This window comes from Amblyomma maculatum, chromosome 2 (assembly GCF_055883805.1).
Source record: "Amblyomma maculatum isolate TAMU_Amacu chromosome 2, ASM5588380v1, whole genome shotgun sequence".
Lineage (NCBI taxonomy): Eukaryota > Metazoa > Arthropoda > Arachnida > Ixodida > Ixodidae > Amblyomma > Amblyomma maculatum.
The window spans coordinates 135,171,690-135,243,778 of record NC_139345.1 but is presented as its reverse complement, the minus strand read 5'-3'; the positions used below and the strand labels follow the sequence as shown (position 1 = coordinate 135,243,778).

General features: G+C 46.4%; 1 long non-coding RNA gene and 1 pseudogene across 1 annotated transcript; one reads left to right on the top strand and one right to left on the bottom strand.

Annotated features, from left to right (window-relative positions):
- Positions 1–36,620: 36,620 nt before the first annotated feature.
- Positions 36,621–63,773, top strand: LOC146199939 (uncharacterized). Its single transcript, XR_014704781.1, has 4 exons — positions 36,621–36,705; positions 42,870–42,971; positions 57,646–57,718; positions 63,609–63,773. It is a non-coding gene; the product is annotated as an uncharacterized LOC146199939 (long non-coding RNA).
- On the bottom strand, positions 46,874–53,136 carry LOC146199940 (uncharacterized; annotated as a pseudogene).
- Positions 63,774–72,089: the final 8,316 nt, after the last annotated feature.

Here is a 72,089-nt window from a genome sequence, read left to right as displayed (position 1 = left end):
CACAGCGCAGAACAGCAGGCCCTACTGTCAGAAATAAAGCGCCCTAAACAACTGACACAGCAACAGCAACAGAAAATTTCTACCCTAAAGTCCCAAAACAAAACTCCCTCGACAATGACCCCCAATACACCCTCCTTCTTCTCCCCAAACGATCTATCACTGAATGACTCTCCACAACTGGAATAAATCGCAGGGATTACCCCTAGTATGACGCCTTAAATCTCAAAAATAGCACCACTAAAAACCGCGTACGCGAAACTCGGGTAACAAGTGCAATTTCGGATGCAAATACACCAGGAAACGCAGCTACAAACCCAACAACTAGCACAGCACTTGCATGAACTAGTACAGCCGATTTCGCAGCAAATCCAGCAACTATGATCGCTGCTAGGTGGCCTCCAAAATAAGATCACTGCTCTCGAACAAGGTTCAGCATACGCTCTCGCTATGGAGAATAGAACGAAGCTATATATGACCTCCGCCGGCCTCAGCTCCAGCGAAACGCCTCCTCCACCCTGCTAAATTAAACTATGGCTACCTGCAAAACATATGAAATCAGGCAATGGAATGGCAGGGGATACAGTCGGAAACGAGGGAATCTTCAACAACTCATTCAAACATTTTCCGCTTCTCCAGATATACTCGCCCTACAGGAGACGCATGGTACCACGAAGCTTCCCGGATACACGGCTTATGCACCACCGGGCGCCACAACTTTCAACACCACCCCCCTAATCCAACGTAACCATACAGCGATCCAACATACAACCGAGAGCGTTGATATAGACCATATTCTCATAGAGCTTTTACCACAAAAACGGGGCCATCAAAGCATTCTCATCCTAAATATATATAGCTCTCCACGAGAACGACGACACACTTTGGGCTCTCTCCTCTCACAGACTCTTAAGCTCGCACAGCACCACGGGTTGATTATAGTAGGAGATTTTAACGCACCCAACACCGCCTTGGGCTATCGCAAGGACAGCGTCAAGGAAACAAATTTATGGTTACGTTTACAACAGCTTGGCTTCACGCTCGTTTTTGACCAGCATACCCTGACCCGGCAGGATAATAGTGCCTGTGTAGATAAAATCACTGACCTTACTTTCTGTCGAAATATAGATGTAGAACAGTGGAACAATACAGGGGAAAATCTCGGTAGAGATCATTACCTTATATCTACTACCTTTACCTCTGGATCATACTGAAGTAAATGGCATAACACTCTCCTCACTGATTGGGACACATTCCGCACCTTAAGTGACCAAACAGCACCATCCACAATCGAGAATCTTAACTAGTGGTTGCCGCCATTGGAGAGGATATTACCCGCCACACTGAGACCCCAAAGGAAATTAAGAAACCAGAAGCAGACAAACACCTGCTGCACCTTAGGCCGGACCAAAGTTGAAACCAAGCACGTTGGAAGTTGCAGAACAACCGAGCCGGGAAATTTATTGCACAGCTTGATCAATGCTTTGAGGAGTACACACTAAAACTAGCCCACCAGCAATGGGGACAGGTATGTGATAATATGCAAGGGCAGTGTAGTCTTACCCGCCCTTGGAACTCGCTGCGGTACTTATTGATGCAGCCAACTCCAAATATACCAGATTAGACAGCCTGGCAACGCTAATGCACAAATAGCCGGGAACGGACGGAGATATCCTCCGAGACCTAGAAAAATAAGCTCCCATCCCTCGACCACCCTTCCAACGTATGCGGGGCCTGCTAATCCAGAACTTGACACCACCATCACCATGTTTGAAGTATGCTTCTCCATAACACAGCTTCGCGTAAACCCTGCCCCCGGTGCAAAGGTGTTACCAACACATCTCTACGAAACTTGGACGATGTGTCAATTACAGCACTTACAAATTTCACGAATGAATATTGGGTGGAAGGCCAAATTCTTGCAGCATAGAAGCATGCGAAGGTAATGTTCATACCTATGCCAGGTAAGCAGCTAGCCCTTGAAAACCACAGGCCCATCACTTTATCATCATGTATAGGAAAACTAATGGAGCATGTTATCCCCAATTACCTCCACACCTATGTCGAGGAACGCCATCTCCTACAACCTACAATGATGGGCTTCTGTTCACTACTTTCGGCACAATATTGAATGCTGCAAATATATCTCCACATAACACAACCGCCCATTGGCTATGGCACCAAAGCTATACAAGGTCTAGACTTAGCCAAGGCATGCAATAGTGTAACAAATGCATATATACGTAACATTTTCCACGCAATAAACCCCGGTCCGAGGACCCTAAACCGTGTAAGAGCTTTCTCACAGGCCAAACAGCCAAACAAAATTTTGGAACCCTCAAATCTTGCACTATATCACTGGGCAGTCGCGGCACCCTACAGGGTTTCATGATGTCCCCCTTTCTCTTTAACTTGTCCCTCTTATCACTCACGGAAGAACTCAACTGTATACCAAAACTGTCCCATACGTTATACGCCGATGACATAATGCTGTGGGTTGCATCATGATATGATGCAGAAATAGAAAAAACCTTACAACTAGGAGTGGACACCGTTACCGAATACATAGAGGACTGGTTTTTCTTCCTCCCTAACAAAATCAGAACTTCTGATCATTCCTGGTAAACTAGACACAGGCCAAATCCAGGTCACGTTAAGGGACAACTTATACCGGAGGTGTTCGTCATAGGGGTTCTTGGAATTGACATCCAGAATAACCTCCGAAACACAGAGTCCCTCAATCGCATCGAGGCTAGTGTTTCTCAGACAGTGCGTCTCAAACGTCGAATCACTAACCGGTATTCGGGTATGAAGCAACCTGATCTCGTCCATCTGGTCCAGGCTTTTGTCATTTGTAGAATTACCTACACGCTTGCATACCTCAAAATAACGTAGCGGAAACACGAAGTGTTGAATGCCTGATCAGACGGGAGTTTTAAGACCGCACTTAGCCTCCCCAAAAATACCTCCACGGAGCGCTTCAGCGCCCTCGGAGTTCATAATACTCGTAACGAACTGGCAGAGGTCCAGCTCATCTCTCAATACGAGCGGCTAACCCACACACCGACCGCACGCTTTATCCTTGACGCTCTCTCAATCGGTTACCCCGCAACAAAGCAGGACAAAGTGTAATTCCAATGAGCCTGCGAATTTACTTGAAAATCCCACCTCTCCCGAAAAAAATGCACCCTGATTTTCATTTAGAGAGGCGAGCAGTAAGCCCAAAGCCCTACACAAGCAATACAAGTCCAATCAAGACGTGGTCTATGTCGATGCAGCCGAATACGCGGACCGTAATGCATTCACAATTGTGACGGTAAATTATCTTGGTCAACACCTCAGGACTTGTTTGGGCATTTCCAACGACCCGGAGGAAGCGGAGAATATGCATCGCCCTCGCAATATGCTCAACATAAGCCCTTCATATAGTTAGAGACTCAAAAACCATGATAAGTAATTACCGCAAAGGCAGAATATCCCCTATAGCACTCGAATTGCTGCTTGCCTCTGAAACGACTCACTGTTCAATACAGCTAATTTGGACACCAACACATTCCTCCCTTCCTGGCAATGAGGCTGCCCACAATTTCGGCCGAGGACTCGTCGCCGGGCGACGAGACAATCCCTCATGAGGTCGGCGAGGACCGGTATGGCCGCCTATCAAGAAATTACGCTACACATGCATAAAACAGGTACCATATACCCTCCGGGAGACAAATTTCTTACACAGGCAGAGGCGAGCACCTGGCAAAAATTGAAGACGCATACCTTTCCAAATTCAGTCACCTACGCCAATGCATACCCTGCATTATACACCTCTTAATGTAATATATGCCACCAGAAGGAAAACTTACACCACACACTATGGGCATGCCCCCGAGATACCTCTCCGCGGGATCACCCGCTCTCCACCTGCTAGAAATGGGGGACCGCTATGCTCAGCTCGGACCCGCTAATTCAACTGCGATCCATAGAACGTGCAACCCAGGTCGCTAGAGCTCGAAGGCTCTTGGCCATTTAGATTGGAAGCTCCTGCCTGCCTGACTTCCTCAAATAATAAATGTTTATCCTCCTCGTCTTCCGCAAGGAGTGAAAGAAGCTGGTTTCGCTGAGGTGAAGGAAGTGAGGGGCTGGTAGAGCGAAGAAAGAGATCTAACGACAATGTAGCCGGCGCAGGTGTACGTAGGCTGAGCGCGTTCATGTCGAACGGAGGTGATTCTTCGGCGCAGTCAGTGTTGAAAACAGACGTGAAGAGCTGCACGATACCGATGCATTCATCGCGACGCAAAGCGAAATGACCTGAAAACGGCTTTGAGATGCATAATGAGGTGAGGACAAGTCATGGCCGACCCATCGATGGCTTGGTAATTGGCGTCATCAGGCATCACAGGAGGTGGTGACTTGAGGCTACAGAGTTCCAGGGCGAGAGGATGGTACTTAACCGGAAGCTCCATCAAATGTAAAGTGGGGGCTGATTTATAGAACTATGGCAAACTGGAAGAACTGAAGCAGCAGTGACAGATCAGTTAGACCAGCCAGGCACGCGCACAGACGAAAACCACAAGCTCGTCTTCTTCCTTACGCTATTGTTATTATTACTGGGTATCGAACACAGTATTCCGATACAGTATTCGGGTATCTTAACCACTGCGTCACCGCGGCGTTGCACCGGAGCTTCATAATAATAATTATTTTATACTCGACTGCTACGCCGCAATGGATCAGTGATTAAGATGCCGACCTGCGTAATACGACACAGTAGACGGGCACCTTAACCACTGCATCTCCACGGCATGGCAGCCCAGTATAATAATTTTAAAGCGAGAGCTACTTTGGCCGCGATGCAGAGAATTCGCCGTGGCGCCATTTTTTAACGTGGTTGCACCGCTCTCATTGCCGTTGCCAAGCAACCACCTCCTCGTTTTCTACCGTGTAGACAACCAGATCATTTCGCAGCGTGTGCCCCGCCGGGGAGGTGTAGTGGTTAGATGCCCGACTACTTTGCCGGAGTACCCGGGTTCGAACCCGACCTCGGCGGTTGCGTTTCGATGGAGGCGAAACGAAGAGGCGTCCGTGTGCTGTGCGATGTCAGCGCAGGTTAAAGATCCCCTGGTGGCCGAAATTACTCCGCAGCCCTCCACTATGGCTCCTCTTTCTACTTTCACTCCCACCTTCCTCCTTCCCTTACGGTGCGGTTGAGGTGTCCACGGAAAACAAGTGAGACAGTTACCACACATTTCCCTTCCTATAAATAAATCCGATTTCGCAGCGTGTTCCTGTGAATCGGTTATTATTCGCAGCGTGTAAATCATAGCACTAGTGCACATACGCGGAAACCGAAGAGCAGCAACAGGTACGCTGCACAAGACATCAGAGCGAATATAAGCAGCTAACAAAGAAAGAATGAGCGTAAGGAGATTGCTTTAAACTGATTTATTTATAGGAAGAGAAAGGCGCGGTAACTGTCTCACTTGTTTTTCTGTGGACACCGCAACCGCGCCGTAAGGGAAGGGAGGAAGATGGGAGTGAAAGTGGAACGAGAGAAAGAGGAGCTCTAGTGGAGGGCTGCGGAGTAATTTCGACCACCTGGAGATCTTTAACGTGCGCTGACATCGCACAGCACACGACACCTCTTCGTTTCGCCTCCATCGAAACGCAGCCGCCAAGATCGGGTTCGAACCCGGGTACTCCGGCCCAGTAGTCGGACGTCTTACCACTGCACCACCCCGGCGGGGTGAGCGTAAGGAGGCGAAGAGTGCAGGGAAGATGCTCGAGAGGAGAAGCCGTGCGCCGCGCCTTTGCCGTTCAGCCAGTGAGGTAGGAGGGAAGATAGCAGCTGGCATGCGTAGCGGCGCTGTATTAAAGCTGTTGGTCCGTCAGTTCCGAAAGGTTTGAAGCCATGGAGAGCGAGTCAGAAAGGCTTAAACAAGCCAGGCTTGGGTTTTGGAATGAAAACATTCGAAGGCAACCAGCGGAAGAGACAGCCATGCAACCAATTTATCTTGGGCGCGATATAAAGGTTAGCCAAGGCTAACTAAGCTATGCCTTAGCTTTCGCTACGTACTTATTATTAAACGTAGTTGCTCGCCAGGGTAGAGCAGTTAAGATTTCTGACTTCTGTGTCGGAGTACCCGAGTTCAATCCCGACCATTGACGGCTTCGTTTTGGTAGCGATAAAATGAAGAGGCGTCCTGGTACTGCGCAATGTCAGAACACGTTAAAGATGCCCAGGTGGTCGACATTACTGTGTTGCCCTCCACTATGGCTCCTCTTTCTCTCTTTCCACTTTCACTCCCGCCTCTCTATTATTTCCCTTACCGCGCGATAAGGTGTCTATAGTGACAAAACTTCCCCTCTCCTCTGAACCAATTAAGTACCCGAGCCGCACCGGGGTGATGGAGTGGCTGTTATGCTAGACTGCTGTACCGGAGTACCCATGCGCGATACTCTTTTCAATGGAGTCGAAACGAAGAGGCGTTTGTATGCTGTGCGGTTAGTGGACTTAAAAATCTCCAGGTGATCAATATTCCTCCGGTGGTGATGGTGAAAATATTTGTAGGTTGTAGCGGTGGTTGGAGTCATCAGTCCGGAACCCTATTGGCGTAGGCTTCTGTTCGCGCTCTTTCGACGAGTTCTTTTTGACTCCTTGCGTCCGAGCCAGTCAGAGTTGCCTCCCACCCCTCCTGCGTTGGCTGGTTATATATTAGCAATTATCTGATTTCGTTGGCAGGATCGCACCATATGGTTTAGATCCTCCTCCTCCCCGCAGAATGTTAATTGCGAGTCGTCTTCCCTTTTTATAGGCTCTTAGCCGGTGGACGGTAGACCTGGCGAAAGAATCTTACGTACTGAAGTATTTCAGTGTATGTTAGCATTGGGGTAGAATTGATTGGATTGCAAAATTTTATTTCGTCGCTCAAGCAGATCTAGGGAGACGTACTAGATGGCCGCTAGTCCAAGGCTGGCGGCGCCCTCATTAGGTAGCTCTAAGGCCCGTAGTTGGCTCTTCGTGTCCGAGATGCCCAGCACGGCTTCCCACTCCTTGGGAGAAGGGAGCTCTGTTAATTTCGCCGCGGGCGGATCATTTTAGCAGTTCCAAAGAATGTGGTAGTAAGCCGCCCTTTCGCCGCATGTTTTGCAGATTGGGTTGTACTGCCATGGGTACATAAGGACAAGCACCACCATATTTAGGAGGGAGCATGTTTGTAATCGGCGCCAGGTAACGTCCTGCGCCTTCGGTAAGGATTTGTGGGGAGGGTGATACGCGCATCTTTCTAATCTGAAGGGGTGGGTGATATCATGAAAAAAAAGAACCCGTCCCTCGTGAAATTCGGGTCGGAGGGCGCGCTCACGGCCCGGTAGACGAAACCTCGGGCTTGCGCTGAGCTGCCTAGTTCGCCGGATTAGACGAGTTTGCCGGGACCCAGATTTGTGCGTTTTCTCTATTCGGAACAGGGCTCTTTTGGACAATGCGGAGGGAGGTAAATGTGATGCGAAATTGCAAGTGCTGTTTTAGAAACTGAATATAACATCAGCGAACGTGTATGCCATAGCTAAGGCTATCGCCGCTTCCTCTGCCGTCACGGAATAGGTGGTTACGATCGATGCTACCGTCAACGGAGAACCGTTCTCATTCACCGCGACCAGTGCCAACGCTTCTCTCGTGGTTTGCTGATATTGCGCAGCGTCCACGTATGCTGCATTGACGTTTCAGCCGTACATGGCTTGTAGTGCGCGAGCCTTCGCTATGCGTCGACCTTCGTGGTGAGCGGGGTGCATATTTTTGGCTAAGGGTGTAAAGAATAGAGCGTTCCTAATGTGTGTAGGTAACTGTGTTTTCTAATTCCTGTAAGGACGTTGTTTGTACATGTGTAGTCTGTATAAGATGGCCCTTCCAGCGTTCGTGCGAGTGAGTCGTCCTAGCTGGGAGAGCCCCGCCGGGGTGGTTTAGTGGTAAGACGCCCAACTACTGTGCCGGAGCACCCGGGTTCGAACCCGGCTTCGGCGGCTGCGGTCCAATGAAGGCAAAACGGAGCGGCGTCCGTGTGCTGTACGATGTCAGTGCACGTTAAAGAACCCCAGGTGGTCGAAATTTCCGGAGTCCTCCACTGCGGCGCCTCTCACAGCCTTAGTCGCTTTGGGACGTTAAACCCCACGAACCAAACCTAGCTGGGAGACAAGGTGCGCCTAGCACAGATGTTCCATGGGATACACATTGAGTACCCGGTGGAGAATTAGCTCGGGCCCTCCGCAACGGCAGCCCTTCCTCTACTTCTGGGTTCGAATCCACGAAAGAGTTCGCTTTGGAACGCGTTCGCTTTCTCTCTCGTCGCCTCGCTCCATTGGTCGCGTGTCGCCACCGCTGGCGGTGACGCCATTTCACGAAGGTGGGACCACGAATTTCGTTGACGTCACGAGACATGTCAATCAAATGAAAGCGAACGCGTTCGGTCGCTGTGTTTGGAACTCGGTAAGTGGCGTTCGCTTCAGCGCGAGAATCATGCTGCCCGAGGAGAAGGCCCGCGCCAAGGCAGAGCAACCGAGATGGGACCGCCCAGCAAAGCCGATTGGCTGTTCTCTGCCCCCAGTGTTCATCCCACCCTTCTCCCCCCGATGCCTACGTCAAAGTGACGTCACGGCAAAGCGAACGCGTTCCAAAGCGAACTCTTTCGTGGATTCGGCCCCTGCTTTCATTGTCACCTTCTTCCCTTTTCTTAGAGCTTGGGTCAGGTGTCCACAGATGTGTGACATACTGCGTCTTTCCTTTCTTGTGACGAGCTATTATTACTAATATTATTATATACTCGGCGTAGCTTCGATGAAGGGGAAACGAAGAGGCGTCCGTGTACTGTGTGATGCCAATGCACGTTAAGGATCCCACATTTGTCCCTTTGCTTACGGCGTTTCCTAAGGTGAATTTTCATTCCATGCTGATGGCTCGAAAACCTGGCGTAGTGTAGTTTTCTCTTCAGAAACAACTGAGTACAACAAACGCACCTTCGAATTTTTGTCGGGAACATGATAACCTTAATTGCATAGGCGCCAATAAACCAAACACAACACACGCTTGAATCGAACAGCTAGTGGTCAGCAATGGCACTCATTTTATGGTCGTCAACGCACACAGGCGGCTCAACGGAAACGACTTAGCTATTGTCGAAATCTTCGGTAGGGTAAAGCACGCCGGCGGCGACATTGTTAATGTGCGCCGGACAGGGGCCGCCCACCCAGCGGTCATTACTGATAGATTTAGCGACTCTTGCTGGGGGTGGAAGGACGTCCTGTCTGCGATGAACTGTTTTATTTATAGAAAGGGAAAGGCGCGGTAACTGTCTCATTTGTTTTTCTGTGGACACCTCAACCGCGCCGTGAGGGATGGAAACAAGGTAAGAGTTAAAGTGGGAAGAGAGGAAGAGGAGCCGTAGTGGAGGGCTACAGAGTAATTTCGACCACCTGGGGATTGATTGATTGAATGCCCTTTATTGAATGGGAAGGCTCATGGCCATGGAGGGGGTAAAGGGGAGTAGACAGAATCTTCATTGTTTAGGTCATCACTCAGATCATAATGCTCTAACCAGGCCAATAAGCGAGCCATACTTGGGAACTATTATCTGTGTGTTAGCATCAGTTGCTAGAAGGGAATGGTAGTTCCGGCGGTAGGGTTTGATTTCGGAGCGTCCAGTAGAAAAAGCAGGACAATCCCAGAGTAGATGAGATATGCCGCCGCTAGTTAGAGTCGTACAGTGGGGGCACGTAATCATTTCCTCTGTATACTGACGCCAGTAGGCCATAATACGTGGTGTGTAAGCCACATGGGCGATGAGCATATTCATAAAGACTTCTTGACTTCGGGTGAGGTGGGTTTTTCCACGTAAAAGGTGGGTCTGGTGTGGTGACCTGCATGCGATGCTGACAGGCTACGAAGACTGGTCCGAGTATGGTGAATAAGGGCAAGAGAAGGGGTGAGTTGCCCGCCCAAAGTCGAGTAAGGATGAAGCAAGGGGGGTGGGAAAGTAAATGTGGACTTCCCACCTGCCAAGGCAGCCGCGGCGTGTACCGCCCCATTGCCCCTGATTCGCCCGAGTGACCCGGGGTCCACTGAATAACGACAGTTCTGGTTGCGAGTTGGTAGCATTTAAGGTGACGCTGTATGGCCGTAGTATTTGCATCTTGTGAACCCGGAGCAGCGATTTCCTTGTAAGCTTCATAGGAATCAGTAAAAATACCTATTGAACCAGTTCCGGTGCAAGGCACTCCTGTCAAGGCTCCCCAAATTCCGAAGGTTTCAGCAAGAAGAGGGGTACCTTGAGGTAGTTGGCAGGCATAAGAGCATGCAAGGAAGGGTTGTCATCGCATACCCAGCCCAAAGATGCAAATTCGCTTGTAATCGATGCGTCGGTGTATATGTCAGTCGTATCAAGGATTCGCTCTTGTCGGTGATGGGCATCGAGGAGCTCCCGGGGAATGACAAAATCACGGTTTATAGGTCGGCGATGGAGGTTTGTGACTAATGGCATCTCCCAAGGGGGAAGAGATGCAATAGGGCTGGTGTTTGTCGTTACGCTGCTCATCCCAGACCAGCAGGCGACACCCTTGAACAGTGTTCTTTAGACGTATTCGATGGCGCGTCTGTGACTCGGAAAAGATGGTAGCGAGTGGTGGAAGAGCGGCCAAACGCTCAAGTTCGGCTATAGGAGTGTGCTTCGGTAGACCGGTAATAGTGCGTAGTTTTGCGCGATGAAGGGGTTCGACCTTAGCGAAGTTAGCCTTCGACAGTTGGAGGACGGGTGTGCCATAGAGGATTTTTCCGACCGCCGCTGCTCGGGACATCGCACGGCAGGCATGCTACCGCGCACCGCCGTGCCGGTTGGACAGGCGACGAATAGTGTGTAGCAGTGCTGGCCAAAGGTGCTGTAGCTGATGAACCCATTTCTGGGGACTGTTGCAGCTTTAGATGGGGAAGCCAAGCATGCGGATTCGCCCATTTGAGGCGGTGATGGCGCTGCCTCCGATGTGTAGATAGATCTGCATACTGGGTTTGGTTTTATGTTTTTCGTCGATACTAATCAATTCTGTTTTATGTGGTGCGAGTTCGAGGCCAATTTTGGCTAGTGTACCTTCAAGGCAAAGAAGGGCCGCCTGAAGTTCAGTCTGCATAGAATATTTGTCTACGTAACCCAGATGGTAATATGATCGGCATATATAGCGAATCTTGCGCTTGTTCCGAGTTCCAGATTCTCGGCGACGTGTGTCATGGCCAAGCTGAACAATATGGGTCCGAGAATGGCGCCCTGAAGTACACCCCTATCCAAGTAATAGGTTTTGGGCACCCTTCCCGGAGCTTTGCCATGTAGCGGAATGGGTCTAGATGCCAAAACATTTCGTATCGAGATTTGGTCACGAGTACTAGGAAAACGTTTGGCTAGTTCCTCAAGGATAACCTCATGCGAACATTGTCAAAGGCTTTGTGTACATCGACAGCCAGGAGATAGTCAGGCAGCGCATTACGATGAGCTCTATTCAGAACTTTCCGCAAAAGCCAAAGGTAGTCATGCGCTCCGAGGTTAGGGCGGAAGTCGGCTTGAGCTGAATGAAATTCAGGACTGACGTATTCAATGTAGGGACTAATTTGGGTATGCAGCAGGCGCTCGATGAGTTTACAGAGATGTGAAGTCAGGGCGATTGGACGCAAATTACCAGGAAGTCCAGGGTTTTTGCCATATTTAGGAATAGGAAGAATAAGAGAAAGCTTGAGATCATCCGGTACCGTTCCGGTCTCCCAGTAAGAATTAATGATGTCGAGATGGGCATTCTGGGCTGCCGAGTCGAGATTGTGAAGCTCCTGCCAACTGACTCGGTCATGCCCGGGTGTGACGCGAGCTCGGCCTCTTCCGAGGGCTGCTTGCGCTTCTCCCTAAGAGAATGGGCGATGCGGGTCTGCATCAGGGTTTCAGACTGGGACAATGGAAACTGGTGGTGGAGGAGTTATACTGGCGTATGGGAAAAAGGTGCGTATAACTTCATCTTCAGCATCAGCCGGATTGCCATTGTGAAGGAGAATGGCGAGAGGTGGGGCCCCGCGTACCTTGCCATTTAGGCCACGAGAGATGCGCCCAAGTTGTGATGGGCCCGGTACTTGTCAAAGACGGTGGCATGTAGAGTGCCAAGCCTCACTTTGCAGGTGAAGCTAGTATGCACGGATATGCTTGAATTGTCGTCGAAGAAGTACGAGATCTTTTTAAAATTTTCCGCGTGTCCGAAAACATTGCGTGAAGTGATCTGCGCGACGCCAAAGGTTAACCAGGTGAGCATCCATGCCAACTGTGGAATCGTCACAGAAGATATATTGGAGAGCTTGAGTGCGGGCCTCTCGGACTACAGACAGGGAGTCAATGTCCGAGAAGGGGATTGTAGTATTAGCACGAAACTTGCCCCAGTTGAAAAACGAACGTGTCCGAACGCGAAGACATTTACGATTGAGAGTGAGCAAGATGGGCTAGTGATCACTACCCCAAGAATTAGAAAGGGCTTCCCAGCGCCGAAGAAGACGTGGTGATGAGAATGCAAGGTCCAGTGTAGTATCCGCTTGAGAGGATGGAGACTGATACGGGCTGGCGTGTTAGGTTCGTTGCACAGGGTAAGAAGAGTTTGATCAAGGGCATCATATAGGTGTTTACCACGTTGATCAGGCTGAGATGAGCTCCAGACTGCGGGATGTGCGTTTAAATCTCCGCCGATAAGAAGGTGTGCTGCGTTTTCAAGGTCAGGAAGCTAGTTACAGGGTTTTTCAATGACGTTACCTGGCCGGAAATAGGCCCACTTGGGAGAATGTTGCAGTAAAAATCCTCCCCTCTGGCCAAACACCACTTGGGGATCTTTAACGTGAGCTGACATCGCACAGCACAAAGATGCCTCTTCCTGACGCCTCTTCGTCTGCGATGAAAGAAGGCTGCTGGTCGATAACCTAGAAGAGAAGTGGAAATGTATTGGTATTTTTGCAAAATAGTGGAGGAACACCGGTGAAATATTATAAAATTTAAACGAAGGTGAGCTGCGTTCGACGCTTAGGCCCGTAGTCTTATCTGTCGGCAAAACCTATTAAAATATGCATTGCTTCGCAACAGTTTCGTTATATACTTATGCCTTTTGAGTGTACCTTCTGGACTTCTCGCAGGGTAATGAGCTCCAGAAGAGCGAATGCACTGTTCCGACCTATTTTAAATAGAGTGACGCACAGCATACAGTTACGCAGAGCAAAAATTTATGAGAACATTAAAGCCATCAGGTGTAATGCCCTCTACCAAAGTTTGTTACTGCGCTTCGACTTGTACTATAGTGACTAAGTAGTGTTGTACAAATTGGAAGAAGCGATAGCGAAAGTAGGCAGGTATTTTCGGACGAACCCGGACGGTTCTCGGGTATACAAACTTAGGAAAAGAATGCCAGATAATTCATCATTTATAAACGATACCATGAAATCGACGCGGGCTTTGAAAGGCGCGCTAGTTGAGTGCCTGAGATAAAATGAGACCATCTGGTCCTTTAGAGTACATAGATAGAATCATGCAGCACACGGATGTCTTGCCTTTTACTTGTATCGAAGCATGCCTGTCGTAGCTGCGATTGAAGCGGCGTACATTCTTAGTGTGGTTGACCTTGCGAATGCACTTAATAGTAGAAGCAGTATTGCAAACGTTCCTCCTGTATACTTTCAACTGTTATCGTCATATATTAAAATACGTGGGACAACATGTTTCATGTTTTAGGTTGAATCCTGACACATATATTGCATTCGTACTATGTGGAACACTGTTATGGCAAACGTTTTCGGCAACGGCGTTTTCTAGCCGCAGATACGTTAGTAGTCCCTGAAATCTTGCGGCGGGTGTGATGTCGCTGTAACTAGAGTAACATAAATTTGTAACCGCTATGGAAAAAAAAATATCCCAACACGCAGAAGATAAAAAGAGAAACGTGTGAATAAAACAGTATTTTGTACATTATTTTAAACCTTTAATACATTGTTGGATTTTTAGCAAGAAGTATGAGCATGAATATGATAAATATTCACCATTCTAAAGAGATGAAAATATATTTAATATATTTTGCCGTTCTTTCTGCACGCTATATTGTGTCGACGTTCAGACTATTTAAATAACTGAGTAAGCCCACGTGCCCATGATAAAAGCGTAGGCAAGTTTTGAACATGGATAACAATTGTTTGAAATACGCAAATCCCCATATTTGCTCCGTTTTCACACTGTTAAGTAGGCCAAATCTCAGGCAACAATATACAATATACAAGAGTATAAAAAAACAAGTAACTGGCGGCCATGCTAATAAATGACACTGAAGAGGCCGCGCGGAGGGTAAAAAAATTGATTTTACTGATATGTATTGAATTGCTTATAATTCCTAGCAAAATATTTTTTCTAGCATACCTAGCATCAGATGTATGGCGGTTTAGGGCAGCTTCCACAATTTCTCGTTGAAAACACAGGCCTGAGCGAGAAAATATTTAAAAATACAGAACCTTTATTTATTCTGTCGAGTAGTAGTAGTAATAACTTTATTAAAACAGAGGTGTTTGGCGCATGCATGCCCCTGGGCACCCGCACGGCCCCACTACACTCAAACATTGATGTTCCTTTGGTTCATGACATCGGCATGCAGCCCAGTCTGTGGCGATCTTCTGCCGAATCTGGTCCTCAGAGTGCAGCAGGGTCTCCGAATCCTTCCAGGTGGTAAGGTGCTATAAACACCGCAGGGGAGGATCCGCCAGGCATTGGAACAGGATGTGGGCGAGGGTGGCGTTGGGGTTGTTGCAAAGGTGCAAGAGGAATCGATAAGAGTGTGGTGGTAGCGAGACGACCTATAAGGGGACGGGAGGGCGCGCGCTTGGAGTCATCGCCAGAGCGTCTGGTGGTAGTTATCTAGACATGAGTGAGGCGGGGGTTTGAGAGGTCGCTCGGCCCGATTGGCCTGCGTTAGCTCCCTGAAAGAGTGCATGCAATCACGCGTGAATCCGGAACCGGAGGCCGCTGGCACCCGGTTTAAAGAACCTCGGGCAAAAGCATTGGCGCCCTCGTTACCGGGATACCCGGAGTGCGCAGGCACCAATATCAGCTCCACATAGTAGGGCGGGTTGGCGACGGGTGAGCTCAGTATGCTGAACGCAGAACTGTGAACTCTACCACGTGCAAAATTTAGTATTGCAGTTTCGGAGTCAGAAACTATGTAGTGTGCTTCGTGTGTGCAAGCGCATAGGAGATTGCGCGATGGCTGCTTCCTCGGCTCCCTCCGAGGAGGTGACCGAGGGGAGGGGGACAGTAGCAAGAGGTTGCAGGAAAGAATTGGTGATGGCCAATACCGCTCCCTCCTTCGTGCATAAGGCGTGCACCCATACAACGTCCGTTTCGGAGCAGTATTATTCGTGGAGCGCCTTTGCTTGGGCTCGGCGGCGTTGCTCGTGATAGTGGGGGTGCATGTTGCGAGAGCGAGGCTTGATGAAAAGGTCTCAGTGGAGGAGGTGAGGTACGGAAAAGAGGGTAAAGTCATTCGCTGAGACGCGAATGCCAAACATCTCCAGGATATGGCAAGCAGTGGAGGTCTTGGTTAGATGCAATTCTTGGGCGTGGCGATGGGCCTCCACAAGCTCCCCAATTGTGTTGTGGAGGCCAAGCTATAGAAGGCGTTCTGTGGAAGTATTGATAGGAGGATTTAGGGCCGTCTTGAACGCCGTGCGCAACATGACGTCCAAGGCATCCGTTTCCTGCCCGTTGAGTCGGAGATAGAGGACTGTGTATAAGAAACGGCTGAGGACGAAGGCGTGAATTAGACGACATATGTCATTCTCCTTCATGCCTCTGTGACTGACCGAAGCTCGACGGATGAAGTGCGATATCGCTCCTATCACCTGCTTTAGTTTCTTGAGAGTTAAGGTTCTCTTGCCATTGTTCTAGATGTGAAGTCCCAGAACCCGGAGCGTATTCACCTCTGGGACGGAACGGCCATCGAGTTCCATATGGCAATGGGTGTGGTGGGGCATCCGCGGGTCGTGAGGCGAAGTATAGGTAGCTCAGACTTCTCTGGGGAGCATGAGAGTCCGAATGCTCCGGGCGTGTTCTTGTATGAGTGATGGGGCGCTTTGTAATGTACCCTCTTGTCGCCATCGCTATCGTGTGTGGTCCACAGTGTGATGTCGTCCGCATAAAGGGTATGTCATAGATGAGGCATCGTGGACAGTTTCCGGGCGAGGGGAATGAGAGTGGTGTTGAATAGGAAATAGAGAGGATGGACCCCTGCGGAGTACCGACGCTTCTGAGAGTTTAGGGTGGGGAGGCAAGGGGGCCAAAATGAATCTCAGCCATGCGGTCCGTTAAAAAAGCCTGAATATAAGTGTGCATCTGTACACCTATGTTCAGGGGAGAAAGGGTCGCCTGATCGACGCGATCAAAGGTTGCCTTTGTGTGACCCGGAATAGCCTGGTCAAAGATGTCAGTGAGCTGCAGCGTGGCGTACTGAGCGGAGAGTTTGTGGCGGAAGCCCACCATGCTGTGTGAGTAAAGGTCCACCATGTGAAGTGTCAATCTCGCAAGTGCCACGTGGTCGAAAAGTTTCCAGAGGGACGAGGTGAGCGAGACAGGGCACAGGTTATCTTGTTTAAGAGGCTTGTTCTCTTTTGGCTTAAATATTAGCTTGGCGCATCGCCAGGACTGGGAGAGGGTGCCGTCCATCCAGATTTGTTGAAGTAGACTTTAATCTGTGAGAATGATATGTCATCCAGGTTGCGAGTATAGAATTGGGGATTTTGTCAAGTCTCGGTGTTGAATTCGTGCGGAGAGTCAGGAGGGCCGCTCTTACCTCCGCTTCCTAAATATCACCGTCTAGTTCCGGGTTAGGTTTTCTTGAGCAGGGGGGCATGTGATCGGATGTGCCGGGTGAGGTGTATGCCCGCTGTAGTGTGTCGAGGAGATCGTCCGGGTCGCTGTTGTGTGTGTGCATGAGGCGTGTAACAGGGTGTCGTGTAGCGGATTTGGACTGTGTCGGATCTATGAGATGTCTCAGAAGTTGCCAAGCTGGCTTGGTGGACAGTTTGCGGGCGAGTCCGTCGTAAACTTACCCCAAATTAGAGCGGCAGACCTCCTTAGCATGTTGTATCGGGGTTTGCAGTGCGGCCAGTCATAAGCGACTCTACTCATTCTTCGATGTCCGTGATAGGTGTGTTAGAGTCGTCCTTCCGCAATGCACGGATGGCGTCCCAGTTCACCATTTTGTTAGTGATGTGTGTGTAGCTAGATTCTTTAAAGGGGAGCGATATGCTAATGATGGTAGTGATCGCTTCCCAGTGTGTGTTACATTCTTGTTCAGGCGACGCCACTGAGGAAGTGACTGAGCATCAGGTCCTGACTGGTGTCTATGCTGACGTTGGTGCCGATCCGCGTGGGTGTGTGGAAATTGTTGTGTAGTGAGTCGCAGCTCCTGGACTAGGAACCAGAAGCGTCGGCCACGGCCTCTAGTATAGCTGCACCCCCAGTTGATGTGCTGGCAGTTGAAGTCTCCTCCGATGAGGAGAGGGTGCCTGCCAACAAGTTGGTGGAGATCCCGCAAGAGCATCTCCTGGGAAAAGACATTGGATGGGATCGAGGGTGGTATATATTCCCAGTGAAGATGGAGGGTGCTGTGTGTGCGTGAGGAGTAATTTCTGTGATTACGCAGGGTGTCGCTAAGGTAATTGTGTGTGTTTGGTGGGTGATTGAACGGTGAAAAAGAGTGGGCACCCTGGGTTTGTCCGTGGCATCTGAGTGGCAGGGCATAAAACTAAACATTGATGCACTAGTGGCCGTATCTTGGAGAAGGATGATTTGTGGTTGCAGGATGAGGGTGGGAACGAGTAAATGGAAAGGCGCGCGTTTTCCCCGGAAGCCGCGGCGATTCCACTAGAGAATGATTGATTGAACGTCCTTTATTGAATGAGAAGGCTCATGGACATGGATGGGGATAAAGGGGAGTAGACAGATTCTTCAATGTTTAGGTCGTCACTCAATCCACATTGCTCTAACCAGGCCACTAAGCGAGCCATTCTTGGCAAATATCCTCTACTCTGGGATTGCCCTCCTTTTCCTTCTGAACGCTCCGAGATTAAACCCTACTGCCTGAACTACCGTTCCCTTCTAGAAACTGATGCTAACACACTGGAGAATGGGTAAATTAAGTTGCTGTCCCGCCATAGTGGACCAATTGGGAGTCAAGTACGCTAGGCGTTGAAGGGGGTGGTGGTTGCGAGGGATGAAGAGGTGGTAGTTGGAGAAGACGTGCTTCAGGATAACTGCTGGCGTGTGCTCAGAGGTTTGAATGCGAGTGTCTATGTTGGTCATTTCCATGTGGATTGTATGAACGAGGAGTGAGGACATCGAGTCAATTTTGTTTTCGAGTTGGCTGAAGAGGAAGTCGCTTTGGAATGTATCCGGGCTTCTAAATCCTTTAGCTCTACTTCAAATTTCGCGTCAACTCGCTCAAGGTAATCATGTGTGACTGGTAGCGATTCCGATGTGTGTTTCGTTTTGGTGGGCGGTTGCGTAGTTGGGGATGTTGGAGAGAAGGCGGGAGAGTCGGCTTGGGAAAGGAGGTTGGATGAGGGGGGTTGGTGTGGGGTCTGTATGAGCGAGGAAAGGCAGCTTATCTCTTCCCGCAAGTCCCAGAGTTTCTTGTTGCGTGAATCCTCCTGGGGGGCTGGGGGGAGGGGGCGGGGTTTGTTTGGAGATGACTCCAGCTGCTCGGTCGGCTCATGACATATTCTGTGGGTCCTTTGTGCGCTCTCCTTTGCGAAGCAACGTGGAGGGAGTGGCGTTGAGTTCTATCTTCCGAGTAGCATCTCCAGGCGGCTTTTCCTTACGAAAGAGGTGCTGAGGTGCAGGGTTGGTTGTAGGCCTTCACCCTTTAGCCTTGCATCTCCCCGTGCCCGTCATGTGTGCTTCTTCGCATAATATACATTCAGGAGTGCTGGAAGGGATAGTTTCCTTGGGATGCGATTTGCCACATCTCGGGCAGATATTCGTAAGTAGCAGCTTGCACACATCTGTCCTGAGGCCTGGTTGTCTGCAGTTAATGCAAGCGTCCATGTGGCCTCTGTAAGGTGTGCACCGGTAGAGTCCCCCGCTATAAAGAACTGTGCGAGGAACCGGTCCTTCTCTAAAGATTATTAATATTTGTCGAGTGGCATCCATGCGTCGAGCATTAGCTATTGGAGCACGGGTATGGCTGTTCACGAGATCATCCAGTACCTCCCTGGGGGTTTCATTCCAGTAGGCATTCGTGACCACCCTTCTCACTGCGCCGTCCAGGGGATTGATATAGGCTGCTACGGCCTAGTTGGTGCCTTAGTAATGAATGTTGGTGATTTGCACCTGCATAAGAGCTTCGATCTGATGTGGCGTGCTCATTGTGCACGTGTTATTGGTGGGATTAATCCGTAGCTGGGTGCGGGTGGGCTCCTGTAGTGAAGCGGTGGCATTCACGATTGAGACGCGGAGCTGTCGGGGCGGTACCGAGGTGAGATTGAGACGCCGCGGCGCCCACGGTGTCTCCGCATGATTAATCATCGCTAATGTTGGTCAATGTAATCTGAGTGGCTGTTGTCGTTGTGGTGGGTGTAGGAAGAAAGAAGAGAAAATGCACGGGCGTGCTACTGGCTCTGTAGCTGAGCCACCTCCGATGCCTTGTGCGGACATAAGAGAAAATAGACATGAAAGAAAAAAGAGAGGGAGGGAAACACGTGCGCCGCAAAAACAGCCGTTTTCCACCACCACCGAGGCGGGGGAGATCACGACCAGAGCAGCTGTCACTGTGGTTCTCTCTCCCGGCAACTATACCTGCATGTCTGAGCTGACAAGGTCATCCTCGTGGCTAGCCTGTAACAACGCAGACAACATCGGTTCCAGCTACGGCTCACCGACCTTTTTAGGTGTGCCTAAGTGCTTCAAGGGCACATTACCAATTCCGGAACACTTAATCTGCAAACACACTTGTTAAATTTATTTTTAAAACGCCAATAGCTGAATGTCTCCCAGAGCAGACCGTCTGATGGCACTGGCCGCTGCTCCTGAAGCCAAGAGCCCAAATAATTTGGCCTTGACACAACCCAGTGCGATCCTGATGAGGACATGAATTATTTTCCTCCAACGCAGATGTTTTCTCAAAGTTTGCCCTCCTAAACCGCACTACCAATCCTTTATTATCTATTGTCGTTAGCCCGCGGTTCACCTGCTCTGGTCTCCGTTTTGAGAACTCATGGAAAAGATGATAAGTAAGGTCATAGATTTGCCATTGCCTATTTGCCCTGGCATATGGAACCGACTTTCCTGCATCGTCATACCACACCAAAGACGAGACAGTGGCTCTTCTTTCATATTTCTTGTCGCACTGCCATTTCACGACCGTCCCATAGTTCTCTTAGGATTTTACCGGTCTGTCTTTCGTCACATTGTGCGTCGAGGGGGCCACTAGGGGTGCAATACTTTTCCAGTGTACTCATTTTGGATAACAAAGTCACCGGCCTCTGGGCTTAACACATTTACTTTATTACTACTACCAGCTTTTCCGGATGTTCAACCGACGTTATAGGTAGTCTAACTTATACCTAAGAAAATTTGTAGCTGTTTTATTAACAGGTAAAATAATTCCGGATACATTTTTGAAACAGTTCCCATGATTTATTGTGCCATTATTTTTAGTGGTTAAACATACGCCTATACGAGGATTTTGACCAGTTTAGTCGTTTAAGAATACCTTCTATAATAGCTGTATATTGTTCGCTCCTTCATGAGGAGCCAAACGAGCACTACCCTAGCCTTTTTATTTAGTCCGGGCAGCAAAAGGCAAGCTTTCCATTCATTTTGACGCTGTACACATCCATGTGTGCCTTGACATCAGCAAACTAGCTGAAATCAAGCGCCTTGTCAGCTGCTTTCTAAGAGCACTTCATTTAACTTGCTTGGTTACTTCAGTATGAAGTATGTGACCGTCAGAGGTAATCGACGTGTTACCTACGACGCGCTTACTAACCTTGGCAAGGAGGCGTTTTGGGCTCTTTTAGATATTTACAACAAGTCATGGTGCGACGGCAGTTCCCAGAGACTTTAAGACCAACCGGCTCATTCAACTGCTGAAATCCGGGAAATCACACTTCGAGCTTTCATCATATCGTCCGCTAGCACTTGCCGGCTGTGTTGGCAAAGTTACTGAACAAATGCTGCTCACGCGCATTGAGTGGTACTTGGAGAGATACCAAATGTATCCAAGCATTATGTCCGGTTCTCGACGTGTCTGTTCGTTTATCGACAACGTGGTTGACCTGGTTATATCCATTCAGGTGCAAACAAATTTGAAAAGTTTAACTGCGGCATTGTTTTTGGACAATAAGGGCGCCTACGACATTACACATCAGGATATTATGGAAGTATTGCAAACCGCTGAGATTGGAGGCCGTATGTGTTAAGCTGAATACGTAGCTATTTATTAGAGAGGTCACTTTATATCCAGACTCAGGACGGACCAACCTCTTTACACCGGTGCACACCCGAAGGTCCACAGGGTTGGATGTTGAGCTCAACCCTATTCAACCTTGCTCTCATCGGCCTGGTCGATTTGCTGCCACAATCTGCTCAGATGTCTATCTATGCTGGTGATATCTGCATTTGGGCCTCAAGTGTGACGCGTCCTCAAGTCCGTGCGAGATTTCAAATGGCAACATCAATCGTGACGTCTTACCTACATTTGCATGGCCTTAGCATTTCAAGTGAGAAATGCACTCTTGTGGCCTTCACACGAAAACCAATGTCATAATATACCATATTTATAAACGGGAACGCCATTCTCTATTAAAAAAGACATCGCTTCCTGGGAGTTGCCATCGACAGGAATCTTTCGGGGAACCCACATCTGAAAGACATGAAAAGGAGACTACTTGCCATTGTCCATGTTCTCTCCTTCCTCGGGGAAGTCATGCGGCGCATCAGTGCGCTGGATGCTACATTATCGATCATTATTTATGGGGTACATTTGGTACAGCCTTTCGATATTCAGCAGAATCACGAAGACGAGCATTCGGAGACTCCAAAGTTGCAAGCGCAAGCTCTCCTCACCTGTCTCCGTTTGCCTAAATGCACCTCAAAGGCAGCAACTGTACATCTAGCCAGGGAACATCCTGTCACTGCCTGTGTTGCTGTATAGACCCTGGAACAAAAGCATTGAAGCTTACTGCACTTATCTTCCCTTGCAGCTGATCCCTGCTTGAAGACAGGCGCACCCATATGAAGCCTACTTGAACCTCAGATTCACCTATCAATTCCTGACATAAAGAAGAAAGCCGGGGTACCAATGCTTGCCTTGCAAAAATCACGCTGGATAACCTTCATCATCATCATCAGCCTGATTATACCCACTGCAGGGCGAAGGCCTCTCCCATATCTCTCCACTTAACCCGGTTCTGTGCTAGCTGCATCCACTTGACCCCTGCGAACTTCTTAATCTCATCCGCCCACCTAACTTTCTGCCGCCCCCTGCTACGCTTTCCTTCCCTTGGAATCCAGTTTGTTACCCTCAGCGACCATCGGTTATCCTCTCTTCGCACTACATGTCCTGCCCATGTCCATTTCTTCTTCTTAATTTCCACTAGAATGTCGTTAACTTGAGTTATTTCTCTGACCCACTCTGCACGCTTTCTATCTCTTAATGTTACCCCTACCATTTTTCGTTCCATAGCCCTCTGGGTTGTCCTCAACTTAAGTAGAACTCTCTTGGTTAGCCTCCACGTTTCAGCCCCATAGGTGAGTACAGGCAAGATGCAACTGTTGTATACTTTCCTCTTGAGCGATACCGGTAAGCTGCTAGTCATAATCTGCGAGTGCTTGCCAAATGCGCTCCATCCCAATCTTATTCTTCTTGTTATTTCCTTTTCATGATCCGGATCTGCGGTTACTACCTGTCCTAAGTAGATATATTCGCCTACTACTTCCAGTATTTCGCTACCTAATGTAAACTCCTGTTCCTTCCCGAGGCTGTTGAACATTACCTTAGTCTTCTGCATATTGATTTTCAAGCCTACCTTTCTACTTTTCCTGTCTAGGTCATCAATCATTATTTGCAGTTCATCTCCCGAGTTGCTTAGCAAGGCAATGTCATCAGCAAATCGCAGATTACTGAGGTATTCTCCATCTACCCTTATCCCTAACTGCTCCCATTCCAAGTCTCTGAATCTTCCTCTAAACAAGCTGTGAATAGTACTGGGGAGATTGTGTCTCCTTGCCTAACACCTTTCTTTATGGGAATTTTGTTGCTTTCTTTATGTAGAACTATGGTTGCTGTGCAGCCACTATATATATCTTCCAGCACTTTCACGTACGGCTCGTCTACCCCCTGATTTCGCAATGCCTGCATCACCGCCGAGGTTTCAACTGAGTCAAATGCTTTTTCGTAATCAATGAAAGCTATGTATAAGGGCTGGTTATATTCCGAGCATTTTTCTATCACCTGATTGATGGTATGGATATGATCGATAGTAGAGTACCGTTTCCGAAACCCTGCTTGATCCTTTGCTTGATTGCAGTCTAAGGTTGTCCTGATTCTATTAGCGATTACCTTAGTAAATACCTTATACGTAACAGACAGTAAGCTGAGTGGTCTGTAATTTTTAAGGTCCGTAGAGTCCCCTTTCTTGTGAATGAGGATAATGTTTGCATTCTTCCATGGTTCCGGTACCGTCGATGACACCAGGCACTGCGTATACAGGGTGGCCAGTTTTTCTAGCACGATATCCCCCCCGTCCTTCAGCAAATCTGTAGTTATCTGATCCTCTCCAGCTGATTTCCCCCTTTTCATAGTTTCTAGTGCTTTCTTGACCTCGTCCTTCGTCACTGGTGGAACGTCTGACTGTTTTTCCCTACCGCCCATCTCATTACGGTCCTGACTACTTTGGCTACTGTAGAGATCTGTATAGAACTCCTCGGCTACTGTGACTATCTTGTCCATATTAGTGATGACGTTGCCCGCCTTGTCCCTTATCGCATACATCTGGTTTTTGCCTATGCTCAATTTCTTCTTTACCGCTTTAACCTTCACTCTAGGCATAATCGCCAAATAAATGTGTACGCCTATGGCTCAGTTACCTCAGCTAGCTCCGCGGGGTCAGTGATAGTACCGGCAAGGCCCGTCTTGATAAAACTAAAGACTGCACATCTCACTTCTTCGACTGGCGCGGAACTAGCTGCCCTTCGCGCTGCAGTCGAATACATCAGCCAGAAACTACCCCAAGAATGGTCAGTTATTACTGACTCCAAAGCAGCGCTTCAAGGCATGCAAGCGACACTACGCCATGGTTGATATTGTAACCCGCGCTAACCGTGTCAGTTCTGGAGGGAGAATAAGACGAAGTTCTGCGGAGTGCGCGTGGTTCTGGGACGCCGCTGCTTTTGCCTGGTCAAGCGCCTGCTCTCTGGCTCCTGTGTCTCAACCCCGTCCTTTGACCCGGTCCTTCTGGGCTGCCGTCCGGGTAGCGATAGAACCCGTGACATTGTGGTGGAGGTACGTGGTAAATGTAGCACAGCCCCTCAAAGCCCGCTACTCTGAGTTCGGCCCCAAGTCTCAGCCGCCGCCCCTTTGACGAAGAGGCCGAGATACGTGCCAGCCGGCGACTTCAAGGGCTTGCTCCTGAATTTGGTCTGTTACCAAACTCAGGCTCTTCACTACTTGCAATGGCCCGGAGTACCACGACCCAATGTCAACAGACGGACTCGTTTCCCGCACCTACCGATGGCTCCTCGAGCGGCTGCCACGTTCCATGGCGATGCCTCCGAAGATGTGGAGGATTCGCTGGAGCAGTACGAACGTGCGGCCCGCCACAATGGCTGGAATGCCGAAAACTGTCTTCAGAATTTGTATTTCTGCCTGGACAGTACGGCTCGGCACTGGTTCGAAAACCACGAGGCCTCCCTCACATCCTGGGACACCTGTAAGGAAGAGCTGCGACGTACGTCGCCAAACAGTATCGGCGACAGCGAGCAGAAGACCTTCTGCAAACAAGAGTACAACGACCCGACGAAACTGCAACGAGTTTTCTTCAAGACGTCCTACGACTTAGCTCCCGTGCCGACCCCCGTGCCACCGAGGTAAAAAAGGTGCGTGCACTCATGCGGGGCGTCAAGAGTGACATTTTCGGCGGGCTTATTCTTGATCCGCCGACTACAGTGGCACAATTTGTAAATGAGGTGACGAACATCGAGCGAGCCTTGGTTACGCGAGCGGACCATTATCTTCGCCTTGCTGGAGGTCCCAGCGTTTCGAACCTTTCAGCTGCTCGCTTTCCTGTTGGTTCCCTCAACACCGCAAACCTACGCGAGATCATCCGCGAAGTTGTACGCGAGGAAATACGGCAGCTGCTTCCACCTGCTGATGGTAGGGCATCCTGCGCCCTCACGGATGCTGTCCGCGAAGAAGTACAACGTGCCCTTTATCAACAGTGCTCGATTGCTTCTTCACCTACTCAGCCCATTGAGACGTACGCGTTCCTTTCCAGTCGCCCGCCGCCGCAGCAGCCACCACCGCCGCCGCCTGCTCGCCTTCAGTACTTGCCTGCACAACCCAGTATCCCTGTGTACGATCTTCGTCCGCAGCAGCAATGAATGAGCAAGGCTGACGCGTGGAGGACTACCGACCAACGCCCCCGATGGTTACACTGCCGAGAAGCAGGCCACGTCTACCGTCGCTGCCCTTACCGCGAGCTTGGTCTTCGCGGTTTCCAGCGGAATGCTCCCCGCCCGGAGTTCGGCGAGCAACCCCGCGACATCGCGGATTATCTGCGCCTTTCACCACCACCCGACCGGTCTTCACGTCGCAAACTTCGCTCGACACCGTCCCGCTGGTACGATTCTCCCCTTCTCAGCAATCGACGGCAAAGCCTGTCGCCTCATCGGGAAACCTAAGCCCGGCGATGTCTGGACGTTGCCGAACCCGTTCCTGTTAAAGAGCCTCCACGTTTTTCGCCCCGCTCCCCCACGCGAACCGACGATCAACCCGACGACCTTCCCGACGAACTTCGCGCCGAACTTCTCGCCGAACTTCCCACCGAGCTTTCCGACGAGCTTTCTGACGAATTTCACGACGAACTCCCCGACGGAGCTTCCGACGACCGTCGCGCCACAGTGTACAATAACCTCGATGTTGTGATCGACGGATACGACGTGACGGCACTCGTTGACACCGGTGCAGAGTATTCTGTTATGAGTGGGGAGCTATGCCGCCGACTTCGCAAAGTAACGACGCAGTGGGATGGCCCCGATATCAGAACCGCTGGAGGCCACCTCGTGTGACCAATCGGCAGATGCACTGCTCTTATTGAGATTAACGGTCTCAGGTGCCCGGTTACCTTTGTTGTACTATCGAAATGTTCCAGAGACATTATTCTCGGCATGGATTTTTTGAGTGATTGCAGCGCTGTAATCGACTTTACCGACCGCCGCCTCACGCTTTGTCAACCTCGATATACCTCGGCGCAAAGCCCCAAGTTTGCACGGCACGCGTCTTGGCGGAGCACGTAACCGTACCGCCCCAATCTAGCGTATTTCTCCCTGTCACGTCCGACCACGCTGCTTCTGGCGAAGTTCTGTTGGAAGGAAGCGCTCAGCTGCATCTTGAACGGGGTCTTGGTGTTGCTCGAGGTATCGCAACACTAACCCGCGCTAGCCGTATCAGTTCTGGAGGGAGAAGAAGAAGTTCTGCGGAGTGCGCGTGGTTCTGGGACGCCGCTGCTTTTGCCTGGTCAGGCGCCTGCTCTCTGCCTTTTTTGCCTCAACCCCGTCCTTTGACCCTGTCCTTCTGGACTGCCGTCCGGGTAGCGTTAGAACCCGTGACAATATGAACAACTAATTGCAGATTTCCGTACGCTGCACCACGGCACAATATTAAAAGGCCACGAAACCATCTACCAGTGAGTTCCAGGACACTGTGGCATTGCAGGAAATAACCAGGTGGACGACCTGCCCGTTCTGCCCACAATTACGGACTTCCAGTCCAAATTCCATTAACGAGAGCCGACGCAGCGAGCGGGCTTCACTGTTTGGCTGTAGAGCTGACACATTCAGCGTGGAACACCGGATAGTTCTCCAACCGTCGCCTCAAGGCATTGGACCCCGGACTGCGCCTGCGTATTCGCCACCGCACAACATGTCGTGAAACAACATTACTGTGCCGCCTATCGCTTGGTGTTGCTGTCGCAAACAAATACACCTTCCTGATTGGATGGCTTGCGTGTGAACGATGTGGCGTTGACGAAACGATTGAGCACCTCTTTTGTGATTGTCCTGTTTTTGTAACTGAACGACATACGCTTCGCACTGCATTGGATCGTCTGGACGCTCACCCTCTAACGGAAGGGAAGATCTTGGGACCATGGTCACACTTCAACTGCGCTCAAGGCCTACAAGGCACTTTTTCGCTTTTTAAGAGAGATTAGCCTGATTGACAGACTATGACTTTCTCACCTCCTCTCCTTTTCTCTTTCCCTTTAATCCCCTATTCCTATTCCCCAGTGTAGGGTAGCCAACCGAAATTCATTCTTTCTGGTTACCATCCCTTCCTTCCGCCGTCCTTTTCTACTACTCCTTCATTCTTAGTTTTTCAATACTTTTACGTCCCCTTCCTTCTCTGTTTGTTGCGCATGTAATTGCAGTTTATGTGGCTATCACAATCCTAATCGTTCATAAATCAGCTCAAATTTTTCTTTCCTACTTCCACCCTTCTACACCAACTTGACCATAGTCATCGCATCATGTATTATCGGCACCAAATTCAAAGGATGCCGACCGTCGCTAAGGCCATGACGGAAGAAAAAAAGTGCTGTGCCGGTGGTCATGCTGTGTCGAGATAGCGGTCACTAGTGTGTTAGAAAGGCTAATTGGACTAGTTGGCAAAGAGTTACTAAATATGAGTTTTCACTCCTGGTGGCAGCACGCTATTTAGAGAACAAATATTTACGCCGATTCAGCTGACGTTCGTAAGAAGAAATGGCACTCGCGCAGATAATTTGCGTTCTGTGCCAGCTATAAAACACGGCAACACTTAATTGAGAATTCTTTGTTTAGTTCAAAGCATAACTTTAAGCCTAGTAAAATGCCTCTTGCCGCTTCTTACTTCTATATAACTAAATTTGTTTTTAACAGATAGACACGCGTCGCCTCTCGAGCACCATGAGCGTAGCAAAAGATTGGTAGGTTGACTAGAATGACAAAGAAACAGTTATATGAGGCTTTATGGCACATAAGCCACTGTTACAAGCATGCGCCATACACAGGGATAAAGCACCACCCCAAAAACAATCCCTGCTTGCATAATCGGAAATTTACCTGAAAAGGGTTCACGCATTCAGTTCAACTTCAGCGGCCAGTTAGATTCATCCGCTTATTTGACAACAGTGTCGGCAAGAACAACCTCTGGTTTCCCCACCAGGTTCTCAGCCGATAGGGATGTAGCAAAGTGCACGACCTGCTCTTGCATTCTGAACTGCAACAGCCGATTAGGCTATGGCAGGAAGAGCATAATTTGTGGATGCACGACGCCGCAAAGGATATGGTCACGAACATGCCCTTTTCAATGCAGGCTACCCTATGGAGCATCACGTTGAAGTTCAACGGCAGCGTCAACAATTTCCCGGTTGGCCACTGCAGCAGACCTGCGCGGAGCCTACGGGCAAATAATTATCCTGAAGCTGAAGCCACTTCCCGCGCACTATTATCAGCACTCTACCAATCATTTGTCTGGCAAGCTAACTCCGCGTTCTGCGAAGGAAGCGTTATTTGAAGACAAGAAAAGCCACCGACACCTTGGAACCAGTTGGGGCACGACGCCGCTGAGGATACGGTCACGAACATGCCCTTTTCAATTCAGGTCAGTTACCTTCCACACGCTGCTTGCGCTTCCACTAGTGATCCGTTCTTCTTCCCGGTGTCGTGCCCCCCAGACCCGAGTGATTTCTGCCGTCTTTTAACATGCTAAGTATTCTGGACCTCGCTCAACGAGTGTTCTGTACGGCTTCTCGTATCTGGTGACAACGAACTCAATCCCGGACCTGACGAAAATAGCGCAGGTGTGTCACTTGAATCAATTGCTAATGCGACAGCCCAAATTGAAGACGCCCGAAATTCTGTACTCTCAGAACTTACATTTACCGTTCAGCTCAGACAAACATTGAGAACCATGTGGGTAGCCTTTTTTGCGTGTAGACGCATTAGAAAAAGTAGAAAATGACGCGGAAAGCCGTCTTCACCGATCTAACCTGGGGTTATTTAAAATTCCTGATGCCAGTGACGAAGCATGGACACAAGATGGCGAAAGAAGAGGGGTGGCCAAGGTTGGGCCCGAAAGCGGTTTAGCGGTACCACAACCTAGCCACATGTCGGGGTTCCAAACATTGAAATTAAGAAATTATATTACTACGAATAAAAATATACAAACCACCATCAAAAAATAGCTATTTTAATAACTTTGCTTGTGAATAAGATAAGGTATTTTATTAAAGCATTCTTAAAAGTTCTTAAAAAATATCGCCACGCTATCGCCTAAGTGAGGAAGCGAGGCTCTGTGGCACATTGCGGCAGCGGGGACTCAACCGTCGGTGTCTTACTACATCACTTCCCACCTTACTTTCACCCGTGAGGGAGTTCTTATCAGTGTCATCTGCTTCTAGCTTCATAGCTTTTTATTGCGATAGGAATACGGCGCCAGATTTCGACCCGTAGCGTCGTTCCGGGAAGGCCCATGTTTGACTTTGAATAGCCGCGAAGAAGAAGACGAACGCTCGGTCTCCGGCCGCTAAACTTTCACTCCTCATTCGGTTCAGCAGCATTGAACCTTTTTAATTTATATTTTGGCTGGTAGCTTACGCTCTCATGTCATGCCCTCATATAAATAACTTAAGTGTCCCCAATTATGTAGGCCTTACGCTGATAGGTCGTGATAGAGGAATAATGTAGCAGGAAAAAGAAGCTTCCGCCGGTGCTATCGCAATTCAACTAGGCTTAACCAGAGTCAAACCACAACAAATTTTTCGGATGGCTCTCGCCTGTTAACATAGCTGAAGAATTTCGTGCGAACTAGGCTTCATGTTTTCGAGAATATTTAGTAGCCGGCAGTACTCACCATGTATTCCTATGTTGTGCATAAGTTAACAGGAAGGCCTGTAAAAGCAAGTGCTAAAAGGTCTCAAAAGTTGTTCCCCCTCCCCCCCCCCTTCCTACATGTACTGAGTATTTATTACTTCAACGGCGGGATTTCCTTTCCTGTGTCCATAAAGGTTTTAATCTTGCATCTTGCAAAGCTGAAACTTCCTTGCAAAGCTGGAAGCTTTTATAGAGACATTGCCCGTTTAGGTATAGCCTGCTACGTCCGCCAACCTTACTATAAGCTGTATTTTATGTGTTCTTCAGGTTGATCGTAATTGTTTCAAATTCTGGCTGCTGATAAGAAGCATGTCTGGAGGTTGTACACAGATTCATTGTATGCTTTATTGCTTCTATATTAAGCACGTTTGTTGATGCTAAACCTGTCTGGACCATTGCCTTGAAATCTTCTATATTCTTTCAGCTGAATAATTTAAATATGAAGAGTCGTCCCAGTGCTATATGTTCCGCGTGTATTTTGATGTGCCTATATTCATGTACTTTTTCTTTCAATTGCAGCCGTCATAGCCTTGTTTTCTGTACATGTTTGATATCTGGTGATGTTTTACGACACTTTTTCTCTATATGTTGCCTCTATGCGTCATATCTTTCTCTCAGCCAACACATCGACCTCCGTTGATTCCTACTGCCGCTACGGTACTCTTCGTCAGACAACCAGGCCAGCCCCGGTTACCCCCCCCCCCCCCCCTGCTAAACCTAGAAGCAGAGCCATGACTGAAATTAGTCGAGCTCGCCTAGCAGTGAATGCAAAGCAGTGGCGTCGCGAAGGGGGGTGCGGACCGCACAGGGTGAAGCGGTCACAGGGGTGCAGCTGGGCAGTGAGAGAGCGGAAGGCGTTAGGGTTGGGGGATCAACAAATTATTGCGTAAAGACGCAAAAGGGCGCACATTTGTGTCGCTGAGACACTGACTGGCAAGCGTGATCTTCTTGTGAGAAGTGCCGCTTTTATGTTGTAGCGTGTACCTTGGCGAGCACTCTGGAAACAAGCATTTGTCATGCTTCGGCTGTGATCATTGAACGGATTACCCTGCTTAAACAGAACTACTTTTCGTGCTGTCTGCGACAGTCATTTTTTTAGTTTTTAACATTATTGCTGTATTTGCTTGGTTGTGAAGTCCATAATTGTACACTTGGTACACTATGCTACGAAATGGGCAAGGAACTGGGCACGGCTGTCCGGTTGCGCCACTGTTTCTGGACCACACCTTGCTCTACTGGGGGAAAAAGTACATGACCAAAATATCTGCATGATTTGCAACATTTGCATTATAAATTTGCGTCCTTGGTTTATGTTTGGAAGTGTTGCTGCCTTTCTATGCCTCCACTTTTGCAAACCACTTTTATTGTGCTGAAATAACTGCTTATCAACATGGATGTAAACAACAGAAACAAGTCCTTTCATATGGCAAAAGTTGGCGCGCATTGAAAGGCAACAACCTTCAAAACATGCAGGCTCGTAAATGCCATGCGGCGGTTTCATAAAAAGACATGTTTATAATTGGCGCCAAAGTAAACGTATGCTTGACGTCATTCAATGTCGTGGTCCCCCAGTTTTCATTGGACGCTGGAGTCCCATGAGCCGCCATGTTTGTACCTTCGCTACCATAGTACGTATACCTTGGACACAACCTATGAAGAACTGAAGAATGGTAAATGGGGTACGCCTCAGTTCGCAGATGAGCCAACGTTTCGACAAGTGGACTTATCTTCGTTGCTCCGATGTGGCAGTGATCCGTTCCGCCATCGGACAACAAAAAGTCCGCCTCGCGCGGCAAAAGCCCATTATGTAGCCCTTGTTTTCATCCGCCTCGTGGTCGGGAGCTACCAGGTTCGATCTCCGGTGCCGCCAGGTACCCACCGGCTTTTCAATGATTACAAGCTTTCCCCCGGCCTGGTGCTCGGCTCTTTGGGGTTAAATGCTTGGGAAAAGGGTCATAGCTACCGAAGCGTGGCCTTGTGGTAGAGAATCCGCCTCGTGTTCGGGAGGTACCAGGTTCGATCCCTGGTGCCGCCGGGTACCCACCGGCATTTCAATGGGTACAAGATTTCCCCGGCCTTGTGCTCGGCTCTTTGGGGTGAAATGTTTATTCTTCATACCGTGCAAACCATCTTCTTCCTCTCGTTCTACTTGGACACAACCTGAATTGTATGTAATCTGTCTGCTCAAAGGAAATAGACATAACTATCATTGAGAGCGCGCATGAACGCGCTCACAGAGAGGGCCTTTTGAAACCCCGAAAAACCGCCGTATGATTGCCTAATCTGCTAACTTTAAAAATAAGCAAAACTATTTTCCTCTACCCAAAAGCTAAAAAATTCAGACAACTCAATTCGATAAGACTAATCAGCACGTGTCCGGTTAGCCCGTTAGAAGCTGTACGCTTTTGCCCAGAACATGGTGGCAAGTACAAGATCCGTTTCGATAAACTTCTCATGGACGAAAACCGGTATTTTTATGATGCCGAATCAGATTCCGTTTTAGAGAACAAGCTATAGCGGTAATCGCCGGCAGCTAGGCCTGCGCTTTCTCCTCGTCCTCTCTACTCAACAGTTTGGAATAAAAAGACTTCTGATAACACCATGGCAGTTATGCTTGCAAACATCCGCAGTTGTTTACCCAAAGTGATAACAACACTTACATCGCCATTTTTACGCAATCATGGCTAAGTTCTGACATCGAAAACCGCGAGCTACTTTATGATGACAATGTTTTCGCCATTCATAGGTTGACAAGGAGGGGCGCAGGGGAAGTGTTGTGGTTGCTTTTGTAAAATCTACTGTACCCTCATTTCCTCTCAAAATTAATTGCAGCCACGATATAATGTGTGTCCGAATATTCCTGCCGTCAATTACAGTCATTATTACTTCTAGCTAGCAGTAATAATGACTACTGCGCGCCTGGTTGCGATCGTTCTTTTGTTGACGAGCTTCACAGTGTATTTTTGAACTTGCACCAAGACGGATCATCTGTTCCCACTGAACACCATTCAGGCATCATGAATTCGTATTCTTCATCAGTTTTCCCCCACGACCCCCCTCCCCCCCCCCCCCCCCTTGGACATGCATAATTTCCGGATTCAAAATTTTTACCGATGCCTCCAATTTGCTTTACAGCAGATGGTATTATAAAAAAACTGACAATCTTAAAACATTGAATGCACCTGGGCCTGATGGAATACCTGCGAAATTGCCCTAATGTACTAAAGACATTTCCAGTCAATTCCTGAAAGTAATATTTGAACAGTCTGTATCAAAGGGTGAATTACCTAAGGATTGGAAAAAGTGTGCCCGTGTTCAAGGCTGTTACCCGAGCAGACCCATGCAATTATCGCCCCATTTCCCTGAGATGCAATTCCTGCAAACTTCTGGAACACGTAAATTTTTCCCAAGTCGCATAGCATCTAGATCATAACTCTTTCTATTGCATGAAGCAGCATGGTTTCCGCCCCGGTCTCTCCTGCGAAACGCAGCTTTTTGAATTAACAACTGATCTTCACTTAAATCTGGACTCTTCCTTACAAACTGACATCATTTCTTAGACTTTTCTAAGGCTTTCGATCACGTACCCCACCATCGTCGTATGGTTAAACTTTCTGGTCTGTCCATTGACCCTATAATTTTAGCAAGGATACACGGTTTTCTAATAGATCGTTCTCAGAATACAGTAATCGACAGTCATCCTTCAAGTCCTACTAAAGTACTCTCTTGTGTACCGCAAGGATAAGTCCTTGTCCCTTTCCTTTTTCTTATCTTCATTAATGATCTTCCCTCTGGTATTTCGTGCAATATTCACCTCTTTGTAGGTGATTGCATTCTTTATCGCCGCAAATGCTTCTAACCATGATCAATGATCACTCCAGAACGACTTGGACATAATTGAACGATGATTATTTGATCGGCTTATGCAGCTAAACATTTCAAAATTCCAATACATGCAAGTATGCCGCAAAAATTCAAACCTCACTTGAACTTATTCGTTGCTTCCAAACACCCTAACGCAAGTCCAATGCAACCAATACCTCGAAGTCACAATTTCCAGAAATTTAATCTGGTCCGAACTCAACTTAAAATTAGCAGCCTATGTATCCAAATCACTCGACTTCATCAAAAGGTCATTATACTTGGCCGCTCCTTCTGTCCTTAAATTAGCATATGAAACGTTCATACGTACCAAACTTAAATATCCATCTTCGATATGGAGCCCTCATCAAGCGTACTTAATTAACACCCTAGAAGCTATTCAGAACCATGCAGCACGTTATATCCACTCAAATTATGATAGAAACTACAGTATCACCGTTTTTGAATCAACACTCAACCTGCTACCACTTGAGAACCGTTGAAAAGTCTCACATCTCTGCCTCTTACATAAATTATGTCACAACTTCCCTGACCTACGTGTCTCATTACTTCCACCTTCGACCAGAACATCGAGTCGTCTCTTTAATTCCTTGAGTGTTCAGCGTTTACATGGTTCTACAACAGTCTTCAATAAAATATTTATACCTACAGCAATACAATATTGGAACCAACTACCATACTACATTGTAAACGAGTGTGACGCTGCAAAATTCAGCGATGCACTAATCGAACATTACAAAAAATGAAAGATCATTCCAGTGCTTTGACTCGTACCATTTTATTTTTCTTCTTGCTCCTGCCTCCTATGGCCTATGTATTGATTATAACTATGTATTTCATGATATCACTATGATATTACCGTGATATTACTATGTATTGATTACAACTGAATGTAACATTTCACATGTATTCTATTTTTTGTTATTTTTGTGGAATGTATTTGTTTGTGGTAACATTGCATCATTCTCTTCACTTTGTATTTAAACTGTTCTCCCCCTCATCCTGCTTATCTAATGCCCAAAAAGGGCCGTTAAGGATGCAATAAATGAATGAATGTACAAATTTGCTGATAGCAAAGAAGTACTTTATACGCAGCTGCAGTCGCCGCAAAATGCCCTGCAATGCGAAGGTATCGTTCTGCAGCGTTCATAAACCCGGAATTACACTCGTGGGCCCATAAACAAACGTGCCTTAAGCTTAAACAAACGTCCTTCAGAACACTCGATGATAATATGTGTCACAAATATACCAACGCTTGTGGCAAGCGCCACCAAAGAAAATAGTTTTCTAGTGCTCGTCCTGCTCCTTGCGGCTGCGCCATGCTTAAAATTCAAACTGAATGCGCCTCGTGGCGATTTCGGGCCATCTTTTACACCAAGCGTTAGGTAGCCCGAGTGGCTGGTTGGGTGATCTAGTTTCAAACGCCACTTCGTGTGGAGCGACAAAACTAGAGGTTTGGCGCCATTAATGAATGAGGACGGTGCTTCTCCGTAATAAGGCGCGCGCATCGCATGAAAAGAATGGCATGCGCAGATCGCCAAACATGTCAAAGCGCGGATCATGAAAAGGTAGTATTGCGATGCGAGTTCCTCACTGCAGAAAACTGCTCCACCGTATCGAACGCCTATAGTCTTTGGCGCGTCTCACAGAACGGCTCTCGCAGCCAAGAGTAATAGATAACCCTCGTGAACGGCCGCTTCGTAGCGCATGACGGGACGTGGAAAGACAAGAGGCTATGCCCTAACACCACTACTTAAAAGCACGCCAGTGCCAGAGTTATTGGCGTCGAAGCGGTGGTTGCACAAATACAGGTAGGTGTTTACTGTGATGTCTTCTACGTAGATCATGCATTAATCTAGCAGGGGAGAAATTCACCGCAACTAAAATGAAATGCCACGTCATGCCGTTGAGTTAGCTGCTATCACTCCAAATTCTATGAAAACAATCAACAAAACTTTTTGCATATTTTATGGCTAATAGCTTTTAACATATTGTCCTCATTTTTTCAGAACTTTTAAGTAACAATCAATATAATTGTGATGGTGTCGTAGAGGTTTATATTGTATGCTTCTGTAGTGGAAAACACAGAATAAATATTTCAGGCCACGCAAAATGCTTACAGAAAACTATAAAACTTATGTTGCAAATTTGTACTGCGTAGTAAAGCTGCACGGCTTCACAGTGTCGGAAAAACTCAACTGGCTTTTGAAAACAAGCGTCACCTGACATCTAGTTTGATCTCATATGTGCATTGTCTGATTTCACTCAAATGTTAAAGTTGAATTTATGCACTCACATTGTAAACCTGACGAGTTTTCTTTTATGTTTATTAAGAACGATGTCAACTAAGATTGACTTTAAAGTCATGCAGTGCGTTATTTTTCTTTTTAATGGAAGCATTATAATGACAACTATATGGATCAACAGCGCATGTTCGGTGCTGCTCACAAGAAGCTTTGAGACACGTTTAAAGTGCCATATAAAATATAAATGAAAGTTCGTTATTTCTGCATTTATACGTGGATGCTTCTGTCCAGACTCAAATGTTTCGCGATTAGATCGTCCTTCATGGTAAAAGGTCCTGCGCGTCTTAAGCCGCACATTTTTGTAGAAACATTTCGTAAGTTTTTTCAAACTATTTCTCACTATAGGGATCTGAAACGTTTTTGTACGACGTTGCTGAAATTGAAATGCATATTTGCAGTGCGGTTCACGTAATTATCGCAATACGGCCACGTAGTCTTTTTTTCCGTTGCATACTGCGCATATGTCTCTATGTGCATAATCTCGCACCAGTAATCAAAATAGTAGTATTTTAAGCAGCAGTGCTGTCGACTTTACCTGGTTTCTGTTTTTATATCTGTAAGGTATCGCTACGCACCCCCGGATTAGCGGCTATGTACTCAGTACCTCGTGGTAGGTTTTCTTGTAGCATGAATTGGTGCTAGCTGCATGCAAACGAGAAGGCGCCGCGAATCACCGGATAAAGCAGGGAAAGCCATTAGAGTGACGAGTGTCACCGGGCGGCTGGCAGGCGATCGAGTCCCCAAGAGGGGGAAGTTAAGCTGCTTTGTGCATACCTGCAGTATGCTTTTCATACGAGCCGACACGACACCGCCGTCGCGGTTGAAACGTCCGTTCATAGACACGCCGCGTCCAGACAGAAAGGTGACATTCGGCGCCGGGGGAAGAGTGATGGGGAACGTTGAACAAAGGGGAAGACGCACGTCGGCGGGAGGACCGATTGACCGGGCGTCTTTTCGTCGCGCCGCCGCTAAGCCGGAGGTCACGGACTTTGCAAGTTCTAGGAAGAGCGGGGGCGCGAGACGGCGGCGGTCCGCTAACGACCCTGCTCATTTGCTTTGATGATCTTGACGCGAGAACGCGGCACGGTGTACAGTGGAATGTGGGCTGCATGTGACATTTTGTGTTTTGTGTTTTTCTTTCTTTCGTTGTGGGGAAAGGGTTTCACTCACACTGCTGAAGTTGCACGTGGTCACGAACCAATCATGTTGAAGTTCGTGGCGATTGGACGCAACTGAAATGTGGGCTGGACACGGAGAGCTTAACACCAAGCCCGAGAGACCAGTCGGATGTTGTGAGCTATGGCTTGATGTGTACATCTTCGGCTAGGCAGAGCTAGCCAGATCCATGTATCTTTTGCCTAACCTTGCTGTAAATATTGCTAAGTTTTGTATATAAACTTAAGTTATTCTCTTTGTAAATCTCAAGTGTCGTTATCCATATTTAGTCGTCTCTGATCACCGTCTTGGACGGGGCGCGCCTGTGGTGCAATTTGAAACGTCTTCAAGTCACCAAAAAGAACTTAATTTCGAGAAGAACAACGAAAATTCACTATATCATTAGATATATATCCCAGCTCATCACCCCAGCCCCCTCATCATCCCAGATATATCTCCCAGGCCTCCCCCCCCCCCCCCCTCCCCTCTACTGAACTTCTGGTTGTTGCCGCTAGCCACCCAGATAAGATGAAATCTGTGTCAGGACATTAAAAATTTTTTCGGCAGCTAAATAATTGTGCCCTAATTCATATTTTTGCGAGAGGATATATTGTTTGTGTGCAGTGGAATGAATGAACAGTAGGTGAAATATTAAAAGCGATAGCTGTAATACTGCCTTCACTGCAACTTTTTTGCCGTGCGTGTCGTGTGCGCGTCTTTGACTTTGAAACGAAGGAATTCACGTGGCAGCTGTAACGTCACTCATCCGCCGCGCGCCACCACCGAAACCGATATAACCGCTCTCTCGATATGTGTAGCTATAAAGCCTCCTTCGTCGTTTAGCCTGTGCCAACGGATCGCAACAGCGCTCAATAATTGGACGGCAGCAGTCATCTTGGAGTATCCAGGTGAAACTCCTCGTGAATTTTCTGCGTTCACACAGGCCAAAACAGATCATTCAACTGAAATAGCTCGCCGAGCGGCTGCCGCACGGAAACGAAACGAGGCGGATCGAGCAAAACATGCAACCGTTTTCGCTTTGGTTACTTAGTTTAGAGGGGTAAAAGCTTTGCCTACCTCTTTTAGCAGAAAATATATTCTGTGCATATAATACATTTGCTTAAATCTTTCAGCTAAACGTTCAAGAAATGAAAGAAGACATTAATGTGGACAGTAACCGTCTTTATTGATGTCAAATAGGTTATTATCATGAAACTTTCGCGAAGATTGGTCAGAAATACTATCCTCTGACTTAATACACTGTTTATTTATTTTTCTTCGCTAAGTTCGGAATGCATATACTTATGTTAGCTCTTCGAAAAGGGCACCAACATGCTTGCGCCTAACATCCAGTAACTCTTAAGGTCCTTAATTCAGCTGCTCTTCATACGCTCCTTTGCCTAAAGATTTGGTGCTTTGTAATTTCAATTTTTCAACACATCATTTCATCACGAACTTTAATACTGATATATTTGTTTTAATAGAAGCGCGTAGCAACGGCAGATTTACGTCGGTGCGCAAGGATAGCTACTTTCTTTACGCAATGTCCATAACTTATATTGACGCCCTTTAATCCGGGTGTATGGGCAATTTTTAGGTGCAACCTTGTTCGAAAGTCGTGAAGGCAATATATTTTCGTCTGGGCCAGAAAAAGGAGCCATCACGCCGTCATTAAAATCAAAGATAATTTAAATAGTTAGGAAATAATTTTTTAGAAGTGTCGCATAGCATTTCACGGCCCTTTTTATTTATTGGAGCCGCGATAGCTGCATTTTGCGGTAGACATGGTAATCCTTTGGTTTCAGGACTTTTAACTAAGACTACAGCTAATTATCTTAAAATGTGCCGACCCTGGGACAAGCTTAATTTGATTTTGCCCCTCTGCCACTAGGCTTTTATATTCTGGTTACAAGGGCGAACTAAGCGCACATTCTGGCATCAAACCCTTGAGGGTGTCTTTAGGGGAGGTTTTGTACGGATGCAAACAAATGTTGATTTTATGAAGAAAGAAGCCACGGCCAGACCACGTCAGGCTGCTTGCTCAAAACTCAATAGGCTCGAGCAAGGCTTGCGATGGAAATATGGATTTTGTGCGACCAAACCTAGGCTATCCCACTCGGGCTGCCTGCGCCAAACCTCAGTTGGTTCCGCTTGGGCAGTGGTGGGGCTGGCATACTGTGCTGGCTGCTTGCTGCCCGAATTGGCCCATTGCGAAATACTCTAGGGTATATGCCCCGCAAAGGCGATCCTAGGAACAAATACCTTGGGTGGGTAAGGCTGTAGAAAGGGAACGGCCATATGATGCCAGTGGCGGTGCTTTGCGTGTCACTTTGGGGCAGATATAAAACAAATGTGGTCCTTAAGCAGAATGAAGAAGAGTTAACCTAAATGCCGCTCCCTGAACAAAGACGCTTTACGCCGCTTTGTCTGTGGCAGCAGTGCCTGCCTGCCACCCATATGGGAGTTACTTATAGTTTATGGTTGCAAAGGCAACATATATTAAGGCGAAAGCCTTTAAAGGTCATAAGTGTGAAAACAATTTGTGCGTCTGCCGACGGTGACACCGTCATTGTCGAGAAACGAATTGATTGATAGTGGAACAGAATGTTTGTGTAGGTAGTGGCTGATAAAATATGTAAAGTATGTTGACGTTGAATGCTAAACAATTATTTATACACAAAAAAGTAAAATCGACTTCAAAATAGCCAAAAACGTCGATTTATTGTGCAGACGTCACGCAGCCAGGGATGACAAAATTGTGTAAAAGCGTGTAAAAAGTTGCAAAAATTTACTAGAGGGCCTTTTCAATGCTTTACGACATCGAAACGTCATTCAAGAGTAAAAGAGGACACAATAGCGCCAAATGAATAAGAAAGTCTCCGGAAAGGATTTCGTCTTACCACATTTAAGAGAGATTCAAGTCTCTCAGAAATTTTCCCGATCTTATGCTGCATAAAATGATGAGCCAAATCTGGCCTGCTAATAGAAAGCACTCACTGGTGCCCTAACTGGGCCTTAGCTGAGTTTACCAATCCTGTATGTCTGTATCCTAACTTGTACAGCACCTTTTTGTTTATTTAACTCATATTATACACTCTTATAAACGCCTGTCTCAGACGTCTCGGATAACAGTACTAAGCGTATACTTTATAGCAAAAAATTGACAATTTTTTGCTCTTACAAGTATGTCAATTCCGCAAGACAGCCTGAAAATATTTTGCAATAGCTATACCACCTTTCGTGTACGCATCGGGCTCGCTCAAGCTCTTCCTGTCTTAAAGATATTCAATAGAGCATGTAAATAAAATAAAACAAAAATTAGACTAACATGAACCAGCCTATGTTATACTTCTGCTGGGGCAAATTTTAGATAACATGCATCACCAATGACGTTCTCTTATTACTGCTGGATAATTTAAATGGAAATTTTTTCCCACCTTTTTCGGAGTCAACAGCCGAGCGATTGGTGGGACGTGAAAGTACTCAAGATCTCCTGAGGGTGCTAAAAGCCGCAATATTATTGTTCCTCTGTCGTTTTATTGCACAGTAATGCTGTAGTCAGGCTGCGTAAATGACAGGGATCACATATAGTGAAGAGTGAGCCGTTATATCGCAGTGCCCTGGACTGGGGACGCCAACCGCTCGTCAGCCTCGGCTGAAGAGGCGAAGAAAAAGATCCCCGAGGAGTTATTAAAGTTCACTCACTCTATCGCAGTTCTTTTATGCCGCGCGTGACCTAAACTTTATTATTACATCTTAGCCATCTCTCGGCTGAAGCCGAAACCAAAACTGACAGGGAAAATTGAATTAGAAACTGTTTAGCGGTAGTAAACAAAACAACGTTGCTATGCACATACAGGAATATCTTTCGCATCATTAACAAGAAGCAAAATGGCGCAAAAATATGGCCTTTGTCGTTCTTAAGTTTCGTGTGGTGTCGACTTTTGACTATCGGGGGCTGATTTGCTCAGCCCTATTTCGGCTGTCCATAACACAAATTCGGACGGTGATACATACGTGGGCAGCGCAGCAGCAGCCCTATTGGGCATGATTTGCAAAACCAGCAGGGCCCCGTATTTGGGGCTGGCCACATGGGCGCGAAAAAGGAACCTGCACTGCATAGGTAGCGCTGCAATTGTCCCGCAGTGTGACTCAAAAATGCTGCTGTTGGCCGCTTGGTTCGCGATGAACGACAGAGCACATTCGGCACCATTACAGATACGCGTGTGTCAGATAACGTCCTTGTTCAGGTGCTCTCAACGTTGCCCAGTTATCTGACATACGCCACACAAAGCTTCGACAGAGCGCGCAATCTGATTTCTGTAAGCTCATGGAGGTGGCCTGAAAACGCCCTAAAACGCCGCCTCAGAAGTATTTGCTCTTCTCGCTAGGATGTGTGTTACGGCGCAGTGATCGACACAGCAAACGTCATGGCAGGTTGCCTATAGGGTCGTATGAGGAAAGTGGCAAGGAGCACGCTGGGCACAAATTTCAAAACCAGCATGAGCCCCAAATAGGCAGCCCGCAAGGTTCAACCATGGACCCTCTATTCATAGCCCAGTTTTTGGCTCTTGGGTACTCTCTGTCACAACGCTGCTTCATGTGCTTGTGACATTGCTATAGCGCTTCTGAAAAAACTTTGCAATGTGCATCTAAATTTTGTTAACATTGAAACTTTCGACCCGTCCAGATGCCTTGTTTATAGAATAAACATTGTTTTTATGAGGCTTGCTGCAATCTACAGTAGCACTGCATTCAAGTTATGTTTCTAGACATGGCTGTTGGTCGTTATATTTTTTTTAGTATCATTTTCAGTCTATCAACGAGGAAGTAGATTTTCAACACCTCTCTGCACGTATCTGTTTTGTTACTGATTTACCGATTCGATGATCTTCGCCCTACTAGTTCATTTTTGATAGCGTCCTCAAAGATTTCCCCTTACATTGACCGTAGTTTACAGTATAAATTGACGGAAGTGCAGTGCACGTTTGCTGTTCTCAGCACAAGTGAACACTCAGTAAATACATAAAAAATTGTTAGAAGATGTGAATTTCATGGAACGTCATCAGAAGATACTAAAATATTCAAGCTTTTAGTTTATGTGATTTTCGCGGGATAATATATGAATATACGACATTATTGCATTTTTTAGTTTAAAACAGCCGTTTTGTCATTCGACCTCTTAAGTATGTTCGCCTTAAAATCAAAAAGCGTTTGTAATAATCGTTAGGGTTTATACAAGGAAATGCTTTTCTGGTACACAAGATATAGGAAGGCAAGCAAGTATCCTCTCTATTAACCTTTCCGAAAATAACTTTTGCAGGACTGCCGAAGGACATAAAAGAAGCATACGAAGGCTTAAAATGTTGACTTTTAAATTGCCTTGCATACTTCTGCTACTTGGTCTCCTCTGTTTACCAGAGCAGTGAGTATCATTTAAAATTTACATCATAAAATGAGCGCTCAGGTAGTTAGCACTTTTTGCCTGCTCAAATTTTCAGTATACATTTTGAACTTTAACACATCCCAGCGCAATCTCATAAATGTTTTCCAAAATTTCTTATCCAGAAAAGTCTCATAAATTACAGCCCATTATGAATCCAGGTTTTGAAAAAAAAAAGTACATGAGTGGGTTATGCCCGCAGGAAATACCGCGTACGTATGATAAAGAGAAGTTGCAGTTTAAAGAAGTTTTTACATGCGCTTTATATAGCACCATGGCTTTTATTAAGACAAAATTATTTAAGGAATCATGAAAGGGCTCCGCAGAAAGTGTGCGCAGAAAGTGTCCGCTCCATTGTCGATTAATAAGACCACTGAAGGTGAAATCAAACCCGGCCTCAGGTGTTCAAAACGGGGAAGCTTGCATCACGCAACAATTACGCTTTTGTCTTTATTATCTTTAGTTCACAAACACTGTAGGGTGGTCTATTTCTCAAATGCGAACCGGGTGCATGCACTACCTCTAAATATAAAACATTCCAATTGATAATTTTTCTACAATATTGTACAGTCTGATACACATTGCTGAGATTTCAGCACATCAATCATTGGTAAGTAGTATACAAAAAAAAACTCGGGTGGGTCTCCTATGCGGATCAGAGTGGCGAAAAGCCATTCGAAGTTTCCAGTTACTATACAAGTCTAATACCATTATCATATAATACAATACCCTCATAGGTTTCTACGCCTAAGAACCGAATTCGAGGGAGTTAAGAAGGAAATATTGGTGCAAAGTTGACTGTAGGACATCCCTAAAGAAAAATCCCATTCGAACAGTCTATAGGTTGTATTCACTGTCGGCTGCCACGCGGGGGACGACGGGAGAAATGAAGCCATTCTGCTTCCGGTCCGTCATAGCCTAGGTTATCGTCGTCTATGCAAGTTTCGTTTGGGTAGTTCGGAAGATCCAAGGTGCTGTGAACTCTGTAATTTGCTACAATAATTGCCAATTGCGCTGTCTACGGATTCGGCAATAGGTCCTTCAGGTGTAAAAACTCTGAGAACAGCACAGCTGTCATCTTTATGGGGTAGACGCCTGCTGTGGCGGGTCTTGTGCAATTGCTTCTTCTGCGTCGTTTAGCTAAAGAACTGCCGTGCTGATTGTCCCACTCGATGTGATACAAAACGCGGTCATGTATGTGCAAGTTAACGCGCTTGACAACTTCATAAACATGCTACTTTCAACCCTTGGAGGAGAACCTTCCGGACTGCTGCCCTTGTGCTCCCGGTACGTATATGGAGCTTAACGGCAAGCGCGCTAAAACGCTAGGGGAAAGCGAGGAATAACTCCAAGCAGTTGCTCGTCACTTATAAGCTTTTACTAGCTTTTTCGTGTGACTATGGGTACCAGATTAGGCGCTGACCAGACATACCGCTGCACGCACTACAAGCTTCGGGTTAAGACGATCGGGATACAGAACAGAGTGGCGCCTGCTCGTGCCTGCTTTGGGGCCGTACTTGTCAGTCCCTCAAAGCCCTCTTTCCCCCGGCGTTTTAGTAGAATACATTTTACGCTGTACATGCTTGGGCTCCAGGGTGTGGCTGGAATGCTTTCCGCTGCAAAAAAATAAAAGCAAAAGGAAAGTGTCGTTCGTTTATGAATCCGAACTGCGAAAACGCTGCTTGCGGACGGAAGCAAAGCGGTGGAAATCGCTGACTTAAGGGTCACCATCTACAGTATGCAAGAATATCCTAGCTCATTATAGTCACGAAATGCACGATCGCGATAGTGCTTCACGATATTGTCCGTCGTGTGACTCCACTAAACGTCAGCTTTGGTATGCGACGACTGGGCAGCGTTGCGCACTTGATGAAACAAATGGCGGACAGCGCTCATGCGATGACGTCAAGTGGTGGGATGACGTCATGTGAAATGAACCTATCAGCACATGTCACAGTCCCCGGCTTTCTGCAGAAAATACAGTTCACACCCCGTGACACAAAGGTTTGTTTTTTCTTTATTCATGTCTACATAGGCAGAGCCACAAAATGCAATATAAAAGCGAACGGTTTCAGAGCAGCCTGTACAGGCATTTTCTTTTACATGCTTCAATAGGTTTTGTCTCGGCCAAGTAGAATATATTGACAGGTGCACACGAAAAAGCAAGGCTAAGATCTTTGTAAGGCCTTTTGCTGGTCACATCGGTCAAATCTTAGACTGAACATAGGGTATATAAAAACCGTGTCGCTTGATCAATTGCACTAAACTAACCAAACACGCGTTGCACTATCTGCACGCGAAGCAGTTGCCACAAATAACATTGGTAAAGGTCGCGTGAAGCGTTGCTGACAAATGGTACGCAGAAAACAATATTTTACATCTTGTAAGAATAAGAAACCTTGAACAAAATGATGCAAAACAAAGTGCGACAAAGACAATCCATTGTCATCTTCGCGGTGAGAAAGTTTCGTTCGACACGTTGAGTTAAATGAAGCCCAGATATTAACTTGAAAACCCTGTGCATCGTTTGTATATTGCTCACACCACGACGACATGATGCTTGAACATGAATAAAGGCTCATCAGATGAATGCTCGGATTTCTTAGAAAGGTACGTTTTAGACCTGTCCTCCATGGTTCGCTAGGGTTTTTAGCGCCATGATGTGGCTCCCAAAGAAACTACTACCCCTCCCCTCTCGCCGTGCGTGTCACCTACATGATGGCGCAAGCCTTGGTTTTTCTCTCTTCGAGATGTTGTATGGGAGAACCGTCAGGGTTCCTTTGACAATACTCAAGTAGCTGTGGGCAAATAAAGAGATTGCAGCAGAGCTCAAGACGACATACACATATGTGCCTGAGTTGCGAGACAACCTAAAGGAGACATGCAGCATGGCACATCAAGGTCTCAAGAAGCCGCGAGAACGCTATAAAGGCTACTATGACAAGAAAGCCACAAACAGGAATCTCAATCCAGGCGACAGGGTTTTGATCCTACTGCCCACGGACAACAAGTTATTGATGTAATGGAAATGACCCTACTAGTGACACAGAAGAAAAATGATATGGATTATGAATTATTATTAAATGACACCAAGAAGGTATTTTATGCAAACATGTTAAAGAAATGCAAAGGAAGAGTTCCAGCACAGAAAGAGTTAGGAGACAAGGTCGCTTGCTCTGTAATGGTAGAAGAACCAGATGATGTTGCCGAGATGCCCTCTTACAATTTGAAGAAAAGTGTAGGATAGAAAAAGGCATTAATAAACCCCAATTTGAATGAACACAAAAGATCACCGATAAGAGCTCACTAAAAAGTAAGGGAGGTATCGTTTCGGATGTACCGAGGAAGACTTACATATGCTGCAAATTAGAGCTCTCTACAGAGCGACCAATCAATATGAAGCAACAGCCACTGCCGTTAGTGGCACAGGAAACAATTGAAAAGGATGTGCGGGAAATGTTGGAGTTGGGTATAATCCAGAGGTCATGGTCTGCATACAACGACCCTCTCGCGGTCGTCAAAAAACCTGATGGCACCAACAGTTTGTGCATTGACTTTCGTTGGCTTATTAACATCTTGGTACCCGATGCGAAAGCTATTTCAAGAGCGGAGTTGGTGTTCGCCAAGGTAGACAACAAAAAGTTTTTTCCAACTTTATTTAGCTAAAGGGTATTGGCAAATACCAATGGAGGAATCATCGAAGGAGAAAACAGCCCTTTCCTTTGCAGCGGGATTATTTCAGTTTAAGTTCATGCCCTTTGGATTGAAGACTGAATCGGCTATTTTCACGAAATTGATGAGGAAAGTTTTGGGTGGGTTCGGAAATGAGGAACATTATACCGATGATATCCTGGTGGCGACCGATACATGGACAGAACACATAGTTACGCTAGAGAGGTGGCGGTGGGGAACTCTTTTATTGCGCCCAAAAACAGGGGACCAGTCAAAGGACCGATTGCGCTGGCATAGAAGAGATCCGCGGGGATCCCTTGGGATGCCGCGACCTCCACCGCGCGCTGGATAAGCCAGCGTTGGTCTGCTGCTCGGAAGTACGCAAGAGAGACTCCCATGTCTCTGGGGTGTTTGAGAGGTCTGTGTTGTAGTGTGTACAAGTCCACGCCATGTGTATGAGAATCGTCGGAGTTGAACAGTATTTACACATGGGGGCTATCTATTCCGGAAGGATCCTGCTGTATAAGATGGGGTGTGGGAAGCTGCCAGTTTGTAGTTTGCGCCATTGGACGGCCTCGCGTCTCGTTAGATTGCGATGTGCGCGAGGATATGTACATCTTTGGAGTTGGTAGTGCTGGAGTATGTCCGTGTAAGTGGTGAGTAGACAAGCGCGTGAGATATTAGTGTTAGCGGAAGCAGGGTGGCTGGTCATACTCTCTGCACGGCAGCTGAGATCTCGAGTGAGAGTGTGTGCCTGAGCGTTTTCGCTGAACGACTCGTGGTCTGCAGCGCAAAGAAGTAAGCGAGATGTGGAAGAGGGTGCTGTAGAACGTAGAATGTGTAACGCCTGGCAAGAGATACGGCCAGCATCGTAGTTGCGAATAGCCTGTTGAGAATCACTGATGACGACTTTGGTGTTAGGGTAGGCTAGCGCTAGCGCAGTGGCAGCCTCTTCAGCTGCGGTGACTGTTTCTGCATTGCGAATGCCACGGGCTGTGCACCAGCTGCGATGAGGGGCGAGAGCTACCGCCACCATTGCTGGCCTCGATGAATGGTAAGAGGCGTCCGTCTACATGACGTCGGGATGTCCTCTGAATCGTTTCTCGAATTGACGACCCCGGTCGGTCCGTCTCTCGGCGTGGTGCTCCGGCAGCATCCGTTTGGAAATGGGAGGAATGCGAAGATTTAAGCGATATTCCGTTGTAAGTTCAGCGTAACTTGGGGCCGATCTCGGTGGGGAGATCTCAACTTGCTGCAGTACCACTCGGCCAGCGTGTGAGAGTGAGAGCCGCTCATACTGGGCGATGAGGGTTGTTTGGGTCATTTCGCTCACGGTATTGAATATTCCGAGAGCCATGAGCTTATGGGTAGGTGTGGACGTGGGAAGACCTAGGGCCGTCTTATATGCTTTTCGAAGGGACGCTTCTAGCCGTTCGCTTTCGGCACGAGTGAGACGTAAGGTCCAGAGTAGGTGATGCGGGAGCAGATGAAAGCTTGAACGAGGCGCAGGAGGTTGGACTCTCGCATGCCATGATGCTTGTTGGAGATTCGCTTAAGGAGGCGTCTGATCTCTACCACCAACTGGTCGATGCGTTGGAGCGTGACGTTGTTGCGGCCGTTAGCCTAAAGGGGCAAGCCTAAGATCCTGATGTTAATTATTCGAGGAATCGGGTTTCCTTGCACCTGGAGGTTGATGTCAGGAAGTATCATTGGAGGGCGTCGTCCCGGGAAGCGATGATGTTATACTCGGGCTTTGTCGCCGAGCAGGTGAGGCCAACTGTACTTAGATAATTTCCTATCCGTTCGATGGCGGTCTGTAAAGTCTCTTTAATCTGGCCGTCACTGCCGCACGTGATCCTAAGTGTGAGGTCGTCAGCACAAATTCTGTGATGCAGGTGGGGGATTTCGGCCAGTAGCTTCGGCAGGCGTTAAACGCATTGGCGAAAGTACGGCGCCTTGCGGCGTGCCACGGTTTCCCGGAGAGATGATGGAAGTATCTCCCGTGCCGGCTTTAAGTTGCACTGTGCGGTTGGTGAGGAAGTTTCGAATGTATGCGTACGTGCGATGTCCAACATCGAGAGCCTTAACTTGCTGAAGAATCGCTTCATGGAGGACGTTGTCGAATGCCTTGGCAACATCGAGGCCGATGATGACTTTCGTGTCTAGTGTACGACTCATGACTACCTGATGACGGAGAAGAAGCGTAATGTCCGGGGCTGCTAAATGAGGGCGGAAGCCGAACAATGTGTCTGGTAGAAGATGGTTGTCTTGTAGGTATCGTGAGAGTCTGGTCTGGTAACGTGTTCTATCAGCTTCCCAACGCAGGATGTGAGAGAAATGGAACGGAGGTTGGCCAATGTTGGTGGTTCGCCCGGCTTGGGGATGAGGACTAGATTGGCGCATTTCCCCTCCTGAGGGAAGGTACCGGTTGCCCAACATTCTCGAAAATAGTCGGTAAGGGCATGAATAGATGCGTCGTCTAGATTCCTAAGCATTTTACTTGAAACGTGGTCAGGGCCGGCCGCCGAAGTCGTCTTGAGGCGACTGAGTTGTGCTCGGACCTCCGCAAATGTGATTTTAGCGTCTAGACAGACAATGTCGGCGCCCTTGATAGAAGGGTTGTTGGTTGCTGGTTCGGGGCTGATGTAAGCATTTATAAGCTTTTGTTTGAGCTCGTTAGACGTGCCAGGGTTCTGGTGGAAGATTCGCTCGAGCTGTTGGCGTGTTTGGAGTTTGCCTCCAGCTGGGTCGAGTAAATGTCGAAGGAGGTTCCACGTGTTACGAGCGTTTGGAGTCTTGTTCATCTGGTCACAGCGGCTGTGTCAGCTCTGTCGAGTGAGCTCTATTGCATAGTTCTCGATGTTCGTATGTGCGCGCGCCAGTCTACGTCGGGTATCGCGGTCCCATTTCCGAGTGGCAAGTGGAGCTTCGAGCGACTTTAGCATGCCAGGCTGACGGTAAAACTAACAAAATGTGAGATAGGCTTTAAGGTTATCTTTATTCTCGGGCACAAGATAGGGATGGGCCGCATCACGACGAAAGAAAATATACTGCGGAAAACACAGGCAGCCCAGACACCAAGTACTACGAAAGAAGTACAGTCGTTTCTTGGTTTAACTGGGTACTACAAGGAGTTTATTGCCGATTATGCTCACTAAGCCTATCCACTTGTAGAACTCACAGGGAAGGGTGTCAGCAATAAGCTGAAATGGACAGATGAACACGAAAACACCTTCGTAACTTTAAAACAACATACCGCAAAGCCGCCTGTTCTGCTTGCTCTGAATATGGACAAAGAGTTTGTTCTTCGCACTGACGAGTCCGACAGAGCATTGGGAGTAACTCTTGAAATAAGAGAATCACAAATTACATACAGTATTATTTGGTGGTAACAGATTAACGGCTTGTGAACGCAAGTACTCCACCATTGAAAAGGAATGTTTGGCTGTGGTATGGGCAGTGAAGAAATTTCATATTTATCTTTACGCCAGACACTATTGAATTCAAACTGATCCTCAGCCGTTCAAATATCTAACCAAAGCCAAAGTGAAAAATAGCGAAGCCATAAGGTGGAGCCTAGCCTTGCAAGAGTACGGATTTCATGTGGAGTACATTAAAGGCAGAGACAACATTGGCGCTGATTTCATGAGTAGAGCAAAACAGGCTTAGTTAGATTACGTTTTTTGTGGGCTTGGTTCTCGGTTTGTTGATGTGTGTTTATACAATGAAATGTCTTGTGGGCGTTAGTGTGTAAAATAAAGACACTGTACGGACAATGACAGTGTTGTGATAATGTTTAATGAAGACAATTCTGGTTTGTTGTATCAGTGGGTTGGTAGTGTTGTGATATTGTTCAATGAAGACAATCTTGGTGTGTGGTGTGAGTGGTGTGCTGCGGGCGCGTTCAAGACAACTGAGGTGGGTCCAGACTGGCCGGAGATATTCGGTTTGCTGGAAGTCGGAATGGCAGCGAAACTCTAAGCGGTTTTCAAGGGCATACTCTTGAGAGAGGGGGTCTTTGTCACATGTAAGAGGCCAAATGCAGAGGCGTTTTGAGAAAGCAAAGAAGATGACGATGGCAAAAAGAATGATGTGGACCAACGAAGGATTAAGAAGATGATGAAGTAGTCGGTGACATGACAAGCGCTGATTGGTGAACAGAAGACGATGAAGACGACGATAAGGCTAACGTGCATCAACGCGGAGGTTTTAAAAAGGCATGATATGGAGAAGCAAGGGTGTGGGGGGGGGGGGGGGGGGCAGAGAAGCGGAGGCTCCGGGAGGTGAGGGACGCCTTGGCTGCAAGGGAGCAACGCAGGCTGCTGTACCGTTGGTCTCATGTTCTACGGCACTGCACTGCAGACTCCCTTCTGTTCTCGAACCGGTTCCGGAAATTGAGCGACTACTCAGCCACCTGCTGCATCCAGGGGGCACCTCTAAAGCTCGTACCACCGTCCACCTGCATCGCCCAGGAGGTTCACTTCAACGCCGCCACGAACGCCAACGTTACTTCAGCCTACGCTTCAACGGGAGGTCGTCTCTTTCGGCCAACAAGACTAGCTAATTGCAAGTCGAACGTAACCTCGACGTCGACGCTATTGCCTGGACCCACGAAATGCGTCAAGCGCTTCGAACTGTAAGCTCAAAAATTTAAACGCTGTCTCTTTGTGCGGAGCATCGCGTTTATAATTGCTCTTTGTAGGTTGTGTTAGTTTTTGATATTTTGTTAGCGTGTTAGCGTCTGTGTGTGTGTATCAAATGTGCGATCGTATGGGTGCAGCGGGCGTCTAGTTCATGCTTTTGGCCTGAGCGTTCTCCGGAGTTCCGTGGCAATCGCACACTAAAAAGAACACATCGCCACTCTAATTGTTTTGTTGAAGATTGACAAATTTGTAGCGATTTTATGCATGTTTGGCAGGTCGGCTCAATCTATGACTATTCGTCCCGTCCACTAGCGAATGGCTGGCTAGAAATAAGGCGAAGTGTTCTTCAAGGCACTGATTCCAAAGGTGCTGCAACATCACTCAAGAATAAGTCGAAGGGAACAAAAATGATCACAGTGAAAATTGATAACTTCGTTATATTTATTCCATAAATAGCATGATAACAAGCAAAAACATCACAAAAAAGCAAAAACACTTGCCTGAGCAGAACAATAAAATTTTCCAAAAAGTGAAATGATTTAAGTAGAAAGCAAGATGGATGGGAGGAAATATTTCATCTGCAGTGAACTATGCGAGGATATTACGAAGACGAGGGTGAACTAGGCGAGAATATCACGAAGACGAGGATAATAACGACGAAGTGGCGCTGCGCTTCTCGAGCTCGCTTGTGGAGGCCTAGACTGGCTGTGTTCTTGTGTGGTTCTCCGTGCAACTTCGAGAGGGCTATTATCGCTGTTAAAGCACAGTAAAACCCCCTTTCATATCAAAGAACGCAACAACATTCTTTGTTACATCTTGCGACATAAAGCGTTATCTGGAATTTTATCAAGTGCCTGATCTGTTGCACCATTCTCCGTATCTATACCTGCATGGCATGAATGGCAGCAGGGGACAGACCTCCCTCTGTAGCATGAGCAGAATAGACTGCTAAATTCAGTCGGTATCGACGGACTGACTGCTGATGTTCGAAACCCACCGCCGGACACCCACCGGAAAAAATGGGTACAAGCGTCCCCCGGCCTGGCGCTCGGCTTTTCTAGGGGTGTGCGTTTGTTAGAAGCTCCGCAAACCCCGCTGCGCTCACCTCTTTCGCATTGGCCCCAAACCCAGTTTCAAACATCGCAGCCTGCAAAGGCGGTTCAGTTTGTCTTGCAAAGGTACTTCCTTTGAGCGTCACCTGAAGTGCTCCCTTTGAGCCTCAGCTGCAGCAGTCGTAAAAAAAAGAGCCACATAATGGGCGTTTGCCGCGCGAGGCGGACTTATTGTTGTCCGATGGCGGAACGGATCACTGCCACATCGACGCAACTATTTGAGCCGTGACTCCTTTTCCCAAGCATTTAACCCCGGAAGAGCCGAGCACCAGGCCGGAGGAAAGCTTGTACCCATTGAAAAACCGTTGGGTAACCGGCGGCACCAGAGATTGAATCCGGCACCTCCCGAATGCGAGGCGGATGCTCTACCACAAGGCCACCGCTTCGGTGTCAAGAAGAGTTTAGCTGGCCAACAAGTATCCCCTGGGCTTACATGGGATCGCCCAGGCCGAGCCCCTTCCCAGGAGCTAAGTCCCACAAAATGGCGGACACCCACGCCGGGACCGCTCTTGTCCCAGTTTACGTCTGGTCATTGTCGAGCTGAAAACTAATCCTGCAGCTCTCCCAGCGCGCGTGGCGGACTTGTCAACTACTGCCACCGCGTTGGTCGTGTTGTGGGTCGCACCCACGTGCTCGGGCAGGCGGGATCGCAACACCCGTGGTGCACTCCCATGACGTGCACCCCTCCTTCGCGCCTCCGACTTTCGTAACTCTCTTCATGCTGCGCTCCACGCGAGAGCCCGATTCTACCAAATTTTGTTAAGCGTCTTGGATTGGACGCCGGCCCCGTTGCAAAACTCTTTTGGGACCTACCGCCTACGTACCGGAAGCGCGAGTGGAGGCTTCATCCTCCACCCCTCTGGTCTCACAGCGGTACTACTGACAGACACTCAAAGGGTGCTTGCACCAGTTCTGCTTTCGTTTCGTCTTCACTCTCTTAGCCTGCTGAGACGCCTGCAGGCCTGAGTGTTTCCCGGGACGTCCCTGGCGTACGCCGGAGGGGGAGTGAAGACAGTCTCTAACAGCGCCCCCATGCCTCCTCGTGGGCTGGGTTACACAGGGTTGCCCCTACCCCTGATTAGTCAGCGGGGATTCCCCTGCGGCGTCCTTACATAGAGACTTAGCCGGCACAGCCCATCCCTGGACTGCACCGGCGGGTGAACAGACTCTTATTTCCCGCTACGAGGAGTGGTCACCTCCAACTCCAGCGGCTTCCACCTTAGATTACAAGGAGTTGGGAGCTCCCCAGCCTTATCCCTAGTCCCGTTTATCAATAGGGTACATCATCGGTAAAGGCTGTCATTTTCGGTGGGTCCCACCGTAGCACAGTTCCTAAGCCCGAGAATCTATCCCACTTTAGTGGGATAGACTTCCTCAGAGTGCACAAGGCTCCGAGGTTCCAGTCGGCCGTCTGAGCATTCACCGGCGTGGCCTCTCTCGATTACAGGAGCGCGCCATTGCTCCCAGCCTTATTCCTCAGAGCTTCATCGCCAATGGTTGCACCCCTCTCGGTTACAGGAGGACGCAGCCCCTCCCAGTGACCAACCAAAAGTCAATCCACCCATCATCGGAAAAACTGAATTAGTTTGCTCGATGACAAATTAATGCCACCAGGCTGACCTGTCCCTCTTCATCAGGTCACAGCTGAGTCCTCTCCGCTTCCGCGGAGGGCTCTTGGGTGTCTGCTCACCCGTGTTGTAGTCCCGCTCCAGCCACCCAGAGGCTTGGATTTACGGGCCCTCGCCAGACATGAGCCTGGCTATGGGAGGAGACTTATGCAATACAACTGCGTCCCGTACATCAGCAGTCAGTCAACAGTATCGACAGACTGACTGCTGATGTAATGTCATGTGCGCGATATTACAAACGTCCATAGTCATTTAATAATGATAATCCATTAAGGTTCATGAGCCGCTAGGAGCGCCAAGTATTTAATCATGTAATTCAGTCTCGGTTAATAGCCTTGTTGATCTAAGAATTGTAATATGACTTCCGCCAGCCCCCATTCCGCAAAAACACAATTTAATCATAGCATGTTTTAAAACTATTTATTCACGATTTCATGTATGGAGGGTTCGCGCACTTTGCTTAGGAACAAAAGTGTAGTAAATTAAGGAATCATATGAATACCATCTGCAAAACAAATTAGCGGACTGCAGAACCTAACCTTGGTGGCTGCATGCTGTGAATGCATTTGAATGCTATTTGCCTGAAAGCTAGTGTCAGAAATGCCATGGAATGGCTTCTATATGTTTGTTAAAATAGAAAAATTCGGAACCCTGTTTAGTTTGAAAGGTCATTGTAATCAATCATAGCCAAGTTTTTTACGTGACACAGCATCGGGAGATTGGGGTACAATTTGGTCTATCTTCGGCGTCATTTTAAACGGTATATTGAGTATCAGAAAACCGAATGCAAACTTTTCCAATGTAGTCAGTTTTCAGAAACGGCACAGCCGATATCAGGAGGACACAATGAACTGGTCCAATATAGCCGGTTAGAAACGGAACGGATGGTATCGGGAGAACACGATACAAGTTTGTTCAGTGTCACCAATTTTAAATATGTTTCTTCCGATATCGAGACGACGCAAGAAATACTAGCGCGATGTTGTCATTTTCTTAGGAAAATATCCCGACATCGAAAAACAGAAGATAATCTGGTAAAACGTTGCCGATTTCTAAATATCGCTAGTCCAATGCCGGAAGGACACATGAAAAACTGGCCCAATGTTGCCAGTCTTTACAAGCGACTATTAAAATATCGGAGGAATAGATTGATTGATTGGTTAAAACTTTATTTTCCACCGATTTAGGAGGCTCCCCATTCACCGCTCCTTGCACACAGGCCTTAGGAACGGGGGCTGGAACCTCCGCGACTAAGGACTGGCGAATATACATTGGTTATTCGCGGCCTCAGCCGCCAGGCGGACGGCTCTTTGCTGGTCAGCGGGGACGTTGCTTCGCAGCAGGCTCACCCATGCTTCTCTATTTTTAATGTGGCCCCTAGCGCCCGGAGACTTAGGGCATTCCCAAAATATATGGTCGAGGTTTCCCCTCGCTATCTGGGTGTAAAACAACCAGTTAGGATTTGGGAAATTTCCGGCTTGTAATCGCCGCAAGGCTATGGCCTCTTTATTATTTAAGCCAGAATTTTATGGCGGCATCAGACGTCTTCCTAATATATAATTTTCGATTATATCTGTACAGTTTTGCACACGTTCGTTCATCTCCTGGCAGTCGGGCGGCTCCGTGTTTGCCCGGACGTAGAGATCTCGGGCTAAATCATGGGCCGCCTCATTGCCGGGGACGAACATGTGTGCTGGGACCCAAATTAGCAAACGGAAAGCTGGTTCAACGTTGCCAGTATTTAAAAACGGCCGTAACAACATTGGGAGAACACGTGGAGCTTGGTCCACCATTGGATGTGTTGTGTACTGGCCAAACTTATGCTGGGAAATTTCAGCAATGCTGGACCGCTTTAGGACAGCCGTTTGCCAATATATTTCCAGTATCGGACCATTGTCTTGTGCTGCCTGTAAAATTGAGCGTGCTTTGGCCTAAATGGGGGTAGCTTCTCGAGTGTCGCACAGTTCTACCCTGTTATGCTTGGTGAGCTTCATGGCACACTGCACGGATGCGGCCTTAGCCTCAACTATTTTTAGCGCATCTTCACCGCCCATTCTCTCTTCAGGCCAGGTGACACGACAGACCTCAGTGGCTTCAAATCAGTGACGAGCAAGGATAATAGCTAAGTCCACTTTACGGAAGCCAGGCCATCTAGATAATACTTATCGAGAATCGCGTAGCATCAGATTTTAAACCATAGTTCCCTTGCACATGAGGCAGATGATCTACAAATACGACATAGCTTCTGCTTGCTGCAGTGCTTAACCTATGAAAAAAGCAAGCGGCCAGAGTGCTCTCCTTGAGATGTTCTTAAGTGGTAAAGCAGGAAAATGTATGCATTCTCACAAACTTCCGCCTTCATTCGTATTTCAATTATATCCGTGTATTGCGCTTCGCGCTGAAAAGACCAAGATTTCACTGACACTTTCATGTTTTTTTTTTCGTTATTATTATTATGTATTTGTATTTAGGTTTCACTCTCAAGGCCAGAGGCATTACAGAGGGGAGTAGAGGTTGCAAAACGTTACAACAGAAAAAAAAAGAAAATAACGCATACATGTCAGTCAACTACATATGCAGTGTTAGCTACGACAGTATGGAAATTATCAATGACTTCAATGCTGGCAATCGGTGCGGGTAGGTAGTTCCAGTCTTTGGGAGACGAGGACTGAACGACACGCAGTATGTTTTTGTTCTGAACAGAGAGATCCCAACCCTGTGACCATGATGCATTCGAGGAGAGATGTACGAAGATGGGGGACTGAGTACGGTATACAATTTTGGCCAAGTGTGAAATGTTTTGTGAAAAAAAAAGAAAACAAATGCGCGAAAATTTATGACGAGAAGCCTATTAAGGGAGGTTTAAAATGCACTTCATTGCTGATATATTAGCGGTACGTTAATATTTGTGCAGGATGAAACGAACGGAGTTATTCTGAACCACTTTACGGGCGTGGCTCAATATGGGTACCAGATGGACAAAGCGTATACCAGTTTACTACGGACAAGTGGTTTGCACAATATGGGTCTAAGAGAACTAGGGGCAGAAGAAAATTACGACGAAAAGCATGCGATTAGTATATTGAATTATCGTATTAATGGGAAGTGGCCAAGTGAGACCGGAAGAGATTTCAACTCCTAGCTAACGGTAGAGACTGACGGACACGAGAACTGTATTACTTTGAATGTAGAGTCTTGAAAATGATGAAATCCTAGATACACGAAGAATTTACATTTAGAGGTACTAAAATCCATTTTCCACCAATTACAACAGTTAAAGGTAGCATCTATGTTGCGTTGCAAGTTGTCGGAACTGTTAGTTTCACGAAAGGCAACACAATAATCAGCAAACAAATGATCTCATGGAATGCACAAGTCATTATTATATTTGAGGAATATAAAGGACCGAGCATGAACCGTGATATTCGGCATATTTCCAAAGCACTAAATACTCTGGTAAAAGTAGTAATAAGATTAGTTATAGAAGTAACATCATAATGGTTGTAGCGAGCGTCTCAGTAGCACATGGCTTATGAACCATGATCTCTTGATCCTATAATAAAGATAAAATATTGATGCTTCCAACGGTTCACTTTTACAGGGCTGCAAGTAGTGCGAAGGAGCAATGCCCCCAAAATCCGGGGACACATGAGAACTACAGTTGCGTTGGTCAAGTATGTAATTGATTTCAAGAGAGAGATGTGCTGGTCAAAGCACATGAATCTTCACATACTCTTTTACACCCCTTTATATTCGTTTGTAAATAATATAAGCAACAATTTGACATTTGCAGTTAATAAAAACTTCGCCACATTTTTCTCACGAATTTTCGCAGCCTACAGGTTAAGTACACGATTCAGTTATTTAAATTTATCATGAAGCGAGAAGCATGATATTGACGCAGAAGTAACTTTAGAGCCAACAAAAGTGATTACCACTTCAGGTCATAGATGCCTACAGAATGTCAAGGGATGCACAACTACACAGTCGGCCTGAAACACAAACGAGCGGTCAGTTAGCGCACATAGTTTCAGTAGTTGTTTCACTTCAACTTTATCATATTGCGATGGTAACCTGTAAATGTGGCCGGCAGAAAACATGTATTGGGTGTCAAACGGAATATTGAATTATAATTCTAAACAAATATTCACCACAAAATTGCTACAGGCATGCATGGGAATGCGATACCATTTGTGTGGAGGTGTCAGTACTTGAGCGTTGTATTTGGCTTCTTATGAATGTTAGCAAGGAATAAAAACAGGAAATATTCTCAGCAAATCGGTTCATAAATGTTTTAATGCCATCAGTTTGATGATCAGTTACGCAAATCATGCTTACAAAATGTGCGTTGGCTATTGGAGGGAGAATTATGCTCTTTCAAAAAAGTTGTGTTTGTGAATTACCTACCCGTGCAGCTTACATGGGAAGTTGTTAAAAGGAGATAATAGAAGTCATTCAACATTTACTAGATACCATGATGGGTACGTTAATCTCAAAAAGCTAGTCTTGCTTGTTTGGCAGAGCTTTTCAAGGTACTGCAGTGGGAAGCGGGCGCTGCAAGCAGTAATGACGGATATATTTTGCCATTTCATATTTACGCTGACAATGCTTTGCTAGGAAAAGCAGGCTACAAATTGAATATACAAAGCACGACGTAAGCAATGAATTAGACCAAGCGTAAGATTGTATACGAAAAAAGTTATTATGGAGCGTCGGTAAGATGCAGCAGGTCACCATGTCATGCCAGGAGATAACATTTGTAATTGAATACATGTCCTTAGGATAGTCAGCGACTGCAAATGCGGACAACAAAATAGAAAAGTTACGGACAGTATATCTTGAACTGCGCTAACGAAGCGCATCGCCGTGACGGTAATGTTTACGCAGGCTATAGATTATTATGTTTTATAATTTCCAGCTGGTCCCCGTATCTATTTGGAGCTTGTCCCAGTATTTACGTCGAAACTATTTGGATTTTCAACTCTGTTATAAACCAGATTTATGCTGATATTTACACATCAAACAAGATTTCCTTATTATTTGATAGGTGATGATAAGGAGAATGCACAGAAGGGTCGATAAAAATGTGACAATACTATCTATGCCTGTTTTGTTTCATTTCTAACCCTTGGAAAGCGTGGCCTCGGTTAAACCTTGGTGTGCGACGCTTAGCAGCAGTCTGAATAGATGACAATGAAAATCATTGTAGGGTGGTCGTCAGATTTTAAAGTTCCTGCGCGAAAGCCCAGCGTTTACGCTTCGAAACCGTTATGATTATTTTGCCCTCTCTTTTAGTTTACTAACCGAAGTGCGCTCTCTGTCTATCTATTCTTCAAACGTGCCACGTACGAGACAAAACTGCCTTTAATGTGGTGAAGGGAAAGGCTAGTTTATGGTTTAGACAGCTCAGGTTAGGCTATGATGACCACAATTACGGAGTATCCGAGAAAGAGTTAGAGCATGAATTCTTCATTTTTTTCCTCGTTAGCTGTAGCTAAATATCGTATGAAAAAAAACATAGGAAGCTGCATTCGACAAGCGACTATGATTTCATGGGGGTATTGTTTGGTTTATAAAGCTTAAGGCAGATGCCCGGATAAAGATCACCTTTTTAAGTATAGCACGAATTTATATGAAATTCTGAGATGGCTTATCTAATTCTTATTAGAATATAGTGTAACTTTATTCACCTTAGCACACATAGAAAACAAATCCTAGCTGTCAGTACAAGTAAATACGTGTGCCAGCTTAGAAAAACTATCATTCAAAAATTATTAGGATGCACTAACTATTTCAATTTAGATAACTTCTAAATTGTTCACTGGGCAAGAAAAAGCCGATTGATTATTCTTTATGCCATTTCGTAATATTCTAAACACTTGAAAACAAATCTTTTTTTTTTTTCTGTTACAGTATATGTCACACATTTTATATTTCTTAGAGAATAATTTCACCCAAAAAGAACCTTACCTTGTTCGAAACAAAACTACCCCAGAAACAATTTTGAAGGTAGCCTTAGGCGAAAGAGTTTGGAAAGATAGTATTCGTAATTATCCTGCTCTTGCAACAAATGCAAACTGAGAAAAATGAGTGCAAATATTTCAGAACGTGGTATTCAAATTTAGGGCCTATATTATGGAATGCATAATGCAACCGCGCGAACCGACAGGGACGAAGAGAAGAAAGCACAAGACAAAAACGCGGAACTTCAACTAAGGTTTACTAGAAGGAAAACCACATTTTGACACGTTTCATAATCACACCTGATTAACAGCAGAAATCATATACATGAGCAGTAATAAGCGTGGCACAAGTTACCATCTAGATAGTTGAACTTTTTCATAGAAAACGAAACTGTAGTGCTTATACAATAGTAATTCTCATTTTTGTATGCTATTGGCTACAAAAATTTCCCTGTTGAGCTGGTTCGGTAATTTTTTCAGGACAATTGTGTCACGGAACCTGGGCGTGCAGTTATGGCAATGGCAACAATGTTTTGCCAGTTTACCACCCCCGCCAATGATTCACGGGCTGCGTGGCGCTCCTGAAGTTGAACATTCAAGTAATGTCCAGTTTGCATTATGTGGCGAAGGAATAGACTGGAACGAAGAGAGCACCGCGCAGCCGTTGAAGCATTGCCGGGGGATGATAAACTGCAAAACATTTCCGCCATTTCCTTAACTGCAGGCCTGGCTTCCATGACACAATTGTTCTGAAATAATTTGCGAACCATCTCAGTAGGAAACGTTTTGAAGCCTATAGCATAAAAAAAAGAGAAAAAAAGAGAAAAGAGAGAAGAAGCACTACTTCAGTTGCGCTCTCCATGAAGGAGTTCAACTATGTAGATGCTAACTCGTGCCACGCTCATTACCGCGTATATATGATATGATGTCTGCTGTTTATCAGGTGGGATTGGGAAACGTGTATAAGTCAGGTTTTCTTTGTAATAAAGATTAGTTGAAGTTGCGCATTTTTGTCTTGTGGTTTCTTTTTGTCCCTGTCGCTTCGCGCGGTTGCAATATACATTCCGTAGTCAACCACCAACTAGCCCGCCTTCGTCTGTTATATAGCCTATATTAATAAATCAAGTTTGCTGGTGCATATGGTGGGTCGTTCTTTTCAAGAAACACTAGACTGCATCGATTGCTCCGAGTTTATTGCCTTTCATTTTTCAGCTTTGCATTTCTCGAACGCCCTTGACTCTGCCCGTGAAATGTTTTCTTTCGTTGCTTGCTGGGAGGAGGGGGGAGGGTGCCTGCCTCTTCTTCTAGGCTCCACGTTCTATCTCCAGCTTGTTGAGCACTTTTGTTACACAGGCTCCGAGTAGGTTGAAACAACGTTCGAAGGCTGTGTGATGCGTTTAAGTCAATAAAAGCTTTTACTTCACTTTACCAGCGAATTCACTGTTGCTACAGTCCGAAATCTGTATTTTATTTCTGCTTTTTAGTTTTAGCCACGAGCGGTGTTATAGTTAACAGGTGTTATTTGCTTAGAGACTGCGAAACCCAAGCATTTGACCTTGGGGATGCACTGCACGTTCAGTTTATTGTCTGCTAAGCGGATGCGTCTTTAATACGGGCATTCATAGGCACTTTCTTTCATAAGAGCACCCGATCTATAAAAAAAAGAATAATTCTAATTTTTAATGCACAGATTACAATTATTGAGAAGATGCTTTTATTGATGGACGATAAAAATTACACACCTTAAAAGCACATTATTTTGGGGTTTTAGACCCGCATCCCCCATTAGCACCCCAAAGCGACTCCAGCTGTCTAACGCTGTTATGGACGATTCCGGAAAGTCAGACCACATGAAGTTTTTTTAACGGGCATGAGCTTTACACAGTCTTTAGGCGCTTTACTTTTTCCCTCCTTTAAAAAACTAGCTCCACTCTCAGGATTTCATCCGCCGTCCTCGGCTTCACGAGCCCTGCACTGTAACCACTCAACCACCGAGGCACGAGTACTGGTTTTAGAGCGCTGCAAAAAAGGTGAATTCACGAAAATTGCTAAATTCTCAATTTTTGCTGGCACTGGGCTGTAATTACGTCACTCTGCGTTTTAGAGAGTATTCGATTGCCAAGGAGTTCTTCATTGACACGAGACATCAGCAGAACGAGGCCTCATTAAGGCCTTTGTTTTTGAAGCGGAGTCATAGAGAGAGAGCTACAGTGCTAATGCATTCTTTTTTGCATATCTTTGGTGTACTCGCACTCAGAAAAAGTGTGCATTATTGCAATCAAATTGCACTTCCTGAAGTAAAAAATGTTCCTAAGATATGGTGCCTATGGTTAATAGGATGTTTAATTCTGTGGCAAGATTTCCTTGCATGGCCATATGTGTAATTCGTCTTCTGGTTTTTGCCTCAAACTCCCCTTCGATGTTTACTTCTCAATGAACAAGCATTGGCAACAGTCTCACGCAGTCGCCACAATTTGCAATATATATGTTCATTATATGAAAGCAGTCTTTTGATTCGAGAGGAGTCGAAAGGCGGAATTCTTACAAGGGAAAAATAAAAATTACAGACGATTTAACTCAGTTAATCACAGAAGAATGTGCCGCAGCTGGACGTTTTGACAATATTGTGTTTCTTGTCTCAATTAATAAATGTTATTTTGCTCTGCTAATCAGGGGTCCATGCTTCGAGACCACACATTGCGCGTCCCTCGCAAAGACGGTCGTCTTAATGTAATGCTTTTATTGGCAATGGCGCTGCATACGAGTTATACTTTGTAGCATAGTAAGCAAACACGATTTTGTTAGTGAAGCAGTTTTACTCTATCTTAACAACTTCCACAAGAACATTTTGAATTACAAGCTCTCTACAACTATTCTATTGCCCTTCTTAAGGGTTTCTTGCTTCACTTTTTTCTGTACATTCTGCCTCTGCGCATCCGCATTGTTCTGTCTCTAAACAATGACATCAACCTCTGTTGATTCCTACTGCCTCTATCGTCTTGCCAGCTGTTGTTAACGTCACCTCACATAATCGTACTCCTCGTCAGACAACCAGCACTGCCCGGACAACCATCCATACTTACCGAAGTAGCAGAGCCACGACAGAAAGCATAGTCAAACGCGCCTAGCATTGAATGCATGGCGAGGCGAGCTCCCCTCTGCCTTCAGCCTCGCAGCAATGGAGCAGAAGCCGTTTCGCTTCCCTGTGAACCTCTTTGGGGCATATGGAGTGTTCCCCGCCGTTTTTGTTCTCTCTTAGTACGCATCACAGATTTTTCTCTCCTCCCTACATCACGCCGTAATTTTTGCTTACCAGGACCGTAAACACGTGTAGGCCCTCCGTGAAGAAGCTGTGTTTTTCTCCCCCTTTCACCTTACCGCAGTCGAAAAGGTTAAAAGTAACATCGGATTCAGACATCGCGTTCTGCGATTATGCGGATAGTAGTTCTGCAGCACTGAAAGTTTAAGAAGCATTAGTCCACTTGCCAACATTTCGATTTGAAGACTTCTTTTCGTATGGGGTTTCTGTTTATTACCTAATATTCAAACAAATACCAGGCAGCCCCAGTGAAGACACTAATATCCACTTAATTATTTGCAGGTTTGCCCTATGGATCGCCTCTGCCCGTCACCATGCACCTGTAGGGGATGGAACTTTTATTCGTGCTATGGCCACTGCGCGCTCCCCGTTGGGCCCAAGGGATAGTATCATCTTTAAAGGCCGAACACCTACAGCGTCTGAATTAAACGCTTTAAATACTCTCCTTCTTCACGTACGCTTTTGTCTACCTATTTACAATCTAGCGATCAACAATTTACAATAGGTTGTATTGGTTTTGGTGTTTACGAGAAGAACATTAACAAGATAGAGTTCGCACATATTGTACTACCAGCACTATATTGCCTTTTGCAACAGTGATGTAAGACTATTATGTGCTTTATAGAATCGCCAGAAAGCAGAACTGATAAGAACATCTTAAAAAGAATTTTAATTGTAAAGTTGTCTTAGTTTTATCGATTTTTTTCAAGGAGCCTAAACACAATAAAGTACTATTGTTTTCACCGCACCAAATCAAAGGAGGCTTTTGGCAGAAATACTTGATAACATTTAGGAGGAACCAGTTGCTTTTTCGCAAGCGTAGGAATATGGTGTCGTACAGAAGAACTTTCCTTCTGTTCTGTAAGCTTCAGCTGATATTCAAAACCCAGCATAATAAAGATATCCATTTTGGAATCAGCATAACTTAAAACAGAAAAGCGTTAACGAGTGCGGTGGGATATGTCACAAGTCTACGTGACGCAGTCGAGTTAAACGGCGGACAGCTGATAGATGCCAATCCGGGCAGTGACTGGTGTACGAGTTGCAGGGCATCATGATGTCACCTGAAAACACCTAATGCTATGGTTCTGTTCCTATGGGATGGAGATCGCAGACGATATGACCTAGAACAGACTGGTCGATGCAGCAGTAAAATACAAAAATTGTGGGAGAGAGACACTTAAGCCTTGGTTTTAAGGGTATGGCAGAAAAAAGTTAGTGGGAGCCATTAGTGGCTCTTCATTCAATCCTCGTTTGCCTATATAAACTTTATCAGTCGCCTAATTGCTATCCTCTAATTTGTGCCAGGATCATCCATCGGCGTGTGGATACCATCAATGCACACCACAATCTCGGCAACACTCAGTCATCGCACTTCAGCTGTGGCTACTGAGTTAATAGCTCTGAGAGAAGCAATTATATATATTCTACAACAACACCCTGCAACATGGGTTATCTTCAGCGATTGTCGCGCTGCACTACAATTGCCTAAATCATCAAGAATTCAGGAAGGGCTCGTCATTGACATAAATAAGCTACATACAGAGGCCTATGACCTGAGTCACAGCATTGTGCTACAGTGGTTACCTGCTCACTGCGGCATCGCGGGCAACGACTTCGCCGACGCCGCTGCAAAAGAACTAAAATATTCGACAAGGACAATTTCAGTACCATTCTCACGAAGAGATGCAGCAAGACTTGTAGCAACTGAATCATGGCGATTACAACGCTCTCTGTGGTTTGACCCGAACCATCAATATCGACCGCTACACGGAATAGATCCCATTTGCATCTTTCGAATTCCTCACAATTTGAACAGGTGGCATCGAAACTGTCTACACTGAATCCGCTTGAATGTGTCATACACAAACTACTTCCTACATAAAATAGGCATAGCGAGCAGGCCTCTGTGCTCTACATGTGATGTATGTGAAACTTTTGAACATTTGGTAACCTCCTGTCAATGGTTTACTGCACATCGCAGGACACTGCGCAATAATTTAAGCTTACCTAAAGACACAACCTTGCGCCTTGAACATGTCCTGTTTCCTTGGTGCGACGGATTGTCTGCTGCGCGAGCTACCAAGGCCTTACTAACTTTTCTGAAGGACACAGGGTTGATTAATACCCTTTAAAACTTATCTGTGTGTGATTATGTGCATGTGAAAGTGTGCGACATCGATTCTTTTTTTTTTCTCATTTATTTCCCCTTCCCCTCTCACACTCTGTCACCCTCATCCCTCAACCCTCATCAGGAGTAGCATGCTGGGCTTACCACCAGGCAGACATCTCCTGTTCCCATTAAAATATCTCTCTCTCTCTCTCTCTAATTTGTGCCTGTCTAACTTCACAATGTAAGTAGCCTACCGATGTGGTATTGAAAGCGATGAGATTTCTTAGCTCAGTGTCGGGAGGAATGTGGTTCCAAGCAACATTTGCAAACACATTGCTGACTCTAGCTTCAAAGGAGCTCACCGTTTCTTCGCAAACCATTCTCAAATACTATACATCATTCCTTTTGACGGCTTGAAAATCGCGCTCGTCGTCACCTACCGCCAAGCTGGTTCAACCATTTCTCGCACTAGCTGTCGCCTTTCGGACCTGGGGCAAATTAATTTTGAACGTTTCGAGCCGATCAAGCATGTTCTCCGACCCCACCTGAAGGAGATCACTACCTATATGGCGTGGCTTGAGAGAAAACCATAATACAGATTCAACTGTTTCCTCGTAGATATACGTAAAGAACGGCATGCGTCCACGTTTTCATATTCCATGTTCGCAGTGTGCTTGCGAAACGACACACAAGTGCTCAAAATCATCTGGCTGCGCACAGGGCTGGAAAGGGTAATGATTACGCCTCATATATTACAGAAAGTTGAGTAGGGCTACGGTTTGCGCAAATTTTATTGCTTTCCAGACAAATACAGCACCAAGATGCTGGAGAGAAGGTAGAAAATATAACGCGCTCAATAACAACTACGTTCTTCTTAAATTAAATGTTATGCCTCTTCATTCTTCAGCAAAAAAGATTGATGAGTATTGAAGAAACAGGCAATTCGTTTTGCCTATAAGCAAAACGAACCTGCTAGACCATTTGCCCTTGTTTAGGGGTGTGAGTGCACCTGGTGGCGTTGTACCAATATTGAAATGTACATGGTCTTTCAGCACACTATAGGCCGATCAAACTTAGTCGTTGCAATTATGCCACGAAACGTCATTGGTGTGGTCTCTTCATTGTTTCTGCTGTTATCTCTGCTGATTTAGGCTATGAGTAGTAACATGGGGCGGAGTGTCGGCGACCGCTGTTTCTATACGTTAGAAAATAACCGCTCTCCACTGCACTCGTGCGCTGTAAAGTTCGAACGCGTTGGTCTAGTGTTGCGTTTAGCGTTATGCCGCTTCCTTCTAAACAAAAATAAAGATTTCATACAAACGGGGAGCGCTCTTGCGCTCCACTGTTTCGCACAGTGAGAGATTTGCGCCATTGTTCATTCCCAAAAAGTCAACTCAGGCACTGATTATTATGGTCGGCATGCTGATGCTCATGCCTGTCGCTTTTTCGTAAAACATGCTTCAAGTGCTATTCAACCTTTTAAATTTGTCGAGCACAATCGAAAAATATTCGATAGGCTTCTGTGATACAGCTTGAACCCTTCAAAGAACGCAACGGTTGACCGAATAAACCGATCTTTTCAAACTGGCTGGCATTATCACGATCTGCCGGTGGCGGGGGCAATAGAAAGTAAATAAAAGACAAGTGTGGCATTCTGAAGACCCCGAAGAGCTGTTTTGAGCAAACGTAAGCAATAATTATCAAATTAGCATACTTTTTTAGTGTTAATTTAGTGCAAAACATTTTATAATTGTTTTTTCCTAAACACATCGGAGAGAACTGTAAAGGTCATGAGGGAGCCAAATGTAATGTCCTCGAGGTATGTAGTTTAACGTAACGTATTAAATACTGTTACGGGGATGTACTTAATGTGACGGCACTGCGATGGGCTGAACTGGACGCAAGACTTCGGTAGCCGTGCAGAATCCGCTCTCTCAGCGTCGTTCTCCTTTTCAACGCTTCGTCGTGCCTGCGTTCCTTGATCGTCGTCTTTGTCAGTGAGCACATCACTTTGGTCTCGCGTTTCCCGGTAACAATACTTTGTAAAGCACTTGGTGTAATTACTGGAATTACAGTCCTGAGGGCGATAATACAGCAGTAGACGTTCTCTTTCATCAAAAATTAATGTTTCATTTATTGCTGAAAGCAGTAGTTTGGATTGTCGCTCGCTTGTTCATTTTGTCGATAAAGATATAACACTTCAATTTAATTTTTACGACAAACCCTTCTTTACACCAGGGGATAAAAATAGACTAACATAAAAAATCGCGCACCTGTTATAAATTTTTCGAGTACAAAGTTGTTTGCAGAACGATTAGAGCCACATATATCAGAGGCAGGATTGTCTCTGACTGTGTTCTGCTCCTCTGCCCACCCAGTATAAAGCTGCCTGCACACTCAATGCAGCAGCAGCTGTCTAGAACAATCAAGTATCGGCGTCGGTTCAATAAAAAAAAAATTGAATTGTGGATGATACATAGTCACAGAATTAGTATATACGCTCTGTGGCTTTGTGCACTGAAAGTACGAATGAACTCACGGAAAGTTTGAAGAGCGATTCCAAGATGTCTTGTTTGCTTGCTCTTGCCATACTTTAATCTTGAAGGAGGATTTCATGAGGAATTCTGCTTGATTGTAATCCTTCAGGAAAAGCAACTTGCTACCGTTGATGCTTGGCTAGTACTATTGTGTTCCCAACTGTTATTTATATTTCAGATATTTCTAATCATTATATCAACCGCTCCAGCAGCAAAATGAAACCAGAAAGTTTTCTAGGCTCATGGGCAGCGGAGATGTTCGTAAGAAATGGCAGTTCAGAAAAATATCTGTCTGATCCAGGAATCGAACCACTATCCCTCCGATCTCTATCGAGCGTGCACACCATCAGGCCACGCTTCGCTTTTTAGAAACAGATTGTAAGTCTCCTCTTACGCAAGATTCGTAGTAGCCACGACAATGATGATAACAGCGACTAAAAAGATGCCGAATGTGGTTTAACATAAAAATAGCAGCGATAGTGATGATGGCAACAGAAACCATGATCTCGACAATGCAGTTAAAGAAAATAAATACTGAGAAGCGGCATTCGCCGTTTCCGCTCTTAACCAGGTTTAAGTGCACTCCTGCAATTATTTTTCTTTACGAATGAAGCAACCAAAAACTTTTGCATTCGAAGACTCTGCCTGCTGGAATGTAGTTGCTGCATATGGTAACTTGACGAAACCTTTAGGCGTAAATCCCGCATAAGGGATTAAAACTGACTCCTGTATTCAGGGTGGAGATGTACTTCACTCCGTAGTTGTGCTTGACTCCATCGGGCCGAATAACGCTTTAAAATACGTAAATAATACGTAAATAATATTCATTCTTATCTTTTATATAGCACTTGCAGATTAGCTGTACTGCCATGTTGGCAATCATTAGCTTTATCCCGCACTCACGGACGGGGAACGTGTTGACGGCCAATGCGGAAACCATCCTCCTCACTTTCAGGTGCTCTGTTTTGCCACCTCTACGCACTGGTACCGCAAATCAGGTCCTTCCCAACATCAACGGAGTTTCTAAGCGGCTCTCCCCTGTCGCTGTCATCAACCAGGCTCCTGCTTCTTTCCTGGAAGGGATTATGAGGACTGCCCTCTTATCGTGGATGGCTTGGTGCTGTTCTCCTCTGGTCACGCGACTGCTGTCCTTGTTGCCCCGGGGTTGAATGGTTTTCGTTCCTCTAGGCTGAAGTTCCCTGGCAGCTTTACCACCGAGGCACTCACCAGTCTCCATCTGGTGAATGACGTCTTTGGAGACCATCGCTGCACATGGACCATTTGTGGTTCTGTGTGACTATAGGCCTGCTTTTCAGCTTTAGGTTGACCCTCATTCCTCTCAGCTGTCGGTACTGCTCCTTCGAGCTCGCTTTCACTCAGTGAAGGATGCAGGCTTCCAGCTGTCGATGCTCTGGATACCAGGACACTCACCTATTCTAAGAAATGATGAAGTCAACTCCTTAGAAAAGGCGGCTCATAACAGTGGGTTGCCTGTAATGATAAGTTGACATCTTTTTTGCAAACTCAGCCTTCAAGATGGCAGCCAAGGCCTACCATCCAAACCGATGCAATAATGCCAGCCAAGCCTTCCGCTGCTTCTAGTAAAATATCCCCCATCGAGCTGGAACCATCCTCGTGCGCCTCCGTTGAGGCAGCCTTGGATACCCTCTCGGAAAGTTCATTCTAGGCCTCGCCCCCTCTTCTTGCCCCTCATCCAGCGAGAAGGGCGCCTTGGACTACTTCTGGTGTGCTGATCAGATGCTTGACTGCCATCGCTGATATCACCAGACCGGGTATGCAGTTCACGAGCTTCCTGTTGTTACGGACGGTCATTTGCTCTTCCCTACCAGAAATCACTAATCCGCCCACAGTCCCTTGCTGATGTCCTTGAAGGAGACAGGCCTCTGCGCCATTCACTAGGCCTACTTTTACCGGGTCGGGTCATGCGGCAGATTGCTTTAAAAGCGACTACACAGCACACTAACGACATTGCTTTAAAAGTGACTACACAGCACACTAACATCCCATCACATTGCTATGGATGCCAAGGTTAATGTCATCACTACTGGCCGGCATAAAAAGCGCCCCCCCCCCCCAAGTACAACCCACCAAAATATTTTACGGCTACAAATTAGCAACAGCTGTCAGGTGTCAATGAAAAATTCCTGTTTCTTGCAGGAGGCAACTTGGTTATAGTGAAGTCCGGATTTTGCACGTTTTCTTCGTTTTCTCCACTTCATGAGTGGCACACTGGTAAATACCAAGTTCGCAGGTTCTAAAATGGTCAGTTTGAAAAACTGAGCGTAATAAAGCTGCCCATTAGTAGATGTGCGCTGACATCAAAAACATTTTCGAGGTTGCGAAGTTGTGACCAGCTAACCGCATGCGCACAATGTGCTTTGAAGACTTTTCCTTCCACCCAGTACACAAAACGAAGGGTCTGTATGGTCGTTTTTATATTTATTTATTTATTCCGGTTACCCCTAAAGGCACTCCAAAGGAGGGTATTACATAGGGGGGGGATATAATTGTAAAAAACACGATGCAATTAGCAACAATTACGATAGGAAACATTAAATATAACATCAATAGAGGAAAGAAAAACAACAGAAAAATATATCCTACACATTTCCGTCACAGCAAAGTAGCTCTTGGAACTTTTTATGTTAGTTTCTCTAGCGATGTGCGATGACAAGTCATTCCATTCAATGATAGTGCGAGGTATGAATGAATCGGCATAAGATGATAAATGACACTTTGCGCGTCTAACTTTGAAGACATGATCAGGTCGTGAAAAAATGACATAAAGCGACTGAAACAAATCACTGCGCAGTAGTGGATGGTGATAAAGCTTCTGGAAAGTATTAACCGAGCGTGTTTACGACTACATGAAACGTCTTCCTGTTCAGCACGTTGTTTTAATGCTCTGATGCTAGTGAGAGCTAAGAAGTCAGAAAGAATAAAACGCGCAGCACGGTTCTGCAAGGATTCAATGTTGGTCATAACATAGGTTTGATCAGGGTCCCAGATAGCCGCGACATTTTCAATTTTAGGGCGTATTAGAGTGATATAAGTAAGTTTTTTACCATGGATAGGAGCGTGTTTGAGAGTACATTTAAGAAGACCAAGTGAACGGTAAGCAGCAGCTAGGGTGAGGTCGATATGGTGATGCCATGTTAGATCAAACTGAAGGTGCACGCCGAGGTATTTGTAAGTGTTTGTTAGTTCAAAAGCATTGTCATTGAGCATGTAAGTGGTTGAAATGCGATCTGTAAGACAAGTGAAAGATATCTGTTTAGCTTTAGAAACGTTTAATGTCATTAACCAGGATGAGCACCATGAGCTTACTGCGTTCAGGTCAGATTGTAAGAATTGGCGGTCTCTGTCATTAATAATGTTACGGTAAATTACGCAGTCATCTGCGAAAAGACGAACTCTAGATGTTACACAGGCAAGTAAATCATTAATATAGATTAGAAAAAGCAAAGGACCAAGCTCGTTTTCTTGGAGTACACCAGATGTCACATAAGTCGAAGAAGAGTTGGAATTATTAACTGAAGTATACTGAGATTTAGAAGAAAGTCCTTAATCCAGGCGGGCACATTAGGGTGGATATTAAGCTATGCTAGTTTTAGTAAAAGTCTATGATGAGGGACCCAATCGAATGCTTTTGAAAAATTCAGAAAAACTGCATCGACCTGAAAGCCTGCGTTAAGTGATGATTGTAAGTCATAAACAAAGCCAGCTAGTTGAGTGTCACATGAAAACCCCTTGCGAAAACCGTGCTGATATTTGAAAATATTTTTATGATCTTCGAGGTAGTTAATGACTTGGCTATGAATGATATGCTCTAGAAGTTTGAAAAAGTTGCTGGTTAACGAGATGGGTCAATAGCTAAGTGGGGATAAAGGTTCACCTGATTTGAATACAGGTATTACCTTTGCTACACGCCAGTCATTAGGAATTAGTCCGTTCGATAACGACTGCGAGAATAAACAGGACAAGATAGCGGAGATGCTTCTGGATATATTTTCAGCACCTTGTAGTTAAAGCCAAGGTGATCCGAGCTACTTGTATTTTGAGGTTGTTTAATAAAGCTTAAATACTTGCTTC